A 71,723-nucleotide genomic window follows, 5' to 3' on the forward strand; every position below is an offset into this window, starting at 1 on the left:
GACTTGTGAGCGAAAGTCTCCAAATACGTAGATCGAAACTAACAACAGAATCCATGCAAGGCTGACATTCCATGTCCCCAATAACCACAGAATGGATGCGACAACGAAATAAACGAGAAGGTTTCTTCGATCTTTCCTTGAAAAAGCTTGAAATAGTTTGAGTAAAATCGATTTATCTTCGTCAGCCATGTTGGACACTAAACGTGCTCTCGCCTTGATCTGTATAAAAGTAAATCGGAAACAAATAAAAATTCATTTTACCCAATGTGATGACATGATATATTTAAGATCAACTACCTAAGAACTGAATAAATCAGTCCCATAAAGATGTTTGAGTACAACGAAATAACTAAGGTAGATTCTTACAAAATATAGTTGAAAAGAACACAAAACCGTCTACTTTCTTACCACCAAAATATTCCTTTTTCTGTCCTTCTTTATCTTTGAGGAGATATTCCAGCAATGTCATGGAAAATAAAGCGACTCGATCGGTGTAAATCAGCCGTATTTGCATATATTCATTATATGCATTTTGCATATTTTAGTGCGCTTGTCCAGATGTTGATGAAACGCCCCGGGTAAAACCCTTTGTCTGAAACAGCTTTTCGCCATCGATCAACCAATCACGAAAAGTTTGTTATCCTTTGATCTCTCACCGCATTAGTTCACCGCGTATATAAATTTCAGAATTGTGGAAATCAGTGAGTGATCATGTCTTTGTCATTAGACGCTATAAATTTTTAATCGCCTTTTTCGAGTTGGCCGATTGTTTCCTCAAAATGACGGCTGAAAGAGTGGTTTCTTTGTTCGCTCAAAGGTCCACAAACAATGACGATGTTGACAATAAATGAAGGATGTGTTTATTGGCTGAAGATGTACGCTAAACAAATAAGCAGAACCTTCTGTGAAGTTTTGTATAAATAAGCGTGGAAACCTTTTTATTTATGATTTTGCGAAACAGGTGATTTCCTTAGCATATGGTAACTCGTCAGATTGGTCTTTGTCCTCATGCCTACCAGTAATTGTTTCTCGTGTCTCAGCGTCAAACTAGCTTTATACCATATACTTTATATTTTCTGTTAATCACTATAGTCCAAAAAAAAGTTTTGCGTCCAGGATGTTTGCAATTTTATAGCCCTCACGTGCGACCCAGAATTGCTGATAATGTTGTTTAGAAGTTTTCAGTTAGTAAGACTGTTTTGAAATCGAACCCTCGATCTTTTCAATACGTAGCGCAATTTCATGAACTCTTAAATGATCGATGTTATTCTGGTTCTATATTGGAGTCTGCACACGAACGAGTAACTGAATTGCAAGGGGGCTTAACATACTTTTTGTAAACGCAACAAAATCTTAAAGCATATTAGCCAACTATGTTTACGCGTGCACGTGACTTATTTATTTTTATTTATTTATTTATTTTCTGTCGCCAAACTGACTCCCCGGACGGCATGTGTCAGATTTTTTTTTTTTTTTTTTTTTTTTTGGGGGGGGGGGGGCGGGGTATCCTTTGCAAACCAAACATTCAGCCCACCTCTCCTTGAAAAAAAAAAAGTGGAAGGCTGTGCACAGGCTAGTTAATAAACAAACCGTTTTCGGGGCGGCTGATATATCGGGGGAAAATGCCACAGACTGAGAGTAGCCTTTGAATGGGAATTAAGTTTCCTCTACAACTATCCTGTCATCCCTATGTTCTATGTTGTTGTAGTGTGTTAAATTCGATTTCTTTTTCTTTTTTTTTTTTCGGCAAAGTATCATTAATCATTAAACATTAAATATTGTTCGGAAAATGAATAGTTCGCCGCTAGCCTGAGAATAGAAGCTTCGAGGGTAACTGGAAAATTTTGAAGACAGTGTTTCAGCAGAGGGCATTATATTATCAGTATACCAGCAAGCCAGAAAGGGGTCAACCCACCGAGTAATTTCTGCGCGTTCTCATTGCATCAAACACGTCTCGTGGTACAATTCCTAGAGCCGGGAGTTGTCAGACGATAATTTTCAGTGACAATCGCCCTTTTTCTTTGTTTTGTTTTTGTTTTTTGTTGTTGCAGTTATTGTTGTTTTTTTTTTTTGTTCAGAAAAACAAAGAATCCAAAAACGTCATTGTCATCACTAATTTATTACACCCAAGATAATCGGATGTTTGTTGGTTACGTTACGTGACCAGCCGATGCCAGGGTCTGTTCCAATTTACAGCCTGCAAAAAAGCCCTGGGAGTGAGGTTGTCTTGGTACGATTGGTTTAGTTCCGGAGTCTAACAGACTACAGACAGCTGAGTTAAGAACTGAGTTAAGACAGTTTTGACGGAATACTCATGTTCATTGAATCACTCCAACGCAAACAGACCGTGGGTCATTGATTAAATGGGATTCACATTGAGCTGAAATTGTAGTTAGCGATTTCATAAGTTATCGTAGACAATAGTATATAGGCGTCTTGTGGCGAACGAGGAAAATTTTGGGGGCTTATTTCACTTACTGCTAAGGCGTCCGGCTCGAGTCTCCGACTCGGGGCCGATTAAGACGCGAGAGTCACGGCCTGGCTTGTCACCAGAAGATCAAGAGGTTATGTATGGTTGGAATCCCCCCGGGGACACCCCAGGGAAAATCCGGCCGCCTTGACCCAAGGTGGGGCATTTTTCCAAGCGTTCTTGTCCCAGGGGTGCACAAGCTTGCATTCAGTTTTGTACTTTGGGCGAGTTACACAATATGAACGGGTGTCTAATTTCGTGGACAAGTTTGCGTATTTCGTCGGCAAATCAATCGAGTTTGTTAAAACTGAATGGCCGGAGCAGAATAATGGATTCCCTTATCGTTGTCGCTTTTTTCTAGTTTTTTTTTATTTATTATGTAGGCTGAGGCCAGTGAAATAGAATAAATAATAAAACCGTGTTTTGGGCCTGAATCAAAGCTAATTTAGAGATTTTGATTCACTTCCATTTCCAAGTTCAACTGATCGATTCGATTTGAAACGTTAAACTGTCTTCACAGTCAAGTAGAATGCCCTTTGAGTAGTCACAACCTGCAGCATGCAGAACAGGCGTTATTCATTTTGCGTTTTTCAGGCGAGCGAGGAGCGCGAGTCACGCGTGACTCGCGCTCCTCGCTCGCCTCGTGCTTGCGTCCACTCGCCTGAAAAACGCCAAAAAATATTAACGTCTGTTCTGCAGGCTAGAGCGCAATAACTACAAAATTAAAATGTAGATGACATGTCCTCTATGGACCACCGAACTAGAGCGGTTATGATCAGTTATCACGTCCCCGTGTACGTATTAAAGAGGATGTTTTATGTCTTTTAACAAGCAGTTAGGTTTTGGCATCCCCGGGGTTTCGCCGGTTTAAGTATTAAAAACGGTTTTCAGAAAATATTCCCACTGTATTTCTTTTAGGAGTTTTCCTAGATTTCAAAGAATATGACATCTACGTTTAAATTTTTCGCATGCAAGACCAAACGCGTGAATGCAAGTCGGTATAAAGAGGGCCACTTTTATTCAAATGTTCGCTACGTGTCACTTTAGCTTATTAGTTATTGATACCCTTGAAGGTGATTGGCTGATTAATTCCCTACATTTTAATAAAAACAATGGAGTTGATCATAATGACCCTTGAACGGAATATATCAAGGGTGTTATTTTTCGTCTGGGCACTGTTCCAGGGCGTAGTTTATGTTTCTTTCAGCAAATAATTTTGTACAGTTTGTTGAATGAACTTGCTCTACTCAAAGGACGAACCTCAGAGCTCCATACAAGACTAGACTAGCGCACACTTCTGGCCGTTACGTTAGTTTGGGAAGTTGTTCAAAGCGAACGAGATAACACGGCTAACTTGAGAGTTTTCGTGTTTCTGTTGAACGTCCTCGAGAACTTTCCAGACAATTACTTTGATTTGAAAGATGGCGGAGATTCCTGAGACAGCAGCGGCCGCTCCGAAACCAGCTTACAAGAGGATCTTATACAACTTGCAGCATATTTCTCGTGATCAGAGCAAAGAGCTGTTGCTGTATTTTGGTGTCACGCTGTCGCTGTGGCTGGTCGGCCATTTTCATTTCAGCTTCGCGTGGATCATCATGATCCTCATGATTTTTGTTAGCTGGGAGTTTCAAATGGAGCAGAAGCAGAAACGTAGAGACCGCATGGAGAAGGCAGTGAAATCCTCTTTTATCGACAAGATAGAGAACCTGCCCTCGTGGGTTTATTTCCCTGAAAAAGAGCAAGCGGAGTGGGTGAACCGCATTATCGATCAAATGTGGCCTTACGTGGGCGAAATGGTCTACAAAATCCTCAAGGAAAGTGTCGAGCCAGAAATGCAGAAAAATATGCCCAAAGCCCTGAACACGCTTTATTTCGAAACTATCGACCTCGGGAATAAGCCTCCGTACGTGGCAAACGTCACCTCTTATGTCAGTAAGAATGAGAATAAGAAATCGGAATTTATCTTCGACATGGATTTGTGTTACAATGGCGACGCGACCATTAAGCTGGCGGTCAAGAGAGTGAAGCTTGGGCTGTCGAATATTGAACTGCGAGGAATTCTGAGGGTAATTTTCAAACCCCTTGTTGCTGAATACAACCCTGTCGGCGGCGTGACCGTATTTTTCCTGAACAGACCCAAGCTGAAATTCGACTTGACCAATTTGCTGAACGTTCTCGATCTCCCAGGACTCAAGAGCTCCTTGCGCCGAATCACGGATGATGTCATTGCTTCGTTTGTCGTGCTACCGAACCGTATTGCTATCCCCCTCGCTCCTGGAGTGGATGCCAGCGATCTGCAGTACCCGATCCCCGAAGGTGTCCTTCGTGTCAAAGTCGTGGAAGCGAAGAACCTGCTCGCTAAAGATTTTGGCCTGGTGAAGAAAGGAAAATCTGATCCATATGCCATTATTCGCGTCGGTGCTCAAAGCTTTCGTACTAAAGTCATCGAAAATGACCTCAACCCGGAGTGGAACGAGACCTTTGAAGCGTTCGTGGACAACTCCGAAGGGCAGGAGCTGGAGGCAGTGATTTACGATGAAGACACCTCCTCGAAAGACTCTAAGATTGGCACGCTCGACACCGATATAGCTTCCACCGTGGAGACAGGCTACCGCGATCTGTGGCTGCCTCTTGAGGGGGTGAAACAAGGGAGGGTTCATTTCCAGATGGTATGGTTCCCGCTCAGCTCTTCTCCTTCAGATCTAGCCCCACCGCCCGAAAAGGGGCTTTCTGTGGCTGCGCTCTTTGTCAAACCCATCTCAGCATCCGCGCTGCCACTGACCAGCGGTCAAAAGGAAGCCTTACGGAGCATCTACTGCGAGATAACTGTGGGGAAAACCACTCGACAGACCTTCCAGTGCACTGGAGAGAAGACGGAGTGGAAACAAGCTCTGCGCTTCCTCGTGGGCGATCCCGAGGGACAGGAAGCGGAAGTCAAAGTGATTGAAGCCAAGGGAACCAAGTCGTTGGGCCGGATGTCCTTCAATATCCGCAGTTTGCTGAACAAACCAGGCCTGACCATGGAAGAGGTGTTCCCGCTGGAGAAATCAGGCGACAAAAGCACCCTGACTTGCCGCTTTACTCTGAGGGTCTTTAAACCGAGGTAAACCATTCAATGGAACTGTTTTTGTAATTTTCGCATAGAAAAAAACTAGTTAATCCAAAGGATGATATTTTTGTAATTTAGGATTAAACCGAGGTATTTTTGTAACGAAAGATTTGGGTGGAAGTAGGCTTGCATTTATAGCAAAGAAATCTCAAAGAAAAGTATCTGATCAATTCTAGGAATGCTAAACACTATTTGTTACTGCGAGAGCGTGATGCATACTGAACACAAGCTAGGGCTTGCTAGGATATTTGGGATTGTCATTGAACAAAATGGCATCAATATTTTTCCTATTAATATTTTTGAACTAAGCGTGTAGAAAATAATTGGAAACATCTTTAGCTTTTGATACTATCACTTTCAAATCTGACCGTGACTTTGAAGCTTTGACCCAAAACCTTGATTTGTGATGAAATAACGGTATTAATTTTCTTGCCTCTGTTTTCCCGCCATTTTAAACTTTCTCATTGCTACCCAAAAGACTTCAAGGCCAAACCAATCTCGTACCGAGGGTCCTCAGGCTCTATGGCCAGCGGTTGGTCGCTAGAAGTACAAGATTGGAGGCAACTTGAACGGCATTTTGGTAGAATCATTTTGAACGATAAACTTGTAGCGTTGTTGTGAACGTTTTTAAAATTCGTTCTCATAATTCCTTCAGAGCATGCACTACAAGAAAATCATTTGCAATGAACTAGTTTAGTTAGAATGGGCCTAATCTTAATAACTTGTGGGTCTTTCCGTATTTTCTATTTGATATTCCTATTACCAACAACTGTAACCAAGCTAGACGTAAGAGCTAATTGCGTGATTGTATTGCACTGTAATTAGAAGCTCATTAAATTAACTAAATATTTACTTCCTGTCTGTGCTCTTCTTGGGTAACTTTAATTGGGGGTAGTTTATTCTGAGTGTTTCACCTTTGTAGTTTAGATTAGTTAGGAAAGCTAACTCGTTCATTCCGTTATATATTATATAATGGAATTCCTTTTGAAAACTTTTATCAAGAGGAAACGGTGAAGGGTTTGTAATTATCTAAACTAACCCCTTATTTAACTCTAACAAAACGTGCTAACTCTTCAACTAACATGCGCCGTTAAAAAATTACCTCCAATTACTTTCATTAGATGTGTAAATTTTCTTGTAGTGCAAATGCAATTCAACTCAGTGATTTGTTTGTTTTCGGTTGAATTGCATTTGGCCTGACAAAATTGGCCTGACAATAAGACGTTTTCTACGCTTTGCAAGTCTTGGTTCATGGTGATGCGTTTGCTATAGCACTCGACTTTCCTGTGTTTTCTCGTGCTTGTCGCTTTCTCCATATTCACTTTTTATACTGCTCAGTTCATTGTAAAGTTTACGTTTCCCGTGGGTAGATTCCATCACTTTAACTGCTTTTAATTACAATGTCTGTCAGCATGACATACCTTACCTTTTGCAGGGCTTGGTTTGCGTGACGCAAACAAGAAAAACGCAATTGCAATGATTACAACGTGCGCATATGCATATGAAACACTTCGGTATAAAATGGCGGTCAACGCCAGCCTTGGCGCTTGAGCTTTCGTTTATTATGTTCCTGCTTTTAAAATGTTAAAAAAAAAAACAAGCGCCAGTCAAGTGCGAGAAATAACAAACTTTATATCTTTCTTCGTTTGCGTATACATCTAACATTTACACGCACTAATTATAAGTACATTTACTTTTCACTTTGTTTTGCGTTGCGCGTGTAAACCAGATAAAGAGTTATACCCCATATGCATGCGGTTGAATTCTTTTATCCCTAACCAAGTATACTTTGAAGGTTAGCCTGTGTCAAAGTTTCTAGGACAGAAATAGAGCGGCGCAAGAAAAATCGGTGGGATGAGCGAGCTCTCTTAGCTTAGGAGTTTCTAGACTTTGGGTGGGTAGGCTATATCCGGCGATGAGGCGCGCCGCGTATGGGAAGAGCGTCTTCTCGCGCAAGATTGCTCTCGCGCATTTTTCCTCCCGCTACAAGCCCTGAGAAAAATAAGACTCAACACGTGGTCTAAGGGGATTCCCCAGAACACACACCACTCGCTCCTTGTTTTTGCTTCTTCCGTTCACGCACTAACAACTATGTTGACGGGCTGTTTTATGCGCTACTGTGATCATGGCTTGAGAGCGTCAACCAGAGCTAAGGAATATTTTGCCTTTTTTTGTTTTTTGTTCTTTCCTGTTTAAGTGCCCTCAATTGGGAACTAGAAAGCTATGAGGCGTTTTTCACAACAATTAAGGCCAAGTTTTCAGTTGCGACATAATCATAAGCGGAAGTAGCCTTGTGTCGTTGGCGTTCTCTCTTGCACCGTTATCTGCGTGAGGTGTGAAACGGGCCTTAAAATCTGCGCGAAGCCTGGGATGGGACTGGGCGAGCGTTGTTCGGTGGAAATGCCAAGGCTTAAGCGGAAACATAACAGTCGTTATGTCTATGTGAAGGCGGTTTTGGCATAGATAGAAACATAACTGATAAAACATTTTCGTGTTTCTAACGTTCCCGGCTGTGCTTTTACCGCAAGTGAAAACCAGGCTTACTCCTAGAGACATCCAGTGGAAAGATTTCTTATTATTGGTCTCCAATCTTGATGAGTTGGCGAATCGAAACCGGAGTAGGGAGGGGGAGGGGAGTTTGCCTCACCCCTTCCTTGAAAAAAAAAAAACATCCGCTGATCGATAGTTAATTTTGTGATCGGGGCTTTACAGCGAAAAGGAATTGACCACCTTACTTTCTTTATTACCAAACGGATAAAATTAAATGTAAAAAATTTGCCCCGTTTCAAAACGATTGCGACAAAACAACAACAAATTATTATATGAGCGGAGAGACCTTGAATTTTGTCCCTGTGTCGAACAGATTTGAAGAAGGATAATCCCTTGCTGACACATTTTTTGAGGTATCATGATTTTTCGTAGCAATACATTTGGTTTTTTTTGTCCTATGTTCTCGACAAGATGAGCTTCTCATGTTTTTCTGTTTCACTCGCCGAGCTTAGAATTTAACCATCTATCTTTCTTTCTTTACCCCTTATCCCTCCACCCCCCCCCCCCCCAAAAAAAAGAAAACTGTTTCGCTTTCCTCGATCGTTTGTCCTCCCTATATGGTTTAATTGTTTTTGATTTTTACGGTGTTCATCAGAAAAACTCTAAAGAATCTCCATTATCATGAAATGTTTTTTCTGGATTTGTCGTTTTAGATCTGAAACTGGCAGCACAGAAGTTGATTCCGGTATCAAGAGACCGGAGTCCACTCCAATCCCAACTGTTATTGTAAGCGGAGACAGTGCGGACGAACAACCGGAAGAGAAAGAACACGACAGAGATTCGGACACCGGAAGTGTATACGACGGGAGTATATACGGTGCTGACAGTCACCACGAGGACTCCACGGAGGACCTGGCCAGCAAGGGGCACTTGGACCTGCAGTTAAAGTGAGTGGTTTTCGGGTAATGGAGGCTAGGCTCCTTCCCAAAGAGGTACTTTTTTCAGGTTGGCGGTATATAAAAGGGTAGGGATTTTACGAGCTGAAATGGGGAGGGAAAACTGCCATTTAGGTATTTTAAAGGGGCTTTGAAACTATCTTGAAAAAAAAAAAAACAGCTGAAAATGGTTGCAGTTTTTCTTCAGTAGTTGTGTGAAAAGGAGCATCATTTTCTATGGAAGGTATATAAAAGGGTTACTCTTCCTGTCAAAAATGGTTTATAAAAGGGTTAGGGTTTGGATCTCGGGGCGGCGCCTCTGTAAAAAACTTTCTTGAGTAACCCTTCCCACCCCACCCGGGTTGAAAAAGTAGATGAAATCTGAAAGTGGAGGTGATCGGCCTGGAGTGTGAGATTTCGTTTATTAAAGGACTGTAGGAGCACTATCACGGAGATTTTGTTGTATTTTGGCCACAGCTGCTCAAATTGTTGGTAGATAACTTTTTTCTTATCATAAAATTGTTCTTAGTCTTTGAACATCAGGAAAAAGATATTAGGTTATTTCTCCCAAGCAGAACGAATTATTATCAGTTTTCTCAACCACGTATACACAGTAAGAACTTGAAACAGTTGACTATTTTTCAAGTTACAACCCATTCCCATCCTAGCCATCCACAGCAAAAACAATGATTAATTTCAAGTTTCTGTACACTTGTCGGGTAGTTGTCAACAAAACAGAATGTTTTTTGGTTATTCAAAGCGACTATCGAAAAAGATGACATTGCCCTCTCTAAGTCCTATATGGCCATGATGCAACTTCTTGTTGTCTTTTCTTTCACTAATTGTTTCCCATTTCTGTGCATATGTACCTATAATGGGAGTCAAATTTACATTCCTGATTACTTTGGTCTCAAGGTATAACCATTTGAAGAACCGTCTTTACGTCACTGTCAAAAGCCTCAAAGTCCTCGCGTCACATGACCCACCAAGCAAGATCAATCCACTGGTCCGTCTGTACTTGTTACCAGACCGCTCCAAACGCACCCGACGCATCACCAGGGAACTGAAGGGAACCTTGGAAGGAGTGTTCAACGAGACCTTCGAATACATCGTGGGTCTTGATCAACTGCGGAGCATGCAGATAGATATAGCTGTGAAGAGTGATCACGGCTTCACATTTGGGCGCGCCCGCAATCGTCTGATTGGAACAGCGGTGGTGGATTTGTCACAGAAGGCACTCACGGAAGGGTGTGATGTGACTTGCGAGCTGAGAAAGTTTAGTCTTACATTTTGAGCAATCAGTGACGAATCGAGGGAAAGGAGGGGGGAATCTCAGGCGTAAGGTTTTTGGTACTCAAGACGGAACAGTGAAGAACTTTAGTTTCCAAGCCTGGTAAACCATTTGCTAGTAGCTATCAGTAGACGAACTAACGAGATTTACTGCTTTAATCTTAGCTTTCAACGCTTTAGGGTGATGGTTTTTAGCAAAACGTTTCCATTGATAAAAATGTCTTTAAGTTGACAAAGTAATACCAAAACTATCCGAGGAAGCCTATCTAAGTTTTGCTATTTATCGGCTGATTTTTTTTCTTCTTGTCGCGGTAAAGTGGGAATCAAATGAGCAATATACATAATTTCTGTTCGACGTGATTTCGGAGACATTCAAACTCCGAGAATTGAAGGTACTTGGTGACGGATTTTGTGAGGCGAATCATGAGAAATGTAGCCTTGATAAAAAGTGGCTAATCGCGTTTTAAGTTGGCACATCTAGGGTAAATTCACAGGAAACTATATCAGATAAAAGTTTAGTTGAAAGTTGATTGTGTCTCGTATCGCATATCCAGAGGCCTCTGGTTTAATCAGCATAAGTTTTGGCCAGGTATCTTCAATAGGCTATTTCCGAGTTGCTGTGAAACTCATTATAAAAGCGAGGCTAAGTTCAAAGCTTTTCATATGAAAATTAGTTTTCAATTTGTTTGCATACAAATGAAAAATAATTTCCATAATAAAAAGTTTGCACCCGGAAATGGCCCATTGACAGTATCTGAATATTTCAGTGCCACTCTTTAAATGAAGTAACTGAGTGATACTTTACCGCCCCCTACCCCGCCTCCCTCCTTCTCTTGACGAAGTAAGTCAGAAATTAATACAAAAGAACAAAAGATATATTTTTCAGCAACAAATTCTTGAAATTATTAAAGTCACAGTATAAAAATGTAAGTTAACTTTTTTTATGTACACCTGTACCATGGCGCCGAGTGACACTAAAAAAACTGTGATAAATGAGGGATTAAAGTATTTTAAAAGGGTAAGACATTTTTAAAGATGCTATAATTGGTTAAATGGTAAAACAGGTCAAATACGTATTTGGCAAATTTAACTGGTTCCGATTGAAGAAAAAAATATCGAGTTTATATCTAAGAAATGTCAAATACTTTAAAATCTGTATGTTTTATCGAATAAAATGACAACAAAAAAGGTTTGTATCATGCATGAGACGTCGTGTAAAATTAAAGGGAGGAATAATTATTGCCATTTTTGCTTCATCTTTCCCCAACATGATAGGGGAGAGGCCAAATCACGCATAAGCTCTCTAGTTTATTTTCGGTCTCCATGTCGCTTTTTCTTTGTAACTTAATTTAAAGTATTTTTTGTGTCGTTTCTTACAAAATAATTGTAAAAAAAATGAACGTTAGGTAACAAATGTTTTGCGGCCAGTGCGTAAAGCACCTGTCATGTCTCTCTCCCAGTCCTCACAGGTCTTTCATCGAACCACCAGCTGTCCCAAAGCAAAAAATGAATAATTAAAAAAATACTTAATTCTTGGTTTTCAGATGACGTCATAAGAAACTGAAATTCATAACTAAACACCATTTTGGGTTTTTATCTTCATCACATATAAGAAAATCTAAATTTCCATCGGCTTGCTTGTTTTCAGCCGGATAGCATTCTTTGTTTTGAAAGTAGAGCAGTTTGAATTTTAGATTTTTGCGCAGTGCGTGACAGAAGGTTGCTGCTCTAAACATGTCACGTACATGAAAACATCGATTCGCCTCGTGTTTTTTTAGGTCTGATCAGCTAACATGTAATAGAAGCGTTAATGTCAATGTGTGAAAGTTCAGCAGAGAGAAGAAAGGCTTTGAAATAGCCAAGGTAAACTCCAGATGTTTTTGCTGGTTTCCGGCCGCCATGTTGGTGCCCATCAGACGGGGCACCACTGATGGGCACCAACATGGCGTCCCATACTAAACTCTGTAATTTTCTGTGGTACATTTTCTCGAATAACTCGATTAGGAGATATCGCACAGCCCTGTGGCTTTCACACGTTGTTTATGTATCATTCTTTTACAACATATCAATTTCTTCACTTTATATATTGAATGGCTGAGGATTTTATTTTTTCACTTGCGTGACGATGTGTGAGGTGAAAACCACCCATAGCTCAAATCTACCTTGATTGCAGTCGTTATGATTTAAATAAATATCGCCCAGCTGGGTGTACATACTTTCACATATTATGTGATTGTTTCAATATACAGAACGAGTAAAAATTCTCCAACTTTGCAACATGTTCTTCTCTAAGAAGACAAGGTTTTTCGGAAATCAAAGAAGTTCCTAGCGAAATCTATATTATTTCTTGATGAGAAAGAGAAAAAAAGACAATTCATGGACAATTTTCTCGTTAGAAAACTGGCAATAGACAGTATATTTAGCATTTAAAACCTTTTTTTTTAGAATTTCTGATCTTTCTGGCCTTCGTCCAACTAGACTATTTGAAAGTCCCTTCCAATACAAATTTTCCAAAAGTTTGTATGAACGAAGGTTGACTGGTGTCAAACTGGTCAAAATGTTGCCCAAGCAAATTTACTTCCGATTATGTTTTCATTTATAAAAAGAAGGAAGTATGTCATCTCAATATCCTTTAATTTTACAAATAGCATATAATATGATATTTTGCTAAAGAATTGACTCCACACATGGGGTCGCCTCTAGATAACCTTACTTCCGGCAAAACAGGAAGTGGGAGATTAGACGAGGGAATCCTGGAATCCAAGGATGAGCCCGCGCGACAAATCAAAGGGTAGTCCGCCAAAAAATACTCGTCAAGTTCAAAGCGAAGGGGATTTTCAGATTTTCAACTCTATCTTGAAGTCAAAAAACGCTTTAACTTTTGAAAAATAATTCGTTGCCGATTTGCACCTTAAAAGAAGATGCCCTCAGTGTCTTGAAGCGTCCTGAATATACGCTACTTTACCTTCAGTCGGCCGGTACATGTGAGGACTTTGTTATTGTAGCGGCAAAATCTTACGATATTAATTTCAAGTCTTATTCAATAACTCTCGTTGTTTCGAGAGTTGAATGGCTTTTGACCAAAGCATATCCTGGTTTCAGGAGAAGGTAAGATCGACTTTTGTTGCTTGTTAAAAGTAGCGATCCCGTAATGTAAAATATATTTCCGAGTGACAGTCTAGTTTCCTAGGAATGACATTTTTTTCAATATTTACACTTCTCGCCATTCCAGAGTAAAACTTTCGTTTCGACTTCAAATCATTTATTTAAAATAGCTTAGAACAATCTGTAAAGTCATTCCTGAGTTTGCTTTTAATTTCCTACTCTTCGCCGTCACTCATGAGATTATGTTTTCCTGATTCTAGAAGTGTAGAACAAAGTTGTTCATGCCAATGCTGTATCAATCCATCTTTTAAATGTCAAAAGCTACTCAAAGGGAACTCCAATTTTATTTCATGATCAAAACGACGGAGTAAATAGTCCAGTTCATTTTCCATTTAAATAATTATTATTTTGCGAATTGCCCTGTGTTGAGGACTTTCCTTTTGGGATTTTTCAACTCATAAATGAAGATAGAATGTAAAACGGGCCAATAATTAAATTATTTTATATTTAATGTTTGTAATTTTGCTCAGGATAATCACCCAGCCGACATTTCAAGCTTAATAGGCTTATGCAAGCTTATAAGCTTGCATTTGTTTTGCACTGGCCAGCAGTTAATTAAGGCTTGTTGTAGTTAATATTAATCTATAGTCAGCTTGTTAAAACTATCATCACAAAACTAAAAAATGAATAAACATGGCTGTTATTCACTGGCCTGTATTGGGAAAACCTGTGCCCTGCAGCCTTGAGCCATATGCAAGAGAGATGACACAGTTTTTCCCAATACGGACTTTCCTAGGCTGGTGAAAACATTTTTATAAATTTCTTCCACAAGAAAACAAGGCCCCAGTCTTGCAACAAGTCACACAGTAAATCCACCCTGGTTCACAAGCAATATCGAAAAAATTCAACCTACTGCTGGAACCAATCGGGTTGCATGATTTACAAAATTTTGCCTGCTCGTGCACTGAGAAAAAACTAAATATAATAGGGTTTTTGTCCCGTGAAATGATGGCTTTTAAAAATCTTATATGGAATTCCTCACTTGTTCTGATTGAAATGAACCTCAAATGGCTTTGGATAGCAAAAACATGATTTGTTCAACAATATTTTATGTAGCTGTGAGTATCTCATTTATGTTATGAAATTCAGTACTGAGCATTTTGTTTCACCTAATGGATAGATTAAAACCTTACTACATGTAGCTTTTTCACTGTTTTCATCATAATCTAAAATACACTATTGTGACAGTTGCCATTCTACAGGAAGATTAGAGACATTCTCAATTACAAAGTAGTTAATTTTTAAGTGATAAATTAGAATAATCTTCTATGCAAGATTATCGTAAGGAAATTAGATACATAATTCTGTGGTTGTAAAGTCACTGCATAATTAATATCATTAAATAATAATGTGACACCAACAATTCTATTTATGGGATCCTTGGCAGTGTTTTATCAATAAATTATGTATAGGTTACCCACTTTCTTGGGAATATTGTTTCAATGGATTATGCTGTCAGTTCTTTTAACTAGACATTAAATATTTGGAACTTATCTAATTAAACTAGTAATAAATATTTGAATGGAAAGCAAAGCATACCCACATACATGGATACAAACAAGCCAGCTGTGAAACTCAGGTGGCATCTTGAGCTTGCTGTCATGGGAGATCTGACAGATGTGGGAATTGAATTAACACCGAAAGACAAATTAGTCAGAATTAATATTTTGGGAGAAAGGTGCCCAAACATTTTTACCTCCAAGAGGTTCAAGAAGCATGTAGTATCACTCTCACAGATTCTATTGGGTGTAATTAAGTCTTATCTGTATATAGTTAGACCTTGGAATAAATGTGATGGTATATTTTAAGCCTGGTGGATGAATGAGAGTGATGTAATATTCAAAGTGACACAGGCATACTTGGAAAAGGAAATCCAAGTGCTCCCATCAGGAGTTGAACCTAAAACCTTCAGGATGTTGGTCCTCAGATTCCTTTTTTCTGGGTATGCCTGTGTCACTTTGAATAATACATCATCCTCAAAGTTAGACCTTGTTTGCTTTCCTTGGTAGACCAGCAAACCATAGCCGTAAGCAATAGTAAGAGCTCTGCTGACATCTATGCTGAGCACAGGTTAATAAGTCTTTCTAACATAGTGTGCATGCTTCCTTATCTAATTCCTATCGCTGTCATCATGGTACATTTCTAAACATACGCACGGCCGTGCATCCATCAGATAACGTGTGCAAGTCAGATGGGGAAGCTTGCACACGCTATGTTATAAAAAACTTTGTGCAAAGAGATAACACCACAAAAAAATTTTCATTTCATTTTCATTTTTCATTTTAAAAATTCGCCCTGAGGCCGGTGGGCATACAATAGAACACTAGGTCCCCTGCTGGGTAAACCCACCACCCAACCATTCCCCAACCAACTGTGAGAGTATACACACAAAGACCAGACCACAACACCGGGAACCACGTCCCCTACTCTTTGCGAACAGTGAGTGGGTTCTTTAACGTCCCACAGAGTTATTTACAAACAAGGGTTGTGAGACGGGGCCTTATCCGAGAAGACTAGAAAGTCTAACCATTTGCAGATGTCAGAGCAAAGGCAGCACTTTCTCCTTAGTTATTTAAAGACCCTGAGTGTTAGTCCGGCTGGGGTTTGAACCCACGACCAGTCCCACGCGGCAGTCCGGTGCTCTAGCAACTGAGCATGACTGAGCTAACCGGTTGGCGGTTATATATAAAATTTTATAAGAGCTATGTATATTTTTAAAAGAGTTATGTATATTTAGAAGAGCTTGTTGAAGTTTAATGGAACGTTAAGATTTAACCGATATGGGAAACCACTTTCACCTTCAGTTTAAGTTTTTGTACAGCACATTTAGAGAACTAGTATAATTGTAATTAATCAGGAACAAAACCTGTTTTCAAGGAGTCATTTATTTTATTTTCACTATGTTATAAAAAGAATTGGTTTAATATGCTCTTAGCTGTGCGTATATCGAGTTATGGATGCACTTGGGAGGTTTGGAGAGCAGTCAAGAATCTAGAGGTGCTCTCGTCTCTTACACTTCTCTCACACTCTCCAAACCTCCCACGTGCATCCATAACTTGACATACGCACACTAAGCGTGAACCAATTCTCAAGTCTGACAAAGACCTTGTGATGAGAAGTCAGTGATATTGTTTGCTTTTTCAAACATTAAGTATTTTGTTGAAGTGACATCCTACCCTAGTTTTTTTTAAACAATTACATGTAAGAGATAAATAGAACATTACTTTGGTTGAAAATATATGTTGTAGGTTAAAATGAATCCCAGGTTAAAATGATTTCAACCTAGGTTGATTTGCATTTTCCTTTTTTTCAGATGTAAATTACCCAACCTTAACAAAGGAAAATACAAATCAACCTAGGTTGAAATCATTTTAACCTGGGATTCATTTTAACCTACAACATATATAGATATGAAATTAAGTGTTTTTTAAACACTTAATTTGTACCCATATATTTTTAACCAGTAAGAGTAACAATTTATCATAAATTTACGTGGTTACAGGTTCATTATTTTTTAAATCCTAGTTTGTTGTTTGTCACTTGTATTTTATAGCTTGGGAAATATGACAAAGCATCATGGGAAAGGACATTTGAGGAACAAGAACAGGAATCAGTAAATATATATAGATTTAATTTTAAGTTTTAAGGATAGTGCCTACTAATAACAAAGTATTTTTGTTTGGGTTATGACTATGCAGGGAAAGCAGATCTTAGCAGGGGCTATTGAAATCCAAAAAGAAAATTGGGGGTAACCACACATATTTTAGAGATAATCATTCAAGCAACAGTTATTCTAAAAAACAGTAAAATACAAAGGAATGTATGGCGCTTTCTTTCCATGTTGAATTAATTAAGCTCTATTATCTCTGGAAAATGTATCGTTAATCCCAATTTTCTTTTTGGATACCAAGAGTACTTGCAAAAATATCCCTGTATTAGTAGGCACCACCCAATTGGGAAACCCGAGTATCTCAAGATGCGCAGAATGTATGCACAGTGACAAAAGTAGGCACTGTCCTTAAACTAGCAACACACTAGATGATTTTATATATCTATTTGGCCAATCAGCAAACATCAACAGGAGTCCTGGCTATGGTGATGAGGATTTTCATCAATCACCATCACTGTATAAGGTCGCTGTTATCTGGAATGTCGGCAATTAGATTCACCATCTTTCACTTTCACTGCTCCTATGATTTTGTGGCAAATTAAGTGAACCAAGAAGGCATGTAATTGTGCATGTCTGACCTTTTTTGGCTCACACCAACTCAATAAAGTTGAGTGCAAAATATTGCTGTCAAAAGCCCTACTCCCCTCCTGAATATATCAAGCCTTCCACTACTTTGCCTTGTTTCTGTTAAATAGAAACACTTTGACAGAACACTGTATAAATACCAACTGTGATGCTCTTAGAATCAAATTGAATGTCATCTTCATTTTCATACTCTAAAATTCTGCATATAACCACTCCTCCCCCACCTGCTTAGAAAATCCTCACTTCCCTCATGGATATAACTGTATATTACAACCAGCCCACCACTTTAATTTAGAAACACTTTCTGTTTACATGCAAATTTTTAATACATACATGTACCTCTTACTAACCAAGTTTGAGGTGAAGGAAAAGAATATTAATAGAACCCCAACCCTCCCCTCCCCTCCTCTTGAATATTAGTACCCTCCACAAAAATGCACTTGTTACACTGTACCTCAGAAACGTTTTGAGGGGGTTTATTTAAGGGGTTTGTGGTATGTTCTTTATGCCATCTGTTAATTTACTATTACGCCATAAGTGCACATTGAAAACAAGATGATAGATAGCCAATGAGGCGTGCAGTGCCAATTTGGCTATAATCATCTTGTATCCAACATCAGTGTGATTGGGATTTTTTTTATATTTACTCTTACCACAATTTGTGGAGCCATTATATCATGGTTGATAAACCAATCAAAACTCTGCAGCTTCATCATCCATGGAGTCAGTTTTTAATATTAATTAAACTTATGGTTTGGCCTTTTTGTTCACCTCACAGGGTTTTATTCATGTTCTTAAAAAGCCTGGAGGACTCAAACCTGAGCTGATTGACGTTGATCTTGTTATTGGTATGTTTAATTTAGCTTAATTTTTTTAATATTAGCAGTATAAAATTTCTAATTAAGGACGGTGCCTACTATTGTTACTGCGCATACGTTCTGCGCATCTCGAGATACTCAGGTTTCCTGTGGGTGGTGCCCACTAATACAGGGATTTTTTTGCGCGGTTTAAAGCTTTGGGAGAAAGCAGAACTTACCAAATGCTCTTGGTATCTCAAAAGAAAATTGGGGGTAACCATGCATTTTTCAGGCTCAATTTAGGAAAAAGTCCCATACATTGCTGTATATTTTAGCGTTTTTAAGAGATGTTGTTGCTTAATTTTTTCTGGAAAATACGTGGTTACCCCCAATTTTCTTTTTGGATTCCAATAGGCCTTGCTAAGATCTGCTTTTCCCACATAGTCATAAGCCCCATAAAAATACTTCGGTATTAGTAGGCACCGTCCTTAAAATAAGTCTAAGCTTATTCAAAATTAGTCTGTATAACAGCCTAATATCTGCATTGTTTTTTTGTCAGATGTAAATGGGGTTAGTTTCTACTGAAACAAAATTGTGGTGCTTTCTCAGTGGGGGAGTGGAAACAAATAAATGTGTTGTTTTATCGAATGAGTGATGAGGTAATTTGGCCCTCGTAAATTAGAGATTTGAGGTGATGGTTTGAGCATTAGCCAGTGAAGAGCTCAAACATTTTGTGTTAGCCCAGTCACTTACCTGAAGGGCTGCCACTTGAAACATCAGCTCTTCTGATCCCTTCATGATGGCCAAATTACCTTTAATCAGTTAACTCAGTCAATAAAACCACTTTATGTTTAATAATTGTTGATTTTTATTTAATATTTTAATTAATAGCTAGTCATATAAACAAAATGCAGCCATTAGACTTGAGAAAGACGCTTAAAACAACAAGTTTCAGCTGAACATACAATTTAATTGCTAACTATTAAAGATTTCCATTTAGCCATCAGTCATTTCCTGAATATTTTACATCTTTACCAATGAAATTAGGGCATTGTGCATACCAAAACTAGATCTGTACTAGATGAATCCATGAAATGCTTTTCAAGAACATACTGAATAAAATGTATCCCTGGTCAGAATGACCTTTCCCCAGCCGGGTCCTCTTGTTGTTGGTGTTGCTCTTTAATACTACATACAAGAGCATGTTAGAGGGCTAGGATGAAGGTTGATATCCAGTCCTGTTGTCATAGAGATGGCCACAAGACCTTCAGTGTTTTGTTCTCTTTTTAGGCTCAACATTTCCCAAGACAAAGCCTGTACATACCTGGTTTGCCGTTACACAGAAAGGCTTGATCCGTGTTCTCTTGTTTCCTTTTTTTCGAACATGGTAAGAAATTCACGTGGAACTTATAGTATGGATTTCTTTTTAAAAACCTGCAAATGTCTTTAAACTGTATTTTAAAAAAACAATTCCTTGAGTGGGGTTTTTCACAGTGTTGCAAATAAATTTTCAAGGGACGGAATCAACAGTAAAGAATTTTAATGACCAGTCAATTGTTCAAAGAATTTTAATGACCAGTCAATAATTCAAGGGCTCATTGGAAAAAGGGCGTAAGACAAGTGATGAATTCACCTTTACAATTCAAATCACTCTATAAAACGGTCTACCCCCTTATGGGAAGGAAACCAGTTCATGACCCAGAAAACAACATTAAGGTTCGGGGGGTGGAGGGAGGGAGGCGAATGTGGTGGTTAGCTTGTTTACCAGTGAACGCGCTTGGAAGGGTAATTTTGTTATAAATTTTGTCCACGTCGGACTTGTCGGTTTCCGATTTTTCGGTGGCCTGAAAGTTTTCACTTTCCACGAGCTGTGTTTACTGTCACACCTGTCGTTGTTTCATAACTAACGTTTGTGATGACATCATGGTTTTATTTCCCGGGTTGTAAGAAGCCCAAAATAGATCAAGGCAGTGGTGATAAACAACTTGCGTATCATACTGGCCAGTTGGTTTCGCTTTTGTTCAGTGAGGTGTGTAAACACACGACATCTATGGGTCTTTTGAACAGTTATGAAAGTGACGAATGCAGTGCAGGGGAACCGGTCAAAACGTGGTCTGAAGAATGCTTCCTTGGTAGTAATGACTGTGCATTTGCAAATTTTTCATTTCAATTATCGAATCCCTTGGGAGCATCAAACATAAATCCCGCCATGTGCACTAAGGTGTAAACAATGTGGCCTTACCAATCCCAATTTCTCTAAATTTGCACTTGTTTGGCATACAGACTTTTTATTGTCAGAAACAGAGTTCCACATTATTTGAATACAAAACTTTCTGACAAGATAACGGAACTGTATGCCAAAGTAAATCGTTTTTTGGATAAACTTGAATTCTAAAGGTAAAATCATCACTTACGCCCTTTTTCCACGGAGCCCTTCAATTGTTACTGTAAGTAAGTAAAACGTAACTCCAAATTTATTTTATTGATTAATACAATTTAATTTGTCTGGTCAAGTGGCCTAATGCTGTATTTTGCTTAATTTATATTTCCCGCTGGTTTGCTGCCATTGTGCATTTTACGTCCTATGTTTGCTCAGATGCTGCACAAAAAAGAACTTCAATCTGCTTCATAACAGTAGGCGCTGTGGCAGCCATATGTCTAGTGCATAGTCGAGCTAGTTGATTCTGTAGTTATTGACTAGCTTACATAAATTTCCAGCTGATATCTCTTTGATGAAAATACGCCCCAAGTTCCCCTTTGTGAGAAAAGCATTTCCCCTCAGTGGTAGAAATTTGCCATTCAAAACAGACATTCAGCAACCTCAGTTGTAAATATTGTTAGCCTCTACTATTATCAGCATACTAGGTCATGAGTCACAAATGACATACTAGGTTGGTCACATTGCATGTGCTGTAGTGGGCTAATTTACCAGTGAGTGTAATTGTTTTTGTTTGTTTTAACTTCCAGGTGGTCACAGCAGTTGTCTCCCAAATTGTGGTTCCTGTTTTTGTTTCTGTATTTATGTGAACTTCTGGTGCTTGTTATTTATTTAAGAGAATGGGAATCAAATTGGAAAGTAAGTGCAGTTGACTATAAATTTATAATACATAAAGATGTTATGTTTAGGGTTTATTCCTTTACTTAAAAAAAAAATGCTGAGGGTCCAGTGGACCCATTTTGGAGATTTTTTCAAGCGCATTTAGTTATAATTGTTTTTCACAGAATGGGCCAAGATAATTCACCTTCTCATATGCAATTACAATTAGTATAATTATAATAATTTGTGTGGGGAGCAGTGATGGTGCAGTGATGAGAGCACTTGCCTCCCACCAATGTAGCCCTGTTTGATTCCTGAACTCAGCGTGATATGTGGGTTGAGTTTGTTTGTTGGTTCTCCTCCTTGTTCCGAGTGGTTTTTCTCTGGGTACTCCAATTTTCCCCTCTTCTCAAAAACCAACACTTCTATTCAATTCCAATTCAATTTGGAAAGTGTCCCCAATTAGTGCTCTGCACTAAAGACATTGACACTTAAATAAAGTGATTTATTGTTCAATTAGCCTAATTAGAAAATTAATAATAAATTGGTGTCAGCGTAAAATTAACATTTATTTGGAGACGCTGTTTTAATTTACTCTTTTCAACTTGCAGTATATATAGATTTTTTTAGAAATATCCTTTTTACGCGGGACGCCCTGAAGGGGCATACCGTGTCTAAAAACGGGTCGATTTCTTTTTTTTCTTTTTTTTTTTTTCTTCCTCGTAGCTACAAATCGGTACATTAATTTATTCATTAAACTCACCCCTCTCCTACTCGGGATGTATTGTTCTGATTGTCTTTAACAAAGGCAGGCCAATTAAAATCCATTCTTATCGCTAGGGAGGGGACCCACTCACCCTTACCTGTGTGACGTCAACGCATCATTTGATTTCTTCATTAAAACTGCATTAAATTGTGGAGCCATATTGTTAACATGTTCTGGACTCAAGTGAGCTGTTTTCAAACGGAAATTTCACCATTTTGAAGCAGTAAATCGAAAGAATAACTTCTAAGAAGCACTCGACATCTAAAACGGTGGAAATTGGAGAGTTCCTGGCGAAGGAATCGTGCTTTCTTTGACAGTCTTAGTCCACGACTGCAGACAGAGAAGAGGTCATTGAGAAGCTTACGTTATCGCAATGGAATTCCCGCAATTTCCCTTGAAAACCTGAGTAACGTAACACAAGGGGAACAACGTAACGCGATCGTCGTGACTCGAACTATTCCATTAGCAAGGATAGTTTTATCAATCGGCGAAGCATACAGTTGGAATAAATGAATCAGTCCGGGCATCACGCGTAATGCCAGTATAGCAGGCATCTTGTTAATTATTGTTATTCACTTAATAAATAATTAAGTTAAATTAAATTTATTTAATGATTTATTTTTTGTTTTCCAGGCTGTAACATGGTCAGAGGCTTGTGGGCCAGCTCTGGTAAGAACATTAATTTTATAATCCTGTTTATAGCTTAAAGTTAAGCCTGGTCTCCATATACATTCACGTAAAAATGTTGCAAACATGCAGTCGCAAATGGTTTGCGACGGCCCGATCGCCAACACCTTCACTTTTTGCGATAGTATTTGCTATTCTGTTTTCCATATGTGTAATTGCTTTACCCAACCTCATTTCGTGACATCATGAAAAAGGGCGCAAAAATGCCATACAGATTGTGTTGGACTGTGCCATCGCTTCGGAGACCTCCAATTTTGCTCTGGATGCCACTTCCATCCAAGCATTGGCCTTTTAAATCTTGTCTTTACAATCCTTAGATTTCCTGTCACATCTGGCCGAGTATTCCCTTATAACATTAATTTAATTTACACTGTTTTGAGGAGTATCCTCGTCATTGCCACAATCATACTCAGATTCCATTTTCATTACTTATACTTGCCTCTGATTCATCAAAGCATATCACATGCACAAAAATCGTCGCCAATTGATTGCAAACAATCGCAAACAGTTTCCGATCAATTGTATAATTTCCATATCGTTGTTTCCTCACTTTAGCATTGTTAATTGTCACAAACAAGACGTAAAGATAGAAATTTTTCTATCTCATGCCTACTTTACGATCATTGCCAATCATCTGCGACTGGTCGGGGATGAACGTAAAATTATGTTTCCATTTACGCAAACTGATTGCGATCAAGCCATCATAAGCAGTTTGTGATGTTACACGCATATGGAAACTAGGCTTTAGAGTTCCAGTTACCAAAATTTGATCACAGACAGCTATTTGGAAGATTTTTAATGTTTTTTGGTTTAATTCTGGCTTAGTTGAATTGTCAGTCCATGCATTTACTTCACTCTGTCTCTTATTGCCTGACTGTTCTTCCTGGGAGAATCTTGACTTACATGTAGAGTTACTTATTGTGTACGGAAATGTAATGTATGTATGTTGTAAGGTGCTGTCACTTAAAGTGCCCCTGGGACGAAAATTTCATTTTCCATCTTTTTGCATTTTTGTGTAGAATATGACCTTCTTACTCATGTTACCAAATTTCAATCCTTTACTGCGATTGGAAGTATTTTTTTTTCAGCTTTTTATTCGAGATTTCACAGCCGCCATTACTTGGCCTTGTTCTGGAAGTTAAGGCTCAAATTACAGGAAGTGACGTCATTGGCTCAACACGAAAAATTCCACATGGCTAATTTTCATATGGATTCTACTTCATAAACTGTATTCTGCTGTTGCGAACTAAATAACAGCAGAATACAGTTTATGAAGTAGAATCCATATGAAAATTAGCCATGTGGAATTTTTCGTGTTGAGCCAATGATGTCACTTCCTGTAATTTGAGCCTTAACTTCCGGAACAAGGCCAAGTAATGGCGGCCGTGAAATCTCAAATAAAAGGCTGAAAAAAAATACTTCCAATCGCTGTAAAGGATTGAAATTTGGTAACATGAGTAAGAAGGTCATATTCTACACGAAAATGCAAAAAGATGGAAAATGAAATTTTCGTCCCAGGGGCACTTTAAGTTTCCTAATTTGTGTTATATTAGAATATCGCTAAAATTAGGCTTTTTTTTCTCTATACAATAGTGTTAGAAATTGTAATAGTGTTGTTTTTACAGTAAGTGTTGTATTGTAAGTCTATAATACTTAAAAGTAGTAATAAAAATACAAAAAAGTACATTTCATTATTTTGAAAACACTTTCAATAAATTGTTGTTAAAATTTAGTGTGGACAGGAGAAAATGGAGACCTCTGAATTGAAAACAATGACTTAAATAACATCACATGAAATTGTTTCCAGTCCAAAATTCTAGCAACTGCAGGTCTCTGTCATTTTCGTCATTTTCAGGCCTTTAGCATGGTAGGTGAAAACAATATGAAAAATTTAAGCTAGGTGGCAATGAAGAGATATATTTGCTATCATGTTACTTTTGAAAATGCATTATTGCACTGGACTTGATTATGCTGTGCAAGTCACTGAGTTGAGCTTGAGTCTGGAAATGAATATTGAATGATATACCATTGTATTTGTTTCATTAGATCATGTTACTGTTAGGAGTGTTGTACATGTACATGGTCTCGACAGACTACTCCAGTGCATCTCAAAGAAGGAAGGTCAAGAGTATTAATAGAAGGTAACTGTGATTTCATTCATTTTGTAGACTGAAAAAATACAGCCAAACCTCCCACATAAGTGGACACTCTTGGGACCAGAAAAATTGTCCAGGAGTGTTTATGGGAGGTTAAAATTGTAGAGTTTGTAGAGTTTGTCGGTGTCCACCTGTCAGAGGTGTCCACCTACATGAGTTGTCCACCTATGAGAGGTGTCCACCTACATGAGTTGTCCACTACGAAAGCTGTCCACCTGTAAGAGGTGTCAAACTACAAGAGGTGTCTACCTACAAGAGTTGTCCACTGACATGAGTTGTCCACCTACAAGAGGTGTCCCTCTACGAGAGGTGTCCACCTGTAAGAGGTGTCCACCTACATGAGTTGTCCACCTACGAGAGGTGTTCACCTGTAAGAGTTTTCCACCTACAGGTGTCCACCTGCGAGAGGTGTCCACCTGTAAGAGATGTCCACCTATGAGAGGTGTCCACCTGTAAGAGGTGTCCACCTACAAGAGGTGTCTACCTGTAAGAGGTGTCCACCTTTAAGAGGTGTCCACTTACCAGAGGTGTTCACCTGTAAGAGGTGTCCACCTATAAAAACTGTCCACCTACAGGGGTGTCCACCTATGAGAAGCATCCACCTACAGGAGGTGTCCTTTAGCGGAGGTTCAACTGTAATAGTGATTTACAGGAGTCATGGGTTCAGTTATTGCCTGGAGCTCAGATTTTACTCACGACATGCTGAACTTTGCTCCCTCTTAAGAGAAGAAGCCAGAAAAACTGGCTGGGGGTAATTTTGCTGGGGTTTATCTTCAGGAGTTGAACCTTGAGTAGTTAATAATTAACTCAATTGTCTTATTGTTATTAATTGGTGAAATTATTGTTGTTAATTATATGTGAAATTCATACATGTCTGGACCGTGGATTCATGAAAGAATCAATGAGTGAATGAACATCACAGTAAAGTTACAGTACATACTATGTAGCTATGCAACTTGAGCTGTTGCATAAAGAAAGGATGAGAAAAAAATCAGGCTCAAATGGGATTCGATGCCATGACCTTTGCAATGATGGGTATGAATCCCGTTTGAACAAGCCTGAATGTTTTTCAGGCTTAATTATTTTTGCACCTGCTAATAAGTTGCTTATTTAATACAATCATGTAAATAACTGCAATGTTCATTCACATTATTTCATTGTTTTATATATGGCACTTTAGCTAGTAGTGCTAGCAAGGCCCTGTGCCACCCTCTGCTGTCAAATCAATCATAGCTCTAGGGAAAATTAAGTACATGCGCTTTTAATTATCAAGTTTTTAAATTCCTTGTAAAGAAATTGTATTACCAAACTAAAAACCTTCCAGTTTTGTATAAATCAAAAACTATGCTAAAACTGAAGTAAAAACTACTGCAACCTTACTGAGTTCATGTTAACAGTTTTGGTAGTTTGAGATTTGTCAAACTTTTTATTTAAATAAACTACAAATTTAGTTATTTTCTTTCTTTTTTTCTTTTTTGGCTATAACAATATATATATTTAATATTTTATTTCCACTCTTGGATCTCATTTCAGAAGAAGAGCTGCCAGACAAAAGAGAAAAAGTAGTACACAAGAGAATGGAGAAACAATACCTCATGATGCAATGATAACAAATGGAATAAGACAAAGAAAAACACAACAGCTCGCTGGTTTGGACCCTGGTAAATGCTGTTTCATTCCGTTTGTAATCCATGGCTTTCATTTCAGCAGACCTGTAGCCATTATCAAGGAAACACACAGGCAGTTGTTTTAATTGGTGGAATTCATGTTCAGGAAGTTCAAAGCGTGAAAGTCTGTATTAATAACTAATTAGTTCAGTGAAGGTGAAGACCTTTTGATAGAAAAGAGATTGTGTTGATGCTTTTTAAAGCAGATTTAAAAATCTGTTCTTGAAAATTTATGAAACATGAAAATCATGACATTAAGCAAATTATTGCCAGTCATGATGAGCGATTGCATGTGTCAAATGATGTGCAACAAGCAGATCTGCCATGGACTTGAAATTTGGAGGTTCTGAGTTATTAAAACGGATTCAATTCTGCAATATTTACCATATAATATTTGTTAATAAATATTAATAGTTGTCTAGTTAGTTACAGGAATTAAAGTTAACTAATTAGCCTCTTTTTTTGTCAGTTAAGTTTAAATTTATGTACAACTGTAATATTTATTTGTGTCTGTTCAGGTTTAGCCTCCCTAGCTCACAGATCAGATGCTCTTTTGGCTCGTTACATTACACAATCTTTCCTCATCAGCCAAAAGAGCATCTGTGAGGGAGGCTAGTTCAATTTGCTACATGGCAGCATAATTATTTCCCTTGCAATCACGGTTTTTGTAACGTTTCTCTTCATTTTGTTAAAGTGCCATGCATGACCCTAATTTTATTAACCGCTTTCTGTTGAGTTATTCATTTAACTAATTATGTCATATATTACAATGCATGCATGTAATACTACATAATAATGCACTTTAAATTAAATGTCAGCTGTTTAATTAAATTGTAACAATGTGGAATGTGCTTTGATTAAAAAGGTGTTTTTGTTTATTTTATTTCTTTACAGTGTGTGATAATAAAGATGATATTGAAGCTGTGGAAAACATGGATCATGAAAATGGGAAAGATCCTGACAATGATAAAACAGAGGAAGAGATGAGTGAGAGTGGAGAGACCACCTCATCTACTACAGAGAGTGACGTGTCTGACGTTGAAATGGACAGTAACAATGAGGACCCATTTGCTTGGGATAAACAGGTAAGATGCAGCCTCATAGCTACATAAGTAATTGTGAAGAACAGCTCATGTCCACCGACTGTCAGTCGACTGTTGGCCAACTGTAGGCCGATAGTCAACCAACAGTTGACCAACAGTGGGCCAACAGTCAACCGACTTGAGCTGTTCCTCACAATTACCGCTACATGTATCTCAAGGATCACAATAGAAGAACTGTGATTATACATTTCCTTAAGCATAATATACCGCATTTCCTATGGGTTTACCATCATGGTAATAAACCCTTGCAGGATATGTTGTGCATGCAGGAGAAATAAGCTTGAAAATCACAAGCAGAAAGTTGGCAAAGGATTTGGTTAATACCGGTAATTGTAAAAATAAAAAAAAACTTTTTGAGTGCCTCCCTCAACAAAGAAAACCCATAGAAAATGTAGTCTTACTATCAATAATAAGTTTATTCTTTTAAATAAATTTTTATTTTTATTTTAAAATCTATTAATAAAATATTAGGAAATACAACGAGTTTTGTTTTCAATAGAGTGATCAAGTTTTGTCTTCTCTTTACATTGATCATGTGATGCAAGATAGCCAATCATAACAGCTAGTGATTTGAACAAACTTCAAAATGTGAGAAAACGCCACCAGGCATTGTGATGCACTTTTTTCATATTTAATTTATCTGGGAAGTGGAGAGCCAGTGATGTTTGGCTTAATTACAAAAAATTCTGAAAATACCAACTTCCAACTGCTGATCTCTGAATCCTTCCTCTCGCTTCGGATGTTGAAGCAAAAATTGTGTCAGGACAAAGATTACTTGTGGCATCTTTTTTATTGATATTATATAATTATTTAATATATTATACAGGTTGTTGTTTCAACCTAATTTAATACATGTGAATGAAACATTTCAGGCCAATGGATCCCCAGGAATGGAAACAAGCCCAACCCCGCCACCCACAGCTGAGAAAGGTAATTGGCCTGCAGTTGGTTTTCAGTTAGTAATTATTTTTATTATTAAGAGGGGTGGTGGTTTGTGAAATTTTCCTCTTGCTTTCATTAAGCAGCCATCATATTTCCTTGAAATCTGCTACTTTGTTTCCATGATCATGACACACCTATACAAGCTATGGACAATTAATAATAATAATAATTAATATTTGTATGGCTCAAATTAGCATGTGCATATGATCAAATTTAGGTGGGCAAGTTTTCACGAGCAATTCAACAATTACAGCTGTAATCATTCTGTCAGCTTTAAATGAGCCAGCTCTTCAAGGAATTTATCCATCTAAGCCCCCGGCTTCTGTATAGGCTTCCTAGCCTTTAACACATTTAATGTTGTAAATAGTCAAGTATGAATATTGTAATAGTAAGAATATTGTGTGTCGTCTATAATGTATTTATGTTGTATTTTTTTGTTAATGGCAAATAAATTGAATTGAATTGAATTGAATCAGTTAAAATGTAAACAAACAAGAATCTACCATTCGATATAGATCTTGTAAGTTGTTTTTAATCATTTTCATACTCTAAGTGGCTAGCCTTATCTTCACTTAAGTTATGTAACCAGCAGCCATCAACTAATGATAGTCTCTATTTAACAAATCGACGGCAGTTTTCTATGGTCTATACTCTTATAGACCATAAAATGACGTCAGAAAATGTTCAAAACTCAAGTGGAACCAGGAGCCGCAGGCGAGTGGTTTCACTGCCAAGTTTTGGACATTTTATGGTGTCATTTTATGGTCTATAAGAGTATAGACCATAGAAAACTGCTGTCGATTTGTTTTTTACAATAACATGGAAAAAGTACGAGCGGAATTGGCTATTTTTTTTCGTTGAGAAATCGAACGTGTTACATCTGACGTCATTTTTATTGTCTGTACTCTTATAGACAACAGCTACGAGCCAATCAGCGTGCGGGAATTTGGACAGTTGTTGTAAAAATTAGTATAGACAAAAAATATTCCATAGAAACGACTGCCACAAATTAAGCACATTTGACTGAAACAGAGAAATGAAAACTAATGAGGATATACATCCGCAAAGTCGCAAGATTTTACAGACATTTCTATTGTGGGAGGCAATAAGTTTGTGCCGGCTCCTACCATACAAGCATCTGTAAGATTTTGCAACTTTGCAGAGCTATATCTTCACTCCCTTGTGACATAGCACTTTCATACTTAACAAGCTTGATAATTTAAGGCGCTCTTTCGAGTAATGTCAATGGATACTCGCTAACTGGTCCTTATCAAAAGTTGAAAAAATTGTGTCTGAAGGGTCTACACCAGTAATCCAAATTTTGGGGTACAAATTAAAAAAAAAACCTCTTCAGTTGGCAATGTGTCTCTAAAACTTACAATTAAAATTTGTATTTGAGAGCTCGATCGTTTTTTATATAGTATTTTATGATAATTTGTGATTAAAAACTTAACGAATTTTTCCTTGACTGTCATATGTTCCATTGCTAGTACTGTTTGAAATGGAAATGCATGCACATATGCATTCAGTACGTGGCAGTTACAAATTATTGGAATTACATTCACATTAATTATTTTGACTATGATTGCTGGAGACAGAAAATGGCCTTTTTGTCCAAGTTTTTGTCATGGATATAGAATTATTTCTGGACATGATACAAGGGGGGGGGGGGGTAAAGTCAGTGAACTCTATTGTGAAAGAGTCACAGACTGAAGAGGAATTACAAAAACAGCTTTCAATTGAACATTTCGAAGTGCAATCTTCATATTTTTACTCCTCTTGAAGCCAAAAGGAGCTAATATAATGATTAACCTTTGTATGTTATGCAATCATTTAACTTAGGATGCTTGCCAAGCTGAAAACTTACTGTACTTGACACAAAACCTGGTTTTCAGTAATTCCAAGTTCTTTAGTACCTTAATAATAACATCACCATAATGCATGATCCACCAGCAAAATGACAAATATAATTCCATTATCTGCCAGCATTCCTACAAATTTTCAGTGCAATTGACTCCAATGTAACACCCACAGAGATAAGATGAATTTATTCATAGTTACGCAAGCTGGGTCCCGCACAACTTTAAAGCAGATATAGCAGATAACTACTTACAAGTGGTGATCATTAAATTTTGATCAAGGATGAGGTTCAAGGACTCACAAACAAAACCTGTGAAAGCTGGCTCACAGTGATGCAGAATGAATTATAACAACATGCATTAATTGTGCCACACAGTCATGCATGATCAATATTTTTTAACTATTAATAATTTTATGGCAAACAAGGCGTCAGCTATATGATAGACTTGTGAACGGTACTCAAGATTAAGTAGAATTATAATAATTTATGATTTTGTACAGTGTACAGTCATGTAATTATTAATAGTACAGTATCCTATCTAATTAATCCTTTTTCTCTTGGCAGTTATGGTTTCTATTTGGGAAGGAAATCAATGTAAAAAAGCTCAACTTACCCTCATGGAATTAAGCACTGCAATAAAGAACAAAGTGGTAAGACACTAGATGTAATTTTCAATAAGGAAACAAATCTCTTCACTCCCACAGAAGTCCTGTAAATTCAGGAATGTGCATCACTAAGTGAAATCACTATAATTTGCTGTCTATTAATAAGAATGATGCACGGAGCTGCAATTTGATTGTCTTCTAATTAATTAACTTTTTTATTTTCCTGGCTCATTACTTTAATATCCAACATCCCCAAAATCCAATTCGATGTGGGTGCAGTGGATGAAAGTGCCACTCTGTGGAAGCCACTGAAATCCACATTTATTTATTTTTAAATTTATTTTTAATATCCAGGCCATGAGAACCTACAGGTCAACAGCTCATAACATCTACGAGCATTATTCATGAAGCCATTAACGAGAGTTTTAATAATTATTTACAAAAGTTGGAATTTTCAAAGATGCAGTGCTAGTGCCTTGTGACTCCATTTGACCAGGCCCCAGTTGCTCAAAGAGCGGATAGAGTTTCATCCACTGGATAGGTCGCTATCCGGCAGATGAAATGTGTGCAAGATTTTCCCGATAGCCCTATAATTTGTGGATAGAGTAGAAACATATGTCAAATTTAAATATGGGATTATGTGGAAAACCTGCCAAAGGCGTTAGTTGGAGTATATTTGCTCCGCTGGATAGTGACTTATCCAGTGGATAAAGTTATCCACTCTTTGAACAACTGGGGCCAGTTTTAAAACTGATAGCTGGAAAACAGTACACAATATAGTATTGTTGTTATAATTTCATTTTTAGGACACCCACAAAAGCCACACCGGCTATGTGCAGTTTTCTGTTGTTGTCTCCGTCTTGCTGGCATTCATTCCATTGCTATTTCGCCTTTATAATACAACAGTGAGTAACAGTATTTTGTTATTCTTACTTGTTTTCTGTTGTTTATTGTGCATCTTTTCATACTTTTGTTTATGAATGAGTCAGTTATTCAGTGTAGTAGACAGGCAGTCAGTCGGTCGGTCGGTCGGTCGGTCAGGCAGACAGTCAGTCAGTCTGTGATTCAGTCAGACAGTCAAGTCAGCCATGCAATAAGTAAGTCTGTTATTCAATCAGGTTGGTAGCTATTCAGTAAGTGAATCAGGCTGTGTCATTCAGTTATTTAGACAGTCAGTCGGCCATTAGCTAGTCACACAGACATTCAGGTACTTGTGTAGTTATTTATGGTCATTCAAACAGTCAGTCCATCACTCGCTTGATCAGTCAGTCAAGTAGTAATCCATCATTCAGACAAGCTGTCCTTTGATTTGTCATTTATTCATGTACAGTTAAGGACGGTGCCTACTATTGTTACTGCGCATACGTTCTGCGCATCTCGAGATACTCGGGTTTCCTATGGGTAGTGCTCACTAATACAGGGATATTTTTGCGCAGTTTAAAACTATGCGGAGAAAGCAGAACTTAGCAAGTGCTCTTGGTATCCAAAAAGAAAATTTGGGGTAACCATGCATTTTTCCGAGATAATTAAGCTTCTAATTAGGAAAAACTGCCATACATTGCTTTATATTTTAGCGCTCTTTGGAAATATTGTTGCTTAATTATCTCTGAAAAATGCGTGGTTACCCCCAATTTTCTTTTTGGATTTCAATAGCCCTTGCTAAGATCTGCTTTTCCTGCATAGTCATAAACCGCACAAAAATACTTCTGTATTAGTAGGCACCGTCCTTAAAGAGTCGGCCAACTACACTGTAGCTTTACCAAATGAAATGAAATTTCTTGAAAAATAAAAATAAAATATATTGTTCTTCGTATTTTGTTTTTAGGGAAACATTGGAAACCTTTTGACCAATAATACAGAAGAGCTCTTCTGTACAATGTTTGGCTATTCAGTATGGTAAGTGCATCAACTAGTGTCTCCACAGTGTTCTTAAGCTCAACAGCTACAGCACGCTGTTTGGATTTATACATACCTCTTACCGAGTTCGAGGTCTGTACTGTAAGTTATGGACCAAGTTTTTTCCCGTTGATTTATGGCAAGTGCAAAGCGCGCGGGCAATAAATCAACAGGAAAAAAAACGAGGATCCGTAACTCACAGTACAGACCGACAAACGAGGTTAGTAAGGTATTTATTATATCTCTGAAGTTAACTGGGCACACTTGAAAGGAAACTTTCAAATTAAGCGGGCCATACAGTGAAATACGGCCCGCAAAATTGACCAATGACACTGCCCATACTAACTGAGAGATCTATTAAATTATACCCGGGATTATAGTAATTGGACAGAGTGGAGTGCAATTCAAGCAGTAATTGGACAGTGTGTAAGGCCCGGTTCATACGTCGAACTTTACATGAGCCGAACCTAATACCTATTAAGGTCGACCCAAATAATTAAGTTCGGCAGTTGATTCAGACGTCGAACCTAACTGAAGTCGAACTTAATTAAAGCTAAAGTGAGAAAGTAGATTTTCGTGGTCAGCGGCTGTTGTTTTTACTCAACAAGATTCAAAATGGCGGGAAAGATGAATTCTGACAAGGAAGAGCTTGTTTGGTAAAATAATAAAGATAGGCCAAACACGGCTCCTACTGGTCGAGATAGGAAGAATATGACCTTCAAAGCTAATTTGCTCCTACGACTACGTCTTTCAAAGATCTCCCTTTTCTGTACGAAAGTAAGGAAGGGTCCGCTTTGTAGATCTTCCTTAGCAGAGGCTGATTTTCTATCAAGTGTCATTTACCAGGAGCCATAATCAGGGATCGAGACTGTAACGGGATGCCATTTTGACTTCTGGGCTTGTCCCCATGTGTTGTACAAAAAATCTATTTTAAGAAAAAAATTGCGCCATACGTGCGTGCGCGCACGCGAGTAAACGACCTAAGGATCGCGCGTGGATAAATTGAAACTTTTTTCTACCCGTTCAAAATGGCGTCCAAATTTTAAAACTCTGCCAAAGAATATCTCTTCAGTGCCTACATTTAAGGAATTAGACTCTCACAAAGAAAAGCTAACAATTGAAAGAAGACGGAAAAGCTGGAATAAGCGGCCTATTGATCACATGACTCTCACAGTAAAGTCAAAAAGGCGCCAAAACGGTGCCGCTGCGTGCGTTGCTACTGTTGAATGAACGAAAAAAGCTTCCACTCTACGGACTTGTACTAAGACAGGTAAGGACTTTTTTACCTTTAGTGAATTTTTTCTCAGCTACTTTCCGTGTCATGCACATATAAGGTAGTAGTCCCACGCAAATTTGCGTGTATTCACGCGGGTTTATGACGTGAGGGGGGGGGGGGGCAATTTTTTCTAAAAATAGATGTTTTTTGGTACAACTCATGGGACGTGTGGACCCCACGCTTACGGTCTCCATCCCTGATTATGGCTCCTGTATTTACTCATCTGAATTGTTTTAGGTTAGGCACAGAAGGGCGATATTCCATGACAAACGGGTTTTGAGTTTGTTTTGTAGTGCTGACATTCTTTCGCGGAGGTTGACTTCTGAAAGAGTTTTATTTATAAGGTTACCGAGGTAACCTCTGTTGCGTAATCTCTGTTTGAATAGAGTAATGTTTTCTTCAAATGTTGTTTTTGAAGATTTTGTTCTGAGAGGTCTTGACGCTTCGCCTTTGATATAGCCTGTATTGGAAAGTTTCTGTCGGTTTGAAGTGCGTGTGCACTTCAAGAATATATTCTTTTTTTTTAATCTTTTGCATCTCAGACAAGTATATTCAGTTGTTTCGAAACAAGAGGAACAAGCACATTCCTCTTTTTCCCGCCATCTTGTTCAGAATGAAGTCCTTTGCGCACATGCCAAGTCGATGGAAAGCACAGACCTCTGGGATAGATATAATTTATATAATTTATACGTAACGTATGCATTTGGTTTGGCACATGAAAAGTTCGACGTCTGAATCGAAGTCGACCTTTTGCCGTTCTATTCGACTGGCGCAGTCGAATAGAACGGCGGGTCGACCCAAATACAAATCTGTCGATCCTAACTGATTCATACGTCGATCTTTACATGCGCCGAACCAAATGATTAGGTTCGGCTCATGTAAAGTTCGACGTATGAATCGGGCCTAACATGACAAATTGTTTTGAAATTAGAAGTTTAGCAATCAAGTTATGATGCATGGCCAAATTGTGGGACGTTTAGTCGAATTCCCTACTTCTTTGAGATTAAAAGTAACGTAAATATGAACCATAGTTTGTTGTTATTGTTATAGTGAAGAAACAAATAAAATTACATGTATATTAAACACAGGGAAGTGTGCCCGGGGGCCAGGGAAGTGTGTCGCATCCAATTCCAAGACACTGTGAAGTGGGTTGAAAAGCGAGGTGCAGCCAAAGTTTTTTTTTTTTTATCCAACTTCAAGGTGTTTGGAAATCTAATGAAACACTTTTTTGAGTGTTTGATATAGCTTCTCAAAACCATTTAATAATTCTTCGAAGAAGCAAAAGTTCACCAAATTTCATGACAATTAAGATCACTTTTCCAAACCTCCTTAACTCATGACTCCTTAACTCCTTAACTTGTGATTTCCTTTGTTTTCCCTTCATGAATTATTAATGAGTTTGAGAAGTAGATTTGCTTGTACAAATACCCAAGTACAAAAGGTACTGGTAGCTATACTGGGGCACACCACTAAGATTGTGTTCCAGTTACATGAGGAACAGCCTGGTTTAAATTCCAAGAACATTTTGATAGAATTACAACCTGAACGTGCTAGCCTTTCAAGGCTTCACCTCCCTGCAGCATGTTGCATGCAGTGCTTAGATTCCTTTTTCCGTATTAACCTTGAGTCTTGTTTGTTTGTAGGTCTCGTGTTATTGTGGTTATTAGCATGTTGGAGAGGTTCTTCTTGAGTTTCTCATTTTTCTTTTTGCTTTGCGTCGCTGAAAAATCTTATAGAGAGGTAAAGGAAAGTTAATATACACTCGATTAGAAAAGAAATACCCGATAAAAGGTATCAACCATAAACGATACGACCCAACAGCTTTCTGGGAAATGTTTGACCTAGGAGCTTGTTTGCAGTCTTCTTGCTAGAAAAGTAAAGCATGATTGTGTGGTTTTATAGGTTTAAAATTGATATATTTCTCGTGGACAGCAAGACAAAAACACGAAATATGCACATGCGAATAAGATCACCCATAATTCCATCAGGTTGCTTCGTTCACACTTTGCATGTGACAATGTTTTTTCAATCGAATGAATACTTAATCTTGGAAAGTCGCGGTGAAGGATTTGATCATCAGATTTCAACGTAAGAACTAACTGAGAATTGCAGTGTGGTAAACAACAAACGCCATCAGAATGGGCTGCCTAGCACCTTTTATTTGCATAGTAAAACTTGAGGATTTTATCCACAGACTGAAGAGTTTGGACTTCAGGAGCAGTACAATGAACAGAACCACGAGAAAGTACTTCTTAGTGCTGCTATATAGTCACATTTTGGCAATTAATCTGCTGAAAAATTCTATTTCTATTCTCTATTCTTGGTCAGCCTGATAGGGGCTGCTCAATACCTTTAATTTTAATTGTCACATTTTATGATTTTGTTCACACATTTCAAAAATGAATTAACAAAGCTAGTTGAAATTGGAGCCTCGATGGGAAGAATAGATAATACTGGGAGTAATTTTAATTTTCAAATTTGACATACCCGTATCAAAAGTTTTTTTTTTCATGCGAATAGCTGAGAAGCTTCTTTAGCCAAATTATTTAAAGCGTTTTTCTAAATGTTCCTTGGCAGTGTTTAAATGGACTACGTTAGCTGGGGCACATGCGCAGTAGAATCCAGTTAAGACTAATTTGCCTACAACTCGTCGCGGGATTTTTGCTTTTCCGCCATTGCAAAAGGTTTACAAAATGTCGCAACAAACAGCTGCTGTAATTACTAACAAAAGAACGTTTCTAAATAAAAACTTCAGCTAACTTTCCCGAAGATGAACGTGATTCAAACAAATGAAAACAGCTTCCTGAACTCTCCCACGATATTTGAAAAAGTTGGGCCGATGATTTTAAAGCGCTTCTTATCAATGCGCGCATGCTCTTGGGGTGACATCGTCTCTTTAAAGATGAAACAGTTTTTGAGATGATCATTTTTAGATGGTCATTTAACTGTATATGGACGCCCTGAATAAACCTTAATTTTCTATTGTTTGTAAACTGCTTGTTTACCGTACATTTCAGCGTTGTCTTTATGCTAAGTTATTTGGTTGGCTGACGTCATCAAGGAAGTCTCGTCGGGCTGGCCTTCCTCACTTTCGTCTCCATAAAGTTCGCAATATAAAGACTTGGCTCTCACTGAGATCTCTGTTAAAGGTGGGGTTGTATATGATTATTATGGTACCTCATTTCCGGGGAGAAATGTTTTTTTCCTTTTTAGCAGGACTTAATTCCTATCAACATTCGTTATAATAAAATGTAATAGAATGGAAAAGGACCTTTTTGTGGTAACACCTCATAATTTTTTAAAATTGTTTGAAATTTTTTGGAATACTCTATAACTATGGAGGAAAAACTAAAATCTAATGTCAAATAACTTAGTACGTAAATTTAAGTGTAGCCGACCAGCTCGTTTTGTTATCCCCCGGGGGGGTACTCCAAACAAAAAAATGGGTAGGGGTGTGCGGCCCGCTTCCCAAAACCCTTACCCTATTTATGACCAAAATCTGCGATTTTCCTTACCCTAGTTATGACCTGAAGTAGCTTCTTCTAAAAAAAAAACGAACCCAGGACTAGAGTACAAAAATCTATACCCTATTTATTACCAAAATGGCGGCAAAATGGCTAAAATCGATACCCTATTTATGACCAAAACAGCCGAAAAACCATACCCTTTGACGCCGCACATACCTATATAGCCCATATAAGGGAGTACCCCCCCCCCCCCGGGTGTTATCCCAAGGGTTGTAGATTTTAAGAGATTGATTTGTACCATATTTTAGAGTAACAGTGTTCTCACTTGAAATTTTAGTTTTCTTCAGTTCATAAGGTGTTTCATTGCCATACTCAATTGTTATTTTGTTTTTATTTTCAGAGGCGAGGTCCTCAGAGGTCTGTGGATATGATTGTGTCGTCATCTTTCATTCTGGGCATGATTTTAGTCATCTTAATGTGTGTACAGGTCAGTAGTTTTATTGTTGAGTAAGAGGTTGGTTGTAGTTCATCGTGGTAATAAGTGTATTATCGTTTGTCTCACGATGTAGTCAATTTGAATCGTAAATTGTTCTACTGTTGTAAGCGATTTACAACTCAAAGTGACTGCATCGTGAGACAAACGATAATACACTTATTATTATAATAGTTTTGTTTTCCACAAATTACTCATATCGTACCCTCAAGTCGTCTGTATGCATGTGTGCAGGTTTTGCCAGCTTGTATGAGATGCCTCCAAGAGTTCCCTATAGCAGCGTTCCAGATAACTGTCAATATAAGGCCGGGGTTAATATAGGCGTGGTTCTCTCTAAATCATGTTAAGTTTACCATTCTGGTCCCGGTTGTTCAACAAGTGAGTAACACTATCCAGCGAATAAAATGTACTCCAACCAATACGTTTTATCTGCTGGATAGCAAGTAATCCACTGGATGAAAAAATCCACTCTTTGAACAACTAGGGCCGGCTTGTTGGGTCAGGAAGCCAGCTTTCTAGAGTTTTTGACTATAGCCCCCATCTCTTATCTGGAGCACTTTGTTAGTTGTTCCTCATAATCCTTTGTTTTTGTACTTCTTCTGCCGAGCCAAATGAAGTAAAACCATTACAAACATACAGACACAACTTATTCCATTTTCCTATACAAGAACGAATGAGCTTGAAAAGCCATCATACAGATAGTCCCTACAGTTCTCAGCTGCGTGTTTAAAGTAATTTCGGTAACATACTATGTTCTGCTGCTGGTTAAAGAACCTTGTACCAGTTTTTCAACCTGTCGTTTGAAATCCTGGCCAGGGCTTATTTGGCTTAATGTCATTTTCTTGTAATTGCTACAAGTTCTGATTGGTTCATAGTATTGTTTGTTTTGTTGTGATTGGTTGAAGTGATACCTTCGAGTATGGAAATCTAAATGCCAAAACCCAAAGTAAATCCATTACATCATTTATTCTGTATTCTGTGCATTCACTGTTGATTCAAACAAAGGTAATGAATCATTAGTTACTGCATAGAAAGTAGAACGTTTCATTATTTTAGACGTTGACACCAAACAAGCTATGGCCTTTGTACTTATGTAGCAATTGGCAAGCCAAACAAAGAGAAGTCTTTGTATTTCAATCCCACCAAAAAATAATCGAATTTTGATGACTTCGATTTGTGGTAATTAAGCTTCCAAGCCAGACGTTTTACAGCGTTTGCAAGCATGCCAAATGTTTCCAGGGCAATTTATTGGTGTAAGCGTACGTTTTATTTATTTATTAATTCATTTATTTATTCTTTTTTTACAGCTTATAAAAGGAAATGAAAAGGAAAGATTTCTGTCAATATTATTTAACTGGGAAGTGTCAATATGGTGAGTGTAAAACAGTGAGCACTTTTAAAGCACAAATTATTAAAAACCTCATGGAACTGTAATTTGTTGTTGAGTAAAAGAACAATTCAAAATTAGTCGGTCAGTCAATAAATTTGGCTGTCAGCCAGTCAATCAATCAATCTGTTCATCAATGTTTCATTCAGTCATTCAGTCAAACAATGAATCAGTCAGTCCAGTGTCACTCAATCAGTTAGTCAATCAGCGGTCAGTTCTGTAAATCGATATCTTTGTCAGTCAATCACTCACTCAATAAATCAGTCAAGCAGAGAGCTAATCTACCAATCAGTTGATCGGTAAGTCAGTCAGTTGGTCAATATTTCATTCAGTCATTCAATCAAACAATGAATCAGTCATTCCAGTGTCGCTCAGTCAGTCAGTCCATTAATCAGTTTGTCAGGTAGTTGATCACTCTCGAGATAAATCAGTGAGACAGTCAGTCACTTGGTTGGTCGATTAATCATCTGAGTGGGCAATAAAAGCAAAAGATCGATTTATGCTCGAAACCGGGAAATGGATAACCGAACTAGTCAATTGCCATAGTTGATTCTTTGTGTAGTAGTTAGCCGAACTTAGCTCTTTCATATTATTCATAGTTGTTTTTGTGCCCTTTTCCTTGCAGGTGCCTTGTGTTGTCAGTTTATGTTCTACGGTTCATGACTTTGGGTTCAAAGATCAACAGCAAATTTACAAACACCTCAGGCCTACTGACGGAGCAGGTCAGAGCACTCTTGTGTTGCATACAAGCATTTGTCAAGGGCTGTTGCCACGTTACATCCGTTTCCATGGCCACTGTAGTCACGAGGTTTTCTTTATTTGTATAGATCAATCTCTACCTCCAGATGGAAAAAGCTCCTCACAAGAAAGACGAGTTGACAATTGCCAACCATGTACTCAAGCTGGCTTCAAAACTTCTTAAGGTAGCGTTAAGTACACGACAAGAAATAGTCTTGTGTATTTTTTGCCCCGGTCCACGGTTGTAATTGTGAAGATAACCTTTCATTCAGTGATGCAAGCTACAGTAGAAACAGGGCAGTTTTTGCAGGATTTGGTATAGAAATGAAATTGGCTTCCCGGGAGGCATTGGCGCCTTGTGAAGATTTCACAGAACCTGTTTTCACCATAGAGAGCCCAAGATATTTGAACTTGTCTTACACGACGTAAGATTTAGCGAAGCGTTGGTAATGAAGGTAAATATTATGAAATCGAACTTCGTTTTCTCTTATAGAAGTTGACTGATTCCATTTTTTTTTTGGTGGAACTACAATGTACGCATTGGTCCTGAAGAAAAACAACTACAAAATATGTGCAAATGATCATGTTCAACATCTCTCTTTAAATACCATACTACTTTGTAAAAGAAGCAGGCTTTCTACGCGAACTTTTGTTCGTCGTGTTTATCTGCTAGTATAAATATCCACGATGCTGCTCTCTATTCTGAAAACCCTTGTTGTTGTAAAGCAAACAAGAGAACAGGAAATAACTGATAATTGCAGCAGTTTGCTGAATTGAATCATTAAATAGGTTTGGTCACTTCAGCCACCTGTATCCCGTCAATTTTGATCGCAATTTTGGGTTTTTCTTATGTCTTGGTTGATAGTTATTGTGAATCTCCTATCATGGGTGTTTAGTAGATCGTGTTTCACGGAGAAAACATCGTATTTATTCGATTAACCGCCCACCTTCGAATAAGCGCCCAACCTGAAAGCCCAAAAAGTAAATACACCGTCGAATAAGCGCCCACCCTCGAATAAGCGCCCACCCCACCCCCTTCCCAACAAAAAACATTTCTGTTGTAGCCCAACGTGAAGTAAGAGGAGCGTCAGTAGTGGTCCAAAGTTGGTTTTAGATACGGTAGTCAATGATCTTTTATATTGTTTATGGCTTGTTTATGTTCGCTTTTGCACCGACTTTGTTTTGTCTTGTAGAAGTGAAATAAACTTGTTATTCCTTGTTTTGTTATTCTCTAAAAATATCCTCGCTTGCGGAAAATGTTGGCAAAATAATAAGCGCCCACCTAGAATAAGCGTCTACCCTCATGGGTCCAAAATTAGTAAGCGCCCAGGGCGGTAAATAGAATAAATACGATATATTCAGTCGTTTCACTGCACTGTTTCACTAGCAACTTCAACTTCCTAATTTCTTCCTGCCCTCAAACTGCTCTTTACAAACAACCACGTAACACCGGATCTGTGGGCGGATCACTGCCAAACAAACATCAGCCATTCTCGTGCAAAGAGTTGAACTGAGTGTGGAACTCTCTCTGCTCACTTTTATCGTAACAAAAGAACACACGACTTGTCACTTCATCGCCAGTACCATCAAAAGAAATTTTAAATTGCATTCAATTTCTGACCGTATACATACCACAGTTAATGATATAAAAATGTCATTATTGGCTCTTCAATAGAAGCGCTAGGATTTTTTTCTTACCAGTACTAACACATTTGTATGTTTGTTTTTCTCAGGAAATCGAGAGCCCATTTAAGATGTCCGGTTTATCCATGAACCCATTACTGTATAATATTACTCGTGTAGTGGTGCTATCTCTTTTTTCGGGAGTTATGTCTGATCTGCTTGGCTTTAGGCTCAAGGTTAGTAATGGAACTAAAGGCAATTACTTGACACGACCCACTCTACCACAAAATGGCGATTGCTTTATGAAGTCCCCCTTCCCCAACTCCTCGATTATTTCAGTGGGGACTGGGGAGAGTTTCTTCGAGTAAAATCACAAATTGTGTCAGTTTGGAGTTGAGTTCGGGTGATATTGAAGTGACATGGTATTTCGATGTACTTGACCAATAAACCAAAGTAAACCTGCTCTTCAAACTCCCTTAATTGAATTCGTTTCCTTGTTATCGCCGAGAGAACTCCACAATTCCCCACCGATCCCCTCGTTCCAGTGAATAGTGTATTTCGCTCGCTCTGATCGGCTACTTGAAATCCAAACAGTGTTTGCTATTTACCTGCCAGTGTTGCCCTGGATTGTGCACGCAAGTTAGAAATAAACTGTTAGAAATACACTTGCTCACCCCGCTTTTGGTAAATCCACCTTCACTTGTCTTCGGGGATAATTGTTAAAAGAAAGTGAAAGATTGTAGTAAAGTTTCCTTCATATCTACGATTGTATCATAATTGTATCTACGACACCTAATAAAAAAGCTACAGAAAACTTACAAAAAAATTTGAAAAAAAATTAAATAACCTTTTATTTACCCTCGAAAGTGTTTACAGCACAAGTGCTAGTGGGGTCGAGCATTAAACTTCACAAAGAAATGATAAAAATTGAAAATAACATGGTTAAAAATCCCAAATGGCAGGAGGCAAACCAGCTGGCAATTTACAATCGCGGCCGAGGAGTTGAACTTGGGGCTACCAAGAAACAACTCCAGCTAGCGGTCAGAGCGGGACTTGAACCCGGGACCGCTGGAATTCAAGTCCAGCGTCCTGACACTCGACTACGCTGCCTCCTTACCAGTGATTGGCCTGCTTTGTATAAAGCGTACATCAAAGTTTTATGGTTATGTCACGTCAAATTCATGGGAGAACTAATTCTTGGCCTCTACGGTAGAGGACGCTAAGAACTATAGATCTTTAGTTTACGCGTCCTAAGAAATTTTGATGCACATGTATAAATAAACTGTTCTAAAACGCGATCTACAAATCCAACAATGTATCTCAACTTCAGGTTTCAAGCTATCGCAGTGTTTCAAGCCATACTTTACAACTTCTCAAGATTTTTTTAAATTGATTTTTGACACATCAGTTTGACTAATCAAAATGCAACAATGGGTTCCTCTAAAAATAACTGAAGAATTTTCTTGGGTGATTCGTTATTTTCTGTAAACTAAATGCAAGTGTTGATTTTCATTTTAGGTATGGAAGATCAAGACGTAGCAGTAGCCGAGAAAGGAAGAAATATTTATTATATTTAAAGAAACTATTACTTTTTTTTAATTATTTTTCGAACTAAAAAAGGTTGTATCCATGTGAGGATATGCGACAGAAAAAAGTTACGTTGTACAGTCAAGTATTTTTTATCAAGTTGCGCATGTTGTGTTAAAATGACAGTTGTAAAAATTATTGAGCGCCATTTACCAAAAAACGAAAAAGGTGCTATGGTAGTTTTCACTGCACTTTTCACCTGCATGAGAACGTTGAAGTTCAAAGCTCAGCCTTTGCGTTTCATATTACCGTGGATCAGTGGACGTAATAAAGGTTGTGAGTTTCAGTAGGTTCACAAGGTCATGAATTTCACCCTTTTCAGTCTTCCGTCTTGTTTGTTCAGACATTAGTGAAATTTAGCAACGACGACAGCGACAGCAGCGAAAACTTCACTATTATAATGAATTCGCGTTTTTTCAAACGTCGTCGCAATTTTAATTAAAATTTCAAATGTAGGTGAAATTTTCTGGAGATGAATTCTTGGAGACCGCACCCAAGTTTAGAAAGAGAAAGAAAAATTCTTCGTCGTGTGTTTACGTCTTCCATAAAACGTGCCATCAGGAAATTTCACGTCCTAGTCGTGCAGGACGGCAAAGAAATGTACCAAAAAGTGTAATGCACGGGCAGAGTTGTTTTGGTTACAAAACTTGTTGCTTTTTTTGACGTTCTCGTTGCCGTAGCCTTCGCGTTGCTAAAACTCCCTATAGCAGTTTTAGTTGGACATAAACTTCAGAGTTCACTTTGATAATAATGAAACTGCTCGCGTGAGTTCTTATTGGGGAAACTTTTCGATTAGTTGACTTTTTTGTTCCCCATTCTTTTTATCCACCGCAATCACGTTTAAACAAGCCGTGACCAAACATTAAAAAAAACGGATGAAGGGAAGAAAATGCGAGATCAGTTTTTCTCAATGTGAACAAAGAAGGCTGATGCAAATAAGTCTAATAATATTACGACGTTTCCCTAAAATTCCAAATATCTAAAATAAGCCATCCCCCTCCAAATTTTGCAAGCATCTTTCCGACGGGTACACCCGTCTGACTATAAGCTCATAAGCTGTGTATTATTTCAAGCTGTTTACATTGTCAAACTCAAACCACTTTGAAACGCGAAATTCTCTCCTAGTTCCTGCCAAAATGGCCCTCCAAGGAAATAGCCAACACTCCCCCCCTCCCCCCAAAAATGATAATAACAAAGAAAAATACGATATAAAACAATTTCTATGAACAAATTAAAGGCCAAGGCAGAAGTCCATGACCCAGGGCTTCTATCTCTCACACTACCCTTTCTCGATTAGACATATTTTTAGCGGAATGGACCTTTGGACGCCCACAGTTCAAATACCAAATTAAAGAAGAGTAATGACAATTGAATTGTCATACGTCATACCTTTTTGCGGGAAAAGCAGTTCTAAAAGTAAATCTACTCGGGAAAGGGTTGACTCAAGGAATTAATACAGATAGAGGCTCCTAAGCATGGGCTCTTAAACCAAGTACTGCGTTCTGAATATTAAGGCAGTACACATTATAGAATACGAACTGTAACGCTACGTTTACATGCTGCTGTTATTTAACTGTCTGTATTCCAAAACGAGCACCTTTTTAAGCGCACAGTTTGGCGCTCCACTTGTACGCTGAAAACTCTCATTGAACGATTTCTTTTTATCACGACATTTAAAAGACTTTATTTAAAACCAATGCCGTGGCTCGCATTGTGTGACATTTTGGCGTGGTAACAGTTGTGGTAAGTTTTGTGTGACATCTTCTCAGTTCCTCGATATAAGACTACCTTTATAGATCAACTTGCATTCCAACAGGCAATGCTCTTATTTATAGCGTAAATCTCGTAGGGTAATTCGTGAATTTTTTAAGGAAATTAGTTTGGTAAAAATGCCATTGATTGTGAGTGAACATTCAGTTGTCAGATACAATGCATTTGTTTTTAGGCTTCCCTGGCTCGCACTCCTCTTGAAAACATCTTGAAGCAAAATTAGTCCCCCCACCACATAGGCTGCGTAGCAGACGTTTCCTTTCCAAGCAGGCGCGAGTAGTAGGCCGGAGAGAAGGAGCAATGACTGCTATGAAGGGCTAACAACCAAGAATCAGTAATTGCGGGAGCAGTAAATGTGAGCAAGAAAACGAATCTGCCAACCAGCCAACCAAATTACTTGAACGTTTTAGCTTACGTTCCTGTTGACCTCTAAAATCCTGTCCCGGTGCAAACTGCAAACTATTTCAGACCAAAACATGCCATTTTCCATACCCGTTTTCAGACCTGGCTGCTCGAATGATATATTCTGGATACTTCTCTTTCTCTACTGTTCATTTGAAGTTGAAAAGACAAATAAGTTTATACGCTCTCGTGGTTCCCCTGAAAATCACAAGACCATAGTGGTCAAAATCTATACCCGTTTTCAGACCAACATGGCTTAAAAACCATACCCTTACCTATATAGCTTACATAGGGGAGTAACCTCCCGGGTCAAATCTAAAGCTCCCTTACCGGCAACGTGTCCGACGGTTGCCAAGGGGACGAGACTAGGAAGGCAAGCACCACGAAACAATGTCACTGTAATTTTAATAGGGCAGGATTTGGAGAACCGGGCGACACACCCCTACTGAGAATTCCGAGGAGTACTCCCTCCCCCCCCCCCCCCGCCCTGGGAGATTGGAGTACGAGTATAGATGGACTTTTGGGACGCATTCTTTGATATTTCCTGGCGTTTGTCTGCATTGTAACCTAATCCATGAGGATACAAATTAAGATAAAAGAGAATACAAGATTCAAAGGGATTTTTATTTAAATTATCGTCACGCAGCAAAGAAATAATAACATATTTTATTAAATTAATAGTCTATCGGGCTCATCCAACCAGTGCACCATTGGTTTGGTCAATTGAAATTTAAACCAATATTTCAGTACAGCTTCATACATTAATTCTGTTTACATTTTCCAACTCAAAATTCTATTCAAGTGGTATAGTACTTGCGTAATGACTCTAGGATCCCGGATAGGACTGCATCGAAATCTTTCAAAATTTACATCTTGTAGCTGTCAACAGATCCCTACCGACGTTATGTTTCTTCGTTAAAATTTGTAACAAAGGTGTGGCGGGCAGTGTACCTTAATTAGCGTATTACGTTACTCAAAGTATTCTAATAAATTAATTGTTATCACTCAATTATTAATGTTTTCATAGCAATGAAGCCGTCTGATAAATTTTACTGCTCCCAATATGAAGTGTAAATTTAAAGTGGTACTACGATAAAAATCAAAGACTTAAATTAACCACAAATTTACACACACGGGTCTCCCAGTGGCACAAATCTTTTCGCCTTCTACGTTAGTTATTGTAGGAAAGGTAGTTGTTTAACAATTTGAAAAAGGAGTTGTCGGTTCTTTCTTTCTCCCAGATTCGGCAACGATCTAGGCGTGAAAACTGACATGCGCAATTTGTGAATGACCGATCCGGCCGGTCACACAAAATAAACGACATAAACAATAACAAAAAAAAAAAAAAATAACAAACAAACAAACAAACAAGTTAAAGCGGGTTTAATGCTATGCACGTCGACAACGATAGTAAACCACCAACCCCTCTCTTCATAACTGGACCTAGTTTACCCAAAAGCGGAAAACAGTTTCTCCAGGAAGAGACTTGCGTTGGTTCAGCATGCGGTGAAATTATGTTTCCATCGATTTTTCAAAACAAATGTTTTGTCCATGTGCTGATTGCTAAAGAAAACGAGCAAATCATCTCTTCATGAGTCTATTTGACTCAGTTACCATGGAAACAATGCGAACCGGGCACGAAGAATTAAATCTTCCTTCACACAGAGGTGTTGGCAGGCTCTCTCGCCTCTTGTCTTGCTTGTCTAATCCCATGAGACTTTGTGAAATCCACCTCTGCATATGCGCTCTTAACAGGCGCAGATCTCGGCCCAGGCGCCGCGCGATGACATGAACTCAAATCAATGTTTGGTGGCCGCGGCCGTCGACGGGAAGGAGATTCTGGTGTCGTTTCGTTTTTGCTCAAGTCAAGCATGACATAGTTGAGTTTCGTGGTTTCCTCGTCTTCTTTAGTTGAATCCAGCGTTGTATTAGCTATAATCTTAAGCGGCTGCAGTCTCGCTGGTTCACTATCTCGTCTTCCACCACGAGGTGATTTTCGCCATCTCTCATTTTCAACCACAGTTTTACCCGGTGAAAAGTTGGCATAATTATGCTCGCGCTCCTCGCTCTTCTCTGTTTCACCATTGGTAGCAGATTTGTCCGTTCTGTTATTTCCAACACTTCTTCCCGGTACGAAATTAACATATTCAGGCATATCAACAGCGCTTCTGCTTTTTGTGATAGCGCTGAAATCAACGTTCATGTACTCCGGAGGTCGTTCTGAAAGAACTGATTCCAAACTTCGCTTTCTACAATCGTTAGATGCTGGTTTTGGATCCTGAATTTTGCCGGGACTAAAATTCACATAACTGTGCATTTCTTCATATGAAGATGAATCGACCGTACCATTAAGACGTTTCTGGGTGGTGTGAGCTTCAACTTGTTTTCCCCTTTTATCGAAGTCTTTCCCAGGGACAAAGTTCACATAAGCCGGAGACTGGTCCCGTCCGCTGGTCAAATCAGAATTTGAAGAATTCCCTCGCGCGTACGGCACAAAATTCACATACAATCGAGACTCTTCATTTGGCGGGGCCAGTGGTCTCATGTCAATATAATCTTGGCTTGCATTGCGACCAATAGAAGCAGGCGATTTCTTGAGGCAAACAAACTCGCGAATGTCTGGTTTATTTGGCAGAGTACTTTCACTGGTGCGTAGTTGCCTAGGCGACGAGGATTTTTTCTGTAGTACAAACTCACTGCGCATGCCTGAGCTTGGAAGTTTTGTGGTCTGTTTGTCAGCCTGTTGTCTGAATGACGTCATATCCATGTATCCCCCCTCAGTGGTAGTCTGGATCGTTTTAGTGCTTGCCTGTGTCTGCGAGTCTTTTAATGCTTTCACGGCTTGAGACTTGGTTGGTTCCATGTCGATGTAAGCGTCACTGCTTTGTCGCTAGAAAATGTGAGAGAAAAGATCAACATCACACATCCTTAAAACGGCTTACTCTGTTAAGGGAAGTGGTCAAAACTACTATACTCGAACAGGACCCACCAAACCACAAAATAGATGGTGGCCTCTGCCTGTACTCCCTTTCCTCAACCTCTGAAGATGGTGTCCAGCAGAAAAAGTGACAATGAGAATAAAACCTCACTTTTCTTGTTAGCCTAGCAATGGTGACTCTTGAAAGCTGAATATTTCTGTGTCAACTCAAATTTTGAAGCCAGTAAAATTTTGTCAGCAATGTTCATGAGATAGGTGGTGTCTTCGATAACCCCCCTACCCGTAAGGTAGCTGACTAGATACGGTAAAAACGTATCACAAGGACGTTTTTGTCCTCACCCTGATTCCACTCATCTTCATATATTCCTCTGTAGGCCCTGGTTCCTCAGCTCCATCTGGTCCAACGTTCACATATTCTGTTGAATACAATCACCATGGTGTAAGTACTTTGCGTCTGAGTTGCCTGAGTCACGGCTGGTAATATTGTTGTATCGTAAATTAGCTGACAATACATGTCTATGTTATATTGTGCCTGTAGAGATCAAACGTCAGCAGACAGAGGGTACCTTGTGTGCCCCTATCCGTCCATTTTTTGACCTCCCTATTACACACCCGACCCATGACATGCCAACTGAACAATGAAATGGCAAAACCAGATCCTGTTTAGCCGCCAACACAGGACTTGAATGCAGCTGATACCTAAGATCCTCATGACCCAAACTGGTCACAAAATAGATTTGCTCCAAATCTCGTATCAGATTTAAGCTTTGTCCAGTGACGTTAAAAGCAGTCTTCTTTGAATTTGGGCTGTTAATGCTGTCTTCCTCAGTTTCAGGGGGAGAGAGAGAGGGGGACGAGGAGGGTGGAAGAAGAGGGTCTCTTTGAGTACTAAACTTTATATTTGTTTCAACAATAGAAAAACGCAAGCTTTCAACATAAATTTGCGCTACCAAGGACACCCCCCCCCCCCCTCCCACTCCGAACACTGGGTAAGAAAGCATTTAGGACCACACGAAAACTATTCTTAGAGTAACTGGACGAAGAGAAACAATATTTGTGACCAATTTGGGTTACAAGGATCTTGGGGGGCAGACATTTAAAAGCTTACTCGGAACTGAACTTGGTTTGCTGTTTTTGTATTTCTTTTCTGGAGCTTTCAACAAGATTTAAAGCCAGTGGCTGCTTCAGCATATTAACGGCATATTGAGAGCAGTGACATGTACGTGTATACTGACAACTGCAATCTTAGAATTTATTCTGTAACGTTTTCAGCATCTGTAGAAAAATGATAATCAGCACCACAGATAATTTTTCCTTTCCATTGTTAATATGAGAATTTCATTTGATTCGCTTGACAGAGTGAACAAACATAATGAAATAGTTACCTTTAGATTTGACTATAGGTACTGTAGAGTTTGTAACGTGTCTAAAAAGTTCGCACGTCTTGCTTTGCCACTCTGTTCCAGTAACCGTAGTTATGCTAATATTGTCTATCTTACTTCACCTTGCAATTGCACGTTGATTACTAATGAGTGGTCTCATGAGACTAGGGGGGCTTACCATTTACATGGAAAACCTGGAAATTCCAGTTGGAAAATCAAATGGTACGCATCATTCCATTTGGAGTACTTCTGAAATTATGGGCTTCTGGTCAAAGTGATACATTTTTATTATAACTCCTTTTGGGATTTACAGTTGATGTTCATACATTTTGAACGTTATTCATCTCCTGTTAAGACAAGCTAAATCATTTCGTATTTATGCCAAAAATTTCCATCCGGGTGGTTTGCATAAATGTTAAGCACCCCTGGAGACTAAATGTCCCCACTTTCTGCTAAGTGAGACTCAAGGTCAATACAGATAGTGTCCCATGTAGATATTTAGGGCTAAAAAAAAAATATTCTGAGTTCTGCCATTGGGGTACATGTACTAGGACCATTTACATCTTGCGCAATGCTGTCCCTCCTCCCAGGATGGAGTATGAGTGTAACTTTTCAAATTCAACTTGCACGCTTTAGATTTAATCACTTGTCACACCAATCCTGTTTCTAGGGTCTCCTTACCTCCTTTTAAGCAACATGAAGGAGAGAGTCCTTGACTCCCATGGATGTGATGGGTTTAAAATCTGAAGGTTACACTCATACTCAATCTCGTACTTGTACTAAAATCTCAAGGTCCCTAATCTTGTATTGAATGCAGGAATTTTAGCCAGCTGTCCATGACAGAATACTCACTGGAACTCTTGTGAACTAACATCTCTTACCTGGTTCATCATCTTTCTGCTGCGCTGACGGAGGACTCATTAGAACCTTGTTACTAAAATCTGAGCTGGTATCTTCTTGGTTGCTCTGACATGAACTGTCCACGCTTGCAGTAGCTTAAAAAAGAAAGGCATTGAACATTATAGAATAAGTATGACGCTACAAACTACAAAAGCTTGGAGCACATTAACTAAAGATAAATTTTACAAGCGTTAAAACCAAAGCAATAATTACAACATTGGGAGACAACAACCAAAAAAAAAGCATTAATAAAACTTGTTTGAAAATTTTTAAACCAAAAGATTTTGAGCCACAACATAGCCAACCTGACATGGCCTGATCATCACTGCTACAATGTAAAACTACAGTACTTTCCCGTCGCTATGCTGTACCAAAAGATGTCTTTTACATTCTGAATAAGTTTACAGATAAATGCAATGAGGTAACTATTTTCCTGTGGTGTTTCTTGTATTTTATCCACTGACTCTCAAAGTTCCAACACACAAAAAGTACATATATGATATTAAACTAGCTTGAGGTCTGTATTGGGAAAATATTGGTCAAGTTCTATTTATTATTATTATTATTATTATTATTATTATTATTATTATTATTATTATTATTATTTTTTTTTTTTTTTTTTTTTTTTTTTTTTTATTTTATATTTCTTTTGCATTTTTTTATGGGCCGAACCAAAAGCAAGCAAAAGTACAAGACCAATATTTTCCCAGACAGAACAAATTATCTAAATAATTCAATAAGATTTCTATTATAGACTTTCCCGCTTGTTGCTTTCAAGTTCACGTAAAGCTTGTTTATGTTCAAGCAGTGCAAGAAAAAGTGCAAGAAAGTAAAAACTCCTAAATGACGGTTTGAACGGTTCCTACTTCATAAGCTTAATTTGAACATTTTGCTTCGTTTTTTTGTCAAAATTGAAACACTTTGTTCCTTTCAATTGATGTATGCTTATTTTCAGCACAGACCAGTTCAGCCATTATTAAGATTGAATAATGCCCACCAAGCTGATCTGTACACTACAAGAATGTATGTAATAACTAAAATAAATCATGTGTTACTTACAATCCTTTGACTTCCGGCGTGGAACAAGACGATTCAGTACAGATGACTGTTTAACCTTGGGACTTTCACTTAATGACAAATTTCTGGTTGAACTTGAGGAGCTGGGACGATATGGCGACATGGCAGAACTTGGCTCAGTATCAGAGCGGCCCCGACTAGTTGGGTAAAGAACAGCTGATACCGGGCGTGGTCTGCCCTTTCCCTTTTTTCCCTCACTTGCACAGCGTCGTCTAGGATTAGGTATTTCACCAGATATGGAAATATTATGCATTGATCTAAATAAAGATAAGGCAATGTGAAGGAAATTATACAAATGGTGTCTAAAAAGAAAACCATTTACATGTACTCTATCCCAAAAATAATACAATCATGTACATTGCAGAGAATTACAAAAGACTATTCAAAATCCATCCCAGCACATGTATGCTTTCACGGATTCATTTCAGTCAAATCAAGCATTGGATGGTTCAAATGTTTGTAAATATCAATTACTATAAACATTTCATAATGTTGTTTGCTCAGCCACTTAACTTACCATTTACATCAACAAAGCGCTTCTTGTGATTTTCAAGGCTCATTCCATTGTCTAAAAAGTCCTGAGAGTAGCATAATGAAATAACGTAACTCACCCCAGTATAGCCTCATGCATGTTTTGGGCAATTATCTGATCATCAACTTGGATCCACAATTCGCCAGCCCCTGTAGCCGCACCGCGACCAAGCTCCATAAAGAAGAAGCAGTCTGTATGACCGCACCGTCTGATGTTGACAAGTTGCAGCTCAGTAACTGGGTCTCTGGTATCTTTTGTAACCAGTGATAATGTGCGACTTGACAGCTGTAGGTCATATTGGCCTGACAGGTTCTTGCTGGTCCCAAGTCCTCTTGGTTTGACTACGACCGGCCAAGTCGACACTAAGGCATGAAGTAGAAAGAAATTACAGAGAGTCAATTACTACAAGCTCCACACATTATGATGAGAATATGGGGATGTCACTTAGAGCTGGCTGCCAGCGAATTTCACCATCTGAAAGAGATCTTATCACTAGCTGATATTTTAACAGAACACAAATATATGAGGCTAATTTTAAAGGTGCACAGTCCAAATAAGCCAGCTGAGTTTATTATTGAGCTTGCTGAGGTTTTTCTTTGCTACATCCCTGATCATACACAGAGTTCAAAGCTCAACAAAACATTACAATTTCCTGACCATTAATCATCAAAGTGAAAGTCTTTCTAATTTGTTGCCTTTGACTGACCATAATTTCAAAATAATAAGAGAACTGGTCATAACAAGTTTGTTCGAAGAGGACCCACCTTGTCTGGGGTAGAGGGGTTATCAAAGACACCACCTCAGCCTCATGAACACTACCGACAAAATTTTATTGGCTTTAAAATTTTAAAATTTGAGTTGATTATGAAAATTACGGGTAGAATCATATTTACAACGTTTCGGTGTCCTCATGACACCATCATCAGGTCAAAATATAATGTTCAACAGATAACAAGAATATGAATGCTCAAGTTCAAGTTCAAGTCCCTTAAAGCTACGCGTAATTTTCATAATCAAATCGATCACTTTATCATGCTTGATAAAAATTTGAGTTGACACAAATATTCAGCTAGCAAGAGTCAACATGGCTAGATAAACAAGAAAAGTGATGGATAGAGGGGTGGCTATGCGATAAGGACACCATCTTTTGATGTTGAGGAAGGAGGGTGCATGCAAGCAGAGCTGAGACCACCATCTATTTTTTTGGTTTGGTGGGTCCTGTTCAAGTGTAGTAGTTTTGACCACTTCCCTAAATATAACCACCTCTAGAAAGGGGTTTCATTAAGAGCTGGGCAGCAGGCAAATTGACCATATGTGTTCAAACATGACTTTGCCCAGCTGCTTTTAACATCTTGTCTACGACTTTTTCCATTAAAAAAAAAACATCAAAATTAACCCTTTCCCTACCAAGGACGTATATATATATATGTCCTCCCTGATGTCACATAACAACCAAGGATGTATATCATTATAAGTCTTTGTACAAATGGCATTGCTCAGAGTCCGGTCGTTCAATACTCCTTGCCAGAATACATTCCCTAGATGGTTGCTGAAGAAAGTCTGGCACTAATTATTTATGAAGACCATTGACCAGATGTTTTTTCATTTGCAATTGGTAAGTCGCCCTCACAAGAGGATGATGACTCGAGAGGAAGCTCTTGTGGAAATTCTCCCTGATAAGGATAATTATAATTTAAGTGATTTAAGTGAAGAGTCTTTGGAGGAAGAAATGTCTGACGAATATCATATATTTGTCAGCAAAATTCCAGTGCAACGAACTCAACCGGGGCCAACGATAAAACCGACACTTTGAAATTTGAAGAAAATGTTCTCGTTTTTTAATTGGTTTACAAACTACCAAAGCCAGACTCCTTTGTTGTAAACGTGACCTGTCATTGGCTGATTAATGTTGGGTGGCCCCGGTTGAGTCCATGCAGGAATGAAGTGTGACCTGAAAAGTATAAAACATTGTTCGCGTCGTGTTTGGTTGGCTCAGGAATCAAAATATAAATCACATTTAACAAGAAAGCCATAAGGCCTAAATAAGAGGCCTCATTTGTTCCATATTTATGCCTCATTCTATGCCGCTTAGACCCGTGATAGTTTACCCACGACAATTAGCTACTCCCCATTTTCACACATTGCGATAACTCATTCATTGCACATGTGCATATTCACTAGTTAAAAATGATTACTGAGCACTTTTAACTTTGAAGGTCACTTCAATGATACCGGATCAATAATCCACGGACTTCCAAGAGATTTGGAAAGTTGAAGTCGCCTAGAATAGACCTTTATCACACGGCAGCCATGTTGAGTCTCAGGAGGATAAAAAGCTTTGTTTTCGCATGACAAGCCTCGCATTGAATATGCAACTGGCCGAGGCTTGCCATGCAAAAACAAAGCTTTTTATTCCCCCGAGACTAAACATGGCCGCCAAGTGATAAGGGTCCATTATCACACTTTTGAACTGGCAAAAGTTTGGAAAAGTACACTTAAGTTTTGTCCAAAACTTGTGATTTGAAATAAGCCATCTTTTTCTGTACACTCTCCCACCCCCACCCCCACCCCCCCACCTCAAAATAGATAAACTCTAAGCTTGATAGAGCTTTTAGTGTAACTAAATCGATTTTAAAATTGCATCTCAAAAACAAAAAATAGCAAAACTAATTAGGTAGTTATCAAATAATTAAATACCACTGAGAAACTTACCGGAAGCATTGAGGATTTCGTCTTTTCTCTGCTCAATCGTTAAGCTTTTAAGCCAAGAATTTAACTCATCTTCTGAATCCGCAATGAGGCCAAAAGCGTCTTCGCGTGTGTATAAAGCGAACACTAATTTGTGCTTGGAATCTTCCTTCTTGGTGATATTGAGACAGGTATCAAGGAAGATCACACGCTTTGGCGGACCTTTTGAGCGAAATTTCTTCTCGCTCTCATAATACTCCAGTCGCGATTTCCCCTTCTTTGGTGACGAACGAAGAACGAAATATCGTTTCTTTAGAGTCTGTTGGCAAAATCAGATAAGATTTTATTAACAAAATATATTAAAATTCATATGTTTCAAGCTCAGTTCTCAAACTCATTAATAATTCATGCAGTCAAAAGCCAATAAATGACCTCCATTTCGGTCAGGTGGATGAATCTTGATACCCCAATGAAACACCAGATGAAACACCACCAGGTTTTCATCTGAGATGAAACATGTTTTTCATCTGAGATCAAACATTTGCATTTTAATGAGATTAATTTCTTATTGTTTCATTTGAGAAGACATGTCAAAAACTCGGGCTTCGTGCTTTATCACGGGTTCCAAATACCTCGAAACAGATGAAAGCACTCGGCCTGCGGCCTCGTGCTTTCATCTGTTTCTCAGTATTTGGAACCCGTGATAAAGCACTCGCCCTCGTTTTTGACATATTACTTAAAACCCAAAATGTATGGTTTTGTTAAATATGTAAGCTTGTATGTTTCTATCTTCTACTGACAGTACGGCAATTTCTTTCGTAGAAGATTTATGCCGGGTTAAATTTTTGCGAAAATTTGCATCTGACGGAGTCACACTAAAGGAAATGACACTGTTTTTCAATTTGACTCGCATAATCTCTCCAATTCGATCGAGGAAACGATAAAATGTATTCGTTTAAATAATTCTACCAACCCTAAGGCCAACAACAAACATGTATCATCTGCAAATTACGGGCATTTTATACAAAATCTTTAAGTATAAGCGTAAGTTTTATCCTAAACTGTAAGATTGTATTTCAAAACACGCTAATCTGCTAATGGAGTACCCACACGAGTGCCGCCGAGAAAATTGAAACCAAAGATGTGGTACTTGAATTTATGTTACAAATTTATCACAATCAAGATTATTTTCAAGATTGAGATAAAAAGGAACCCATGAAATTATCATTATCAATATGGGAATATTCCAGAAGCTGGAAGAATTGTGTCCAAGGAGTGAATATTTTCAGGACTGGGATCGGAAAAAGCTTACATACAGTAAAACAATAACAAAAGGCAAACATGACACAACACAGACCCAGTAAACTGAATCGTGCAACTACTATCAGAATATCTGAGAATTTACGACAGAAAGTCAGAACATATTGAGTACACAATGCAGATGACGGAACCATTCAGATCAGTGGAAATTGGGCCAATATTTTTTTACACTTTGAAGGAAAAAACTCTTAGCGACGGATGCCCAGAGTTACCGTAAGCTAATAAATTATGTGACCTCACAAACATCGATGCACAACAACTTTATTCACGGTCAATAAACGCAATTGTTACCTTCAGTCTCTTGAGGTGTCCTTCCTTAACGATTTCTCCATCATTCATGGCGTTTAGTAGCTTAAGAACCATAGAAACCGAAAATCCACAGTATGAAAGAGCCAACGAACAAGCAAACCTCCGATGATGAGTGCGGTCAGATTTCACTACGCCGTTTGCTCGTTTGATGACAGAATCCCCCTTGGAAGCTCGATGTCTTGAAACTCGAAGTCCTTGTCATGCTTTTTTAGACTCTTAATAATAATCTGACAGGAGCTGAACTAAAAGGCTTCATCTGCGACCGATTGCTGAGAAATCGTGCAATCCGTTTTACCAAACAAGTGCGCACTTCTTGATCAAAGAGGAGATCGGTACCAGTCTCCGGATACGCGATAAGAGGTGCGTTGTAAAATGTTCGCGATCCCGCGAGATAACGCTATTTACATAGGAAAGCCCTTCCGCAGTCTTTCAGAGCGTTCTCTCGATTCTATTTTTATAGAAACGTTTTCAAAACAAGTCCCCGTATTGTACAGGGCTTGCGCGCTAGTAATTACGACGTAAAATTTCCTTCGTCGTGCAACTTGGAGTATTTCAATCATGTTTCAAGTATAAATTTGCCATTTTGCCACAAAAATCCGTTCAGTCACTTGTGTCCGGAAAATCTCATAAAAGCAACTTTTTTTCTTCATCTTCAAAGGTCTTTTTTGTTTGTACTCTCTAGCTGCGGAACTTTCTTTGCCATTAAATTGACAACTCTTGATAGAGTGATAACTAACTCTTCACCCACTCGAAAAAACAATCAATGAAGAAAATCAAGATTAAAAATAATGTTCGCTGAGTAAACAAGCTGGTAAATGTCACGTATTTCTGAGTTATCTCTTACGATGAACAAAAGCTTCCAGAATATGTTTTCATTTCAAGAAATCATCGTGAGTCAGTTTTTCATCTGTTTCGTCTGTGTTTCTGTTTTTTGAGCCCCGAAGCGACTTTCGTTATTGGCTTCAATTCATGTTGTTTGTAGTGTTTGTAAATGCAAATTCAAAGACTCTCAGAAAACGATCATTCAATTTCGAATGATTAATTTTTGTGCCAGGTTACAAACTAACCGATATATATATTGTTTAAATAGGAGAAAAAAGCCCACACATAGCTGTGTAAGAAAGGGCACGAGACAAGGACTGGTTAGCTTACTTGAGCGGTGCAACTTTCGCGCCGAAAGAGGGTCGACTCGAATCATGGCGATCGAAGTTGACGGTTGTTATTTTCACGTCTACCAAATGCAGCCCAAAAGAAACAAAGCGGTAAAGTAGAAACCACTCGTTTAGGCATCCCGAGGGACCGGGTAGCCATGCAAGACGAGAACGCATGAGCTGCATGCCTGTTACGCACCGGGCTGCGGTAAGCGTCACTGGCAAGTTCCCAGAAGATTCATGCCGCCGTACTATGTGTGAGCGCCGGTTGGTTGTCAAGAGCATGGTGTTCCACCACTGATCATTGTTGAGTTGCCGGGCTATTTTGCTACGCACATAGAAAAACAGTGAGAGTTGCTGGCTGGACAAAGAGAAGTGCTAGATTATTTTGTCCGAAAAATATTCTCTAAACGGGTTGAGTCAAGTACATTTCGCTGTATTTGCGCGAGTCTTGGAATATTGGCTGTGGCCTGGAAATTGTTCCGGCCACAAGATTCAGTATTCAAATATACAGGAACCGCAATTCGTCAAGGTTTCAGTGGTTAAATGATGAGAAAGTCAACTATTTTCTCGTGATTTCTATTTCGGCTTTGATGGTTCCGAAAAAACATGCGGAATGGCTATCCCCGTAGGGTTTGTTCTATTACCCCGCGCCGGGCGGATGTTCGTTATTTCCGCTAGTTCATTACTCAGCGATTTTTCGGCACTGCATATGATATTTTGTACTTGAGGGTAGAAAAATATTCTTCTCGCAGTTACGGTGATATATTAATGCAACCACTTCCTTTTGGAAGGAAACATACATGATTAGAATACGCCGCCGGCAAAATAAAAAATGAGCGAAAGCAGCACGTGTCTATCATGAAACATCGGCACAAAAAAACTGATTAGCGATCGACTGGATTTGGCCATCAATGTCATCTCGAACATTTATCCTTCACAACGAAGACATTGTGCCGCACACCGTCCCCAATGATTTGTTTTCCTTTTACAAAAAGTCAGTTTTTAATTCGCCTATCGCTTTAGGGGGGACGCCGGCGGAATCTTTTGGAAGAAAGGGGAAGGGGGGTGTCAGTCGAGTGCGTGCAGACACAAGTGTTTTATCTCCTTGGCTTTACGCTTGCAACAGAAGCAAACGAAACAAAATCCGTCTGCACGCAGAATATCAGACAGTGAGCTGCACCAAAAGCATAGTAGTCTTAACATTAAGGTCAATCGGTATTTTCATCTCATTGTGGCTAGTGTTACAACTGCCTGGCCCCTTCCCCCCTCAATCGGATCCGCTCTATACTTACATCCACAACAATTGAAGACATCGGAGAGTCGTTTCACGATCCATCGCTCAATGAAACTTCAAAAGTGTCCACTCCTGGAAACGTGTCAAAAGCTCGGATTTCACTAATGAACAGTCAGTCTTTTTCTATCTTTGTACTGTTTTAGTGTGTCTAGTGTGGAAGATTGGACAGAAAATGCATTAAAACGTATGCTGTTTCAAACGAAAACGGCAGAGCCATAGATCAGATAGATGATATAGGACCCTACAGAGCAAATTCTGCAGACTTTCAAGGATGAGAGACCATTTCCATATGATCGTAAACGATCGCAGACGATCACAGCAGATCGCGGATCGCAAACCGAATTCTGTACGTGATGGGTACCAGTCTTCCGATCTCTTGCGAATCGCAATCAGATCGTATGTAATCAATTGCGATCGTGTGAACACACAAAAAACAATGTTTTGCGAGCGTGCGATACCAACTCATACCATAATAGCTCATTCTTAACCATTTTCATTGTCCAGAAAGTGTGCAAGTAGCCGGAGATTCTTTTCCAGTCGTTCAGCATCCTATCATACAGTAACACAGCCGGGCTCCTTGAACATTCGATGGAGCTTTAGAGTAATTTGACAGACAGGGTATTTTATGCCGAGAAATATAATATTGATTGTCTTGTTAAGTAATATTAGCCTAAAACAGGGCGCTGAAGCAGTCTTATTTTTGGAGCTGCATGTAATTACTTTTAATGTCCGGTCTGAAAGTGCCAAGGGGGTATAGGGCGAAAAGAAAAATCGGAGAGCTGGGCGAGCGGAACATGGTATGGGGGCGAGGAAGAAAGGTCCTTTACCCTTTCTTTCTCGCGCCTTCTCCGAGCTCGATTTTTGTCTTCGCCCTATGCCCCACTTGTGAGCCTATTCACAGGCTATTTCCAACCAGCAACTGAATTACTGAGGGACAAAACGAAATTGTTCTGTGCAACTAATATTAGTTAAGAAAATGTTTGGCCTTCAAACTATAAGAGTTATTATCCAACTTTAAATTTCATCGTATACGAAAAGTTGAGTTTCATAAGGCTTGTAATTTTCTGAATTTTTACAACTAATTTTAAGAGATATAGTTAATTTTTTTCTGGAAATATTTAAAAATTAATTACCTAGGGGATCCTGCAACTTTTTCTCTCGCAGGATTCTCTGTTAGCTCTTTCTAAGGACACAAAAGTTTTATGAGATGAAATGACAGAATGGGTAAACAAATCAAAACAAAACATAAATACAAAATAACCAAACAACTGATATAATCAACGCCAAACAAACCGACTTCAAGAACCCCAGGGTAGATACAAAAACAGGCATATCACAAATGTGTTTTGACGTTCATCAACTAGCCTGCAATCAACGATTTACCGTCATCGGAAATCCGGCACGGGAAAGTGTGATAGAGAGTTTAAGATAAATTCCTTCAACAAAAATGAAACAGCGTGCAACAGTAAAAAGTGACTGAAAAGTTCACAGGTATATGGTTTGGCCATGTACCTGTAAAGAAAAGTTTTGCTTTTCTCGTTTAACTTATTGGGACAGCGACATGATATTTCAGCTCTTTTGTTCATTGTTCGGATCCGGAGTCGTAAATTCAGACATGTGGCCGCCATTGAACGAAAACAACTTTTCCAAATGATGATTTGCTTCGACGTCACACAAGTAGAGATGAGTGGGTCCCCTCCCTCGTGATATACGCGCGGATAATGGAGTTTGATTGGGCCGCTTTTATTCAAGACAATCAAAACGATAGATCCCTTCTGGGAGAAGGAAGAATTTAATCTAATTTTAATGAATAAATCAAATGATGATTTGACGTCACACAGGAAGTGATCAGTGGGTCCCCTCTCTCGTGATATGTGCCTAAAAAATAGATTTTGATTGGGCCGCTTCTGTTGAAGACAATCAGAACAATATATCCTAACTAGGGGAGGACAGAGTTTAATGCATAAATTAATGTGCACATTTGTGACTACGATGAAGAAAAAAAAGATACCCGACCGAAACCTAGACACGTCATGCCCTGCAGGCATTCCGTGTAAAAAAAAAAAAAAAAAAAAAAGAAATCGACCCGTTTTCAGACACGGTATGCCCCTTCAGGGCATCCCGCGTAATTGATCAGAAAAACTAATGCAGAGAGATTTCGACGTTTCGAAATGAAGAAAATTTTCTTAAGTAAGTAGACAAAACTAAACTGTGTGAGGTCACTTGATGATTCACTGGCTTAGAACTATAGACTATTGTTTTCAGTTTAGTTTTGTCTACTTACTTATGTAAATGTTCTTCATTTTCTTGATAATGATGACAGGATGTCATCGAAACGTCGAAATCTCTCTGCGTTAGTTTGTCTGATTAATTTTTAATTTTCAGGCCGATTAAATTCATACTCGTCAGATCTAGAGTTGAAGTATTGTAAATTGCTAATTCAGCTCGTTTTTGTTTTGCTTTACCACGCGCACTGTTATTAGTTCGCAAAACGTTCGGCAATTCAGTTCTCGTCTAGTGAGAAGCAAAACCAACTGTGACTCACCCGCACGAGTTTTCCCGAGTTCTGAATGGTTTATTGTATGGTTTGCGTCTGTTGTGATTGGTTTGGTATTTTCGTTTACCACACTTAAACGAAAACTGCTCTATCATATTAGATAATATATAATAGGCTACTTTTTGGGGTTCTTTTACATCTGTTTAAATTGAGTCTAAAAACTAAAGTAATTACTCTGGCCAATCGCAATATGGTATTTTGAAAAACAGCGCAATGAGCCAATCAGAATAAGAAGCAAATACATGTAACCAGCGCCAAGCGCGGGAAAACGCGTGCGAGCGAGGCACGATTGGTTTTCGTTTTGCATCGCATTGGTCCATTTTAAACCAATCACAGAGCACAGTTAGGCGAAAGCAAAGCAAACGAGAATGACGTGCTACATAACCATGGAGCTTGCAGTTAAGTAGATTCGATTGTTCTTGTTTTCGAGTTTTCCCAAACTTTTAGTACTTAAGCGTGTTAATAATAATAATAATAATAATAATAATAATAATAATAATAATAATAATAATAAATAATAATAATAATAATAATAATAATAATAATAACATTTCGAAGCACTCATTTCCCAAAGGCTCAGTGCTCAATGCAGAAACTAAACTATTTAAAACAAAGTCTAAAAAGGTCACTACAAACGTAAAAATTGATTGCGCGCACATTCTTATATCAATGAAGTCTACATTCAAGTAAGAAGCTAAAAACTTGAAGATTTAAAAGATATGTCTGAAAGCGCGCTTTAAAGATTGAGAATGACTAAATTTCGAAATTTCTAAGTTTCTGGTGACGGTGGTGTGTTCCACAGTCTTGGGGCAACAATAGAAAAGGCACGGTCCCGTTGTATTGGAAAATAGATCTTGTTTAGAAAGTGCCCTGAAACATATACTGATAAGAACTTTTATTATATCGGACCTCGAATTCGGTTAGTAAGATGTATAAAACCGATTAGCAAAGATAACAAAACAAAACAAAAGCTGGCACGAACCATTGATCAGCCGGTAGTAAAAGGTTTGAGGCCGAGAAAGATTCATGTACATGTTTTGCTTTTTAGTTTTATAGCAACGCGCGTAGCTTATCCGAGTATGCAATTTTTAAGATCGAAGTCAAATTTTACTTTGTAACAATGTAAAATACATCAGATCTGGTAACAACCCTGTTTTACATCGAAACATTTTTTTCCCTTATTCATTGCCTTATCAGCTAGTTCATCGTTTACTAGGAGATAATTTTTGACCGTTCCAGCCGGCTGCAACTGTTACAGCTGTTAATTAAGCTGCGTTGGTCCTAGATATTATCGGGACAAATAATATCTTTTTAACTCGCGTACTTTTGTTTTTCATTAGTTGATTGAACTTTACAGGAGGTGAACGCCAAGTTCGCTATGAAGGGATTTGCAATCGCGATCGCTTGGTGCCTGTTCATTCCGATAGTCCTCGTTGGTAAGTTGAGGGAAAGAAATGCATGGGGTGCTCTGGGGCCATTGTATCACATCCGTCAGAAAGGACGGAAATACACTAGATGATCTGGGCTCAAAAGCTCGCTTCGTTATGACTGAATTTGGCGCGCTCAAGGGCTTTTGACAAGTTCAATTTGCAATGAAAAGCCGGGAGGAATCTAGCACTTTCGATTTACTGAAAAGACGGTTCGCTCATCACTGATATGACTAACTGCGGTTACATTTTCAAAGTAAACGAAATTGAGTTTCGCACTCAAATATGTCGCCGCAATGTGGATTAAAGTTGAACGTTGTTCATTTAGCGAACAGGAGATGGGAAACTGCATAGATAGTGGGAATCTCCATACTCTTCATCCGAGCATTTGATGATGGAAAATAGATTTTTGAGTTACCAGCATTGAAAGGTTTCTTTTCTTCGAAAAAGGCTAGCGATCAGTTTGATGCGAGGTCCGCTAGCGCTCTTGAGAAAATATGCTTATGTCGTCAACTTGTAACCGAATCTTTGAAAAATCATCTCTCAACATATTTTAATATGTAATTTAAAATCGTATAAAAATAAGAAAACTATGTTTGTTTTCTCGTCGTCAATTCGAGTACGCGTAAATCGACGTGAGGCACTTTTCAGTTCGCGCAACATGAGATCTCGCAGGCGAATCTTTAAAAAATCTCTCACTGGGGTTGTCATAAAATCATGATTCTCTAACAAAGGTAAAGAATTGTACTATTCTGTGAAATAAGAATTGAGATGCGCAAGCAATATTTCTATTCAGGAAATTGGTTCGAACTTCGGTCATCCGGTTGTGTTTAGACTTCGCGCCGTCACTTTCAAACATCTTCAACTTTGAAAATTCATTGTTGTCTTTCTATAGATAAATCGTTTATTAAAAAAAACACAACTTGCAGCTACAAGCTGAATTACTTGCGTTACATACATCAAAAAATCGACGGACTCATAGAATCAAAGTAGAGATGAATACCTATCCTTCCAGCACATTTCCGACTCAATTGAAGCCGTATCCCGTTTGCTCTAGAAAGATTTTCTTCAAGTCAGCTCGCTTCTGAAATTTCGAAACTCGGCGCGGCCAGAACGCCATGGACACATTGAACGTTCGAACAGCACGCTGGGTAACAAAAGTTCCCTGTTACGGAGGGAACAGCGGCCAGTTGTCCACAGGCAAACAGATTTGTTCACGGGGTCTCCTGGAACGTGATTGTAGAAATTTCAATCATCCTCGTGTCCTTTTTGTCAAGACCGTCAAGGGACCATTGTTTCCATCGCCAATCAAAATTAAAAGGTCGCGATCTGTTCAACCTAATTTACGGTACAGAGTCAAATATATGAATAACCTGTTGTCCTTTTCCCAGAAATTTGGAAATAACGCTTAACAAACTTGAAAACAAAGCGAACAATAGCCTATTCAAAGCCAACCGCGTCCTGCCTTTCACCGCGGCTTAAGTCAACCGAAAAAACCTAGGTGAAACCGAGGTTCTTATTGCGGTTAGACGAGGTTTTGCCGAGGTGAGGTTTTGCCGCAGATCAAAACCGCGATTCGACCGAGGCAAAATCGCGGTAAATGGTCCAATAGTTTCAGGCGGTACTGTAACCTGCATGTACAATTTCTATTTTTTTATTTTAATAATTTAAATTTGAATTGAATTATTTTCACATATTTTTATAAACTCTACAATTTAATGCAAAAGGTCTTCTTGCTGTGCCATGTTCCTTTTGTTTTTTGTACATTGGAGAAAACTCAACCGAGTCCAAGGTTACACATTTACAGACCATAATTTGTCTGTGTGTGGTTGTATATCCGGGTCATATCTGCCAGCATGAAGATGAGTGCGTGACCCTTTTAAAGGTCACGCACTCATCTTGATGCTGGCCGATATGAAAACGGTCTAGGGGCGTAGCGTGGGATTTTGAAGATGTACGCCCGAGAATAAATTTTTCGTAAGCGCCAAAGGCGCTTACAACTAGGGGGCATGCTCTCCCCGAAAAAGTTGAAATTTAGGGTCTCGGAAATGCCATCTCCTGGTTTTTCTGCGGGGCATTTTCAATAAGTAATGCGGCAAAAATGCAGTAGAAAGTTGTTTATTTTAACCGTTTCCCTAGTGATTTCTGTAAGCTACAGTGTTCTGAAAAGAATAGCCTGTGCCAGGCTCCTAGAGAGACGCACGAAGGAGAACCCCCTCGTTTTCGTCCCCTCGCACTCTCCTTCGCGCCTCTCTCTAGGAGCCTGGAACAGGCAACAGGCTATGAAAAGAAAAAAAAATACAAAGACAATGAAGACAGGTCACAAGCAAAGGGCGAGGCATCGTCCCATAAGACGGGCAAATTTTGTTACCAACCTGACAATATCCACGTTCTTATGTTTATGTATATGAAGGATTGCTAGGGAGCTTAATCTTTGGTCCGTCATCGTACTTCGCGGGGGAGATTTTAGTCTCTTCATGCTACTGAAGCTACGTGCGGCAGTGCATGTAGACACAGAATATGTTAACAATGTTACGAGAGCAACATAGTACACCGGGATAAAATTGGGAGTTTGTGTGATCAAGAGTCTTAACCAAAGTCTGCGGCGTCGCATTCGGATCCATGCCACTCCATCTTGTGAGGTAGACTGCAAGTAGTCCCTTTCTGGTCAGTCGAAAGGGTGCGCTCACACCGCAGCGAGACTGGAGCGAGGAGAAATAAACGAGAAGAGACTCCCCTCCGCTCGTTTGCTCCAGTTTTTTCGCGCTCGGCTATTTCGCGCGACCTCTCAACTATCCAGAAAGGGACTGCTTGCAGTCTACTTGTGAGGCGTTTTTCCTATTTTTGCTTACCACTCGAATGCATTCTGCCATTATTAGTGGCCAGCCCTGAATTATTAATGCTTGGATAATGGGAATTCTAATAAAAAACGCCAGTATAATGTGAAAATATGAAATTATTACCCAGCAAATTGAATGAGAAAAAAAGTTTTATCTCAGATCTCAGCTGTACGCACGGGCGTACGTGCGTATATGGACGCTACGCCCAAGGCATTGTTTGCACATTTTGCATCCCCGTGGTTTAACCACGGGGATGCAAGATGTGCAACCAATGCCTTTGGATAATGTAGCTGTCTCTGTCCAAGAGGATGGACTGGGAAAAATTGTAGTACTGACATTATTTCAGTGTCAGTACTACAATTTTCTCCAGTCCATCCTTTCAAGTTTTTCTAAAAACGCTCGTATACATTTACAAATTGGAATTTCAAGTTATGAAATCAAATAAAGTAGATAGCCATAATATGAAATGGAAAAAGTATATCGACAGTTTAAATGTTAGTTAAAAGTTTAATTTCTTTTAGACTTCAAAGAAAGTATTCACATATCCACGATATTATAAGCTTTTTTATGATATTATATTAATTTTACTAATGCTAATATCTTCGACGTGTTGTCATGAATCGGTAATTTATTTTTCTTTTATGAAGCGAATCCCGAGTCCTATTGTATGAATTTAATAGAGATGCCGTTTAAGTGTTAATTTTTTTGTACTGTTAATAACGCAGTGTGAACAGCGTAAGAGGCTGTAGTGTGAGTTATTGGTTTTAAGTGTTTTAGTTTGTTTCCGTATGATGTGTAGTGTATAGCGTGAATAGTAATATTGTAAGTAGGGTGGGGAAAAATAACAATTATATTTAAAAAAATACGTGTATAGGTTTGTTTAGATGAAATAAAGTGTTTAAAGTCTTTAAAAAAAGTACTGACATTGATGAGTGTGCTATGGGTGGGCTGTCACCTTGTTATCACGGCGGCACCTGTGTAAATAAACCAGGGACTTTTGTTTGTCAGTGTTTTTCAGGATGCAGGTAAATTGCCACTGTATTGTCATTCTTCGTGAAGTTATTTGCGACATCTACAGTGTAGATAGTGACATCCATTGCATCTGTGCATGAATCTGTCATGGGAAATGATTAAGTCTTTATAACATAGCTAGTAAATTCGTACAATCAAATTCAATTGCGCGAGCGTGCTTCATATTCTTTTATAAAATAGACAGGGTCAAGCAAGCTCTGTGATTGGTCAAACTGAGTTCTGTATAACTCCACAATGCACGAAGCATACGTATGTGCGTGCATTATAATTGTACATGTGCACGGAGCACACGTCAGATTTTTTGCCTGTGAAAAATCTGAGAAATTCAGAGACAGAATGCGCTGTAACTCCAGCGATTCGCAAAGAACAGTCTCTTGTGCTGATGTTTCCAGACTTTTAATTAACTTCAACTTGTCTCTCAACACCTTAAAACTCAAGCTTGACTTGGAGTTAACTTCTTGAACTTGCTTACGACGTGACGAAAAACTAAAACTGTTTGACTTTTTACTTGATTGCGCTGTTGCGTGCCCTGTCGTGATCGTGTCGTGATCGGCAAGAGCGCGCGCTATTAAATTACGCGTTATCTCGTGTAAGGAGAAACTTGAAGTTCATTCATTAAAATTCGCACTTGTCTGAGGAGTTGCGATTGTTTATATGTGCATTGTTGAGTTATATAAGCACTTGGGAATTTTTAAGACCACTCGAGAAGTGCTGCACTTCTCATTAATTAGTCATTAATCCTATCTACAAAAGTTCCATAGTTTTTACAAGGCAGTGACAGACATTCATCTATGTTTGTCTCGCAGTTTCTTCCGATAAAGCCAGGAGCACAGGCGCGTGTGTAGGCTGCAATGCCATAAGTACATGATGCACCATTCTGACAAGGGTTAGGGTTGCAATCATCAATGTTAATTTCATAGTTGTTAACCACCATAGCCAACCCTACAGGTACAATTGTAGCCATTAAATAAATCATGACACTGTCCACTGTTTTTGCACGGTATGCTATATTTGCACTCATTAATTTGACTTTCACAGCGTTGGCCTGTCCATCCACCATGACAGATGCTTTGGAACCTATTGCTATAGGTTCAAATGCATCTGTCACGGTGGATGGGCACCTGCTATCTTTCCAGGAGTTTCAATATAAATACAATATTAAATGTAATTTTTTCCAGTATTTTCAAGTAGTCTCTGCAATACCAAAACAACTACTGGAAAAAGCCCAGGGGGTTGCTATTGATAAACGACAATTTTTAGTCGGTGAAACTGTATTCAATCTTTCATCTACTGTTACAATTGATTTATTACGCTTAAAATGTAAAGATTATTATTGGCTTTTAATTAGGAGCACCCCCAAGTAATTAAAGTAGTTAGTAAGTGGCAACAGGATCTTTTCCTTAACGATTTCTCGTTGAAGGACTATTTTAAGCAACTGATGAAAATTTGCAAGGAAAACAAAGTCAAAGAATTTTATTTCAGGCTTTTACATAGAATAGTTGTTTCAAAGAAAGAATTGTGTTACTTTGGAGTGGATAAAGATCCCAACTGTAACTATAGTCCCGCACTCACCTGTCAAAAATCTCGGAGTGTGGTTGGATTCGAATCTGTCTATGGTAGAGCACATTACTAAGGCTAGTTCCGCAGCGTTTTTTCATTATATAACATTCGTAGAATTAGAAAATATCTTTCCAAGGAAAACACGGAAACCCTGATTCATGCTTTTGTATCTAGCAGAATTGACTATTGTAACAGTCTACTGTATGGTGTGCCTAACTGCCACCTATATAAGTTGCAGCGGGTGCAAAATGCAGCCGCGCGCCTTATTTTTGAAGAAAGCAAATACTGCCATGTAACGCCGCTTCTGAAATCATTGCACTGGCTGCCTGTCAAATACAGAATCATCTTTAAAGTGCTTTTAATTACTTTTAAAGCTATGCACGGTCTGGCGCCCGTCTATATTAGCGAATTAATCTCAATCAAAGATGTATCATTAAGTAGATATTGCCTGCGTTCAACGAAGTCTTTGACGTTAAACTGTCCTGTTTTGAAGTCTCGCAAGACTCTCGGAGACCGGTCCTTTTTCGTGGCCGCCCCCAAATTATGGAACAAGCTGCCTACTGAGATCAGGGACCTTAATTCAATGAACAACTTCAAATCGGCAATCAAGACTTATCTTTTTAGACAAGCCTTTTTAAAGCATTTATATATTTAAATTTGAATATAGATTTGTACTTTTATACATATATATTTTTATTTTTGTTTCATGATCATATTGTAATGCGCAATTGAAAATTAATATGGATACTTGCGCAATATAAATTAATAAAATTATTATTATTATTATTATTATTATTATTATTATTATTATTATTGTTATTATTATTGTGTCAAGTAGACACTATTAAACACACCTTCATTGAATGCCACCATACGGTTACCAAAGCTTTTTTCCAAAATGTTCTGGCAATTTTCAATGAAGAGCACTCTACTACCTTCACGTTATGTGATATAGAAATGATCTTTTGGTAAAACTCTTCCAACAGGACCTCTGCCCAGTAAGCTTACTCGAAAATTGAATTATTGTATCCTATATGCCAAGTACTATCTGTATAATAAAAAATGTAACAAAAAGGAGTTAGATCTCCGTGAATTTGTATGTAAACTTAACTATAAATACTGCATCGAGAAATTGGTCCAACTCTATATATTAATTCTGTTTAATGGGGTTAATAATGCATTGTCATGTATGATAGTATGTAGTACTAAGTGTTTTTTCTTTTGTCCAAACTGTAATTTAAGTGCAGTACTTGTTATACACTTGTGCTAAGATGCAAATAAAAAAAATTTAAGAAAAATTTTGTCGGGATGTCCATACACCCCCTCAGAATTTCCAATGACCTCCCATGGGGTGGGCGTGGATATTTTCGGAAACTTAAATACACAAAGAAGTTTAGACAAGGCAAAATAATGGTCTTCTTCTTCTTCTTCTTATTATTATTATTATTTTTTTGTTTGGCAGTTTAACATATTTTGTAACAAAATAATCAAAATTGAAATGGTCACAACAAAATACTCTCTTTCAGGTGGGCGCTGCGAGGTGGCTGTGGATGAGTGCCAATCTAATCCTTGCTTAAAATGAACCTATTGCTTCTTAAATGTTTGGCTGTCAAATTGAATCTGGACCCAACTCAAATCAGCGGACATAGCTTGAGCTAAAGAGTCCAAACATGTTTTGCATGCAGATCTCAATATTTTAGTTTACAAAAGATACATGTTGAGAAAGGTTATGAAACAATCTGCAGTACGAGAAAAATAATACTTTGAAGTATTTTGCTTTTAAGCAAATTCTCGTGTGTCGCACCTCATTAAAGCATGAATTATGCTGTCAAAACTCACTTTGCCCATTTCAGATATGTTGAATGCACTCGCCTCTCCGTCACGTGCTATCTATGCCCATTCCTGTGTTAAGGCTGGTTTCCATATGATCGCGGATCGCAAAAATCGCAATAAGGTCTGCGATCGTCTGCGATCCTGCGATCGTGATCGCAGACGATCGCAGAAGATAGAACCATGTTCTATCTCCTGCGATCGTCTGCGATCAATTGCGATTGTTTGCGATCTGCGATCATATGGAAACCAGCCTTTAGATAGAACATGGTTCTATCTTCTGCGATCACGATCGCAGGATCGCAGAAGTAGTTTCCATATGATCGCAGACGATCGCAGACGTTATTGCGATCTGCGATCAGCGATCATATGGAAACCAGCCTTTACGAAATGACTGTTGTGCTTCACAACAATATAATACGCGTTTTCTTTTCTTTACTTGTTAACAACTACAATAAAACTTACGAATCAGTAAAATTTAGTCGTTAGAACAACTTGGCGGTAGAATGTGCATGTACTACTCAATGTTCTTCCACTTGTATAAAACTAATGCCTTTCATTTTCGCGTAGGTTTTACATTACATTAGTTATTTTAATGCATCACTTTACAGGTGCGTGGAACCTTTTAAAAAACCATCCGCAGAGAGAAACTTGATTAAATAAGTGCATTACTCACTAACTTGCTGAACCAAAAGTGTAGGTTAAAGGCGGTAAAGATGAAAGAAACAAAAGAGTTCGTTTTTGTTCCTCGGTACACGAATTAATGACCAAAAACTGTTAGATTCTTATTACTTTTTACTTTGCACATGACTCAAACCACATTTACAAATAGTTTCCACTGGAATTTGTCAGCCAAACAGTTTTTCTGATTTGCCTGAAACAAACACACAAACAAACAAAAAAAACAAA

The 71,723-nt window shown here is 38.6% G+C and overlaps 4 protein-coding genes and 1 long non-coding RNA gene across 6 annotated transcripts in view; 3 read left to right on the forward strand and 2 right to left on the reverse strand.

Moving 5' to 3' along the window:
- Window positions 1–568, reverse strand: part of LOC146458620 (extended synaptotagmin-2-like) — a 4,584-nt gene extending 4,016 nt beyond the window's left edge. Inside the window, exons 1-2 of the mRNA XM_085090486.1 lie at window positions 409–568; window positions 1–219 (exon numbers count right to left, since the gene is read on the reverse strand). The exon at window positions 1–219 is cut by the window's left edge and continues 4,016 nt beyond it. Of these exons, the coding sequence (XP_084946612.1) occupies window positions 1–189 (189 nt within the window). The 5' untranslated portion in view covers window positions 190–219; window positions 409–568. The remainder of the gene's footprint in view (window positions 220–408) is intronic.
- Window positions 569–3,606: 3,038 nt separating this feature from the next.
- On the forward strand, window positions 3,607–11,497 carry LOC146458621 (extended synaptotagmin-3-like). Its single transcript, XM_085090437.1, has 3 exons — window positions 3,607–5,573; window positions 8,783–9,016; window positions 9,920–11,497. Exons 1-3 carry the CDS (start codon window positions 3,892–3,894, stop codon window positions 10,296–10,298), a joined length of 2,295 nt encoding a protein of 764 aa, XP_084946563.1. The 5' UTR covers window positions 3,607–3,891; the 3' UTR covers window positions 10,299–11,497.
- Window positions 11,498–13,091: 1,594 nt separating this feature from the next.
- On the forward strand, window positions 13,092–44,088 carry LOC146458622 (protein PHTF2-like). Of its 2 annotated transcripts, none has more exons than XM_085090421.1 (21): window positions 13,092–13,402; window positions 17,013–17,072; window positions 18,493–18,562; window positions 19,802–19,898; window positions 21,479–21,587; window positions 22,948–22,983; window positions 25,048–25,142; window positions 26,691–26,818; window positions 27,719–27,909; window positions 28,800–28,857; window positions 31,295–31,380; window positions 32,142–32,240; window positions 33,161–33,231; window positions 36,151–36,247; window positions 37,525–37,656; window positions 38,375–38,461; window positions 39,775–39,839; window positions 40,480–40,576; window positions 40,682–40,777; window positions 42,326–42,451; window positions 43,734–44,088. In XM_085090421.1, the coding sequence occupies exons 1-21, from the start codon at window positions 13,364–13,366 to the stop codon at window positions 43,752–43,754; spliced, it is 1,860 nt and encodes a 619-aa protein (XP_084946547.1). In that variant the 5' UTR covers window positions 13,092–13,363; the 3' UTR covers window positions 43,755–44,088. The 2 variants fall into 2 exon arrangements, with proteins under 2 accessions (XP_084946547.1, XP_084946548.1); XM_085090422.1 differs by having other exon boundaries at window positions 26,694–26,818.
- Window positions 44,089–47,342: 3,254 nt separating this feature from the next.
- LOC146458623 (uncharacterized) lies at window positions 47,343–57,445 on the reverse strand. The gene is made up of 7 exons (XM_085090424.1): window positions 57,103–57,445; window positions 55,516–55,810; window positions 52,883–53,165; window positions 52,254–52,528; window positions 51,176–51,289; window positions 49,252–49,328; window positions 47,343–48,864 (listed from the first exon to the last, which is right to left on the reverse strand). The coding sequence occupies exons 1-7, from the start codon at window positions 57,172–57,174 to the stop codon at window positions 47,632–47,634; spliced, it is 2,349 nt and encodes a 782-aa protein (XP_084946550.1). The 5' UTR covers window positions 57,175–57,445; the 3' UTR covers window positions 47,343–47,631.
- An 8,141-nt stretch (window positions 57,446–65,586) lies between these two features.
- On the forward strand, window positions 65,587–66,598 carry LOC146458624 (uncharacterized). The gene is made up of 3 exons (XR_014858150.1): window positions 65,587–65,711; window positions 65,832–66,194; window positions 66,370–66,598. It is a non-coding gene; the product is annotated as an uncharacterized LOC146458624 (long non-coding RNA).
- The last annotated feature ends 5,125 nt before the right edge of the window (window positions 66,599–71,723 follow it).

The sequence above is a fragment of the Pavona decussata genome, unplaced genomic scaffold (assembly GCF_977016875.1).
Source record: "Pavona decussata unplaced genomic scaffold, jaPavDecu1.1 SCAFFOLD_232, whole genome shotgun sequence".
Lineage (NCBI taxonomy): Eukaryota > Metazoa > Cnidaria > Anthozoa > Scleractinia > Agariciidae > Pavona > Pavona decussata.

Bases quoted from the DNA above. Each gene is read 5' to 3' on its own strand.
- LOC146458621 (XM_085090437.1), top strand. From the start codon at position 3,892: ATGGCGGAGATTCCTGAGACAGCAGCGGCCGCTCCGAAACCAGCTTAC. The intron at 5,574-8,782 runs GTAAACCATTCA...TTGTCGTTTTAG, and splicing joins CTGAGGGTCTTTAAACCGAG to ATCTGAAACTGGCAGCACAG. The intron at 9,017-9,919 runs GTGAGTGGTTTT...TTTGGTCTCAAG, and splicing joins CACTTGGACCTGCAGTTAAA to GTATAACCATTTGAAGAACC.
- LOC146458622 (XM_085090421.1), top strand. From the start codon at position 13,364: ATGGCTTTTGACCAAAGCATATCCTGGTTTCAGGAGAAG. The intron at 21,588-22,947 runs GTAAGTGCAGTT...TTTGTTTTCCAG, and splicing joins AATGGGAATCAAATTGGAAA to GCTGTAACATGGTCAGAGGC. The intron at 40,778-42,325 runs GTAGCGTTAAGT...TGTTTTTCTCAG, and splicing joins TGGCTTCAAAACTTCTTAAG to GAAATCGAGAGCCCATTTAA.
- LOC146458623 (XM_085090424.1), bottom strand. From the start codon at position 57,174: ATGGTTCTTAAGCTACTAAACGCCATGAATGATGGAGAAATCGTTAAG. The intron at 55,811-57,102 runs GTAACAATTGCG...TTTTGCCAACAG, and splicing joins GACACCTCAAGAGACTGAAG to ACTCTAAAGAAACGATATTT. The intron at 52,529-52,882 runs GTGAGTTACGTT...ATCTTTATTTAG, and splicing joins ATGCATGAGGCTATACTGGG to ATCAATGCATAATATTTCCA.